Genomic DNA, 72,089 nt, shown 5'->3' on the forward strand with positions numbered 1-72,089 from the left:
TAAGATTGATTGTTCATTCTATTTGCCAATCATGGAATCTTAAACAGTAACTTACGACGATTCGATATACCGTTATCAATAACGCATATAATGGCAATAAAAAAGTGTGATTAATTATGGTAGTTAAATGGTGGGCAGACAACTATTACAATGCTCAAATTTTTCAGTATATTACAAAGTTTCTAATTGATTTGCATCTGTCAAAGAGTACGTTTATCAATATTCCACAAAACAATAAAAATTTTATCCAGAAATATACTCAAATCTCCACTTGAAGAACGATAAAATACTGGAAGTATACTGGTTTTATGATGAATAACACAATTCACAAATTTTTCTAAGAACAGTATTGTTTGGAGTCAATCCATATTTAGGACATCCTTTTATTAAATTGAATGATGCATGCTCTATTTTCTGATTGCTGAAAAAGTACAATCCATAATCTTTTATTATCAGTATTATTACCTTAAAGCAGGTTTCAGCAGCTTGCAGCCAGTGAGTCACATACCTTTTGCAATTGAATTTGGACTAACAAGCATTTAAAAATGGTTGAACAAAATCAACACGAGACTCTATTTTACTTGTTTATGTAACTTTTATGGAAATTCCTTGTCTATAAATTCTAACGTTTTTCATAATCTTGATACATCTCAAATTTATTCAGAAAAAATAACAATTGACAGGCATAGCAAAATTGATTGTGTTAACTCGACTAGAGATTTTTGTAGATTCAACAAAATCAGACATAAGGATTCTATTAGGTCCAAGTTGGATCTACCATACATTCCCCAATTAGGAATCTAAGACAACCTCATCTGAATGAAGAAAAGTCAGTAGAGATTGCATTTTTCTTAACTGCCATTCAAATAGAAAAACCCAAGTTCAAAATGAAAAATTATAGTCACTTTTTTGAAGACCAATTGCAATCATAAAAAATGTCACGTAATTTGTTGTTATTCAGCTTATTGATAAATTACACGATAAATTTAATGTACATAGTCGTATCACCGTGTTCTTATTTATACTTTATATTTGTATTTGATTTCGTTTAGCATATTTCCAATTTACTTATTGGTTTCTACGAATATCTCCAATAAAATATCAAAAAATACACAGAATCAATAGAAGAAGTGAGTATATTATCTGTGAAGTACGATCGGTCATCTCTTATGAAGAGTTAAGAAAAACTTCTGACCTCACTAGTCGAACTGGGACGCTTGCTTAAGCGTTTGAACATTAAAACTGTGACCTCTAGTTATTCACTGATAAAGTGGTCTGAAATTTCTTCTTCCTGCATGCAGCAGCGGGATTCCAGGTCATCTGTGAAGATAGCGTCTTAGATGACCTTTTACGGCTGAACTGCAAGTCACGTCAAATTTTGTATGTGTTCAAGTGGAGCAGTTGTTTGGGAAAGAAGGCAAAATGTCTATCTACATGTGCCAGGTATTTCTATCCACATTTACTAATTCTGCGCTACGAGCAGACTGCTGAGATATGTAATAGCAACACTTTTGGCTACACCAACAATGGGTTCTGGGACCATTGGTAGATTTGCTGATCCCAGTATAGTGTATAGTATTCAAATAAATTAATAATGTAAGGGACAGTGCTTATTAATTAACCTCACGAAGAATGGAAATTGTATAAATAAATATGAAAATATGAAAACACTATAATAATTTCAAACTCAGGTTTAAGTTCAGCTATATGGACATCGACTCCAATAAATTTTATCGTACTGTGGAGTGTTGATAGAAATTAATGATAACTTTTCCATCGTTTTCACAAACAAATGGTAGGTGTATATATTCAAATATTATGACTTGTCTTTGATGCTCATGCTGTTGATTTACTTCGCTTTTATTGCCTATTTGTAATTCAAATTACTGACAATTAGAGTAAATGTAACTTTGTTATATGGTGCATAAATAAAGTTAGTTAGGCATAAATTTATAATTAACTGAGTAGAAAAGACTCCAGATGTGAGTAGGTTATCTATTCCAATTAATAATAATGAAAGGAAATTAATATCCAAATCGAGAGGGCTCTTCAAGTGTTTTCCTAATTTTTATATAAATGGCCATTTCATTATTTATAAGTTCACCTTAGATAACAGTATAAAGATCGTTCGACTCAAATCATATGGAAACATGAAACAATGTAATGTTAATATTCCAATCAGCCTCCAATTACGATGACATTTGCCACTCGAGTAATATACTTATGAGCATTTGCAATATTGTAATCACTTGCTGCATTAATTTTATGAACAAAGTTATTTCATAAGTGAATAAATTTATAAAGACGATGTTATTGAAAAAAATTTTAATCAATGTATTATTTTCCAGATAATACTCTGAAAACCAAACTAAACAAGATTTTGTGAGGGTTCAGGAGCACTTTTTCTGAGAAAATTCAAGTATAAATTTGAAACATCAGCTAGAAAAACATGATCTAGAGTTGGGCTCATGTCTATCTCATCATCAAAAATATCTGCATCATTTCTTCAAAAAATGATAGTTTTATGAGAAGCTATGAAGCTTGCTTATATTTAAATTCTGAGTAATGTCTTCTTAAGGTCAAAATTCGATATAAATCATGGCATTCATTAACGTTAGAATTTTCTTATGGATATTGCCTTTGAATCACAATATTACCTCTTCTAAGCTTCCAATCTTCAGCTTTATGATTATTTTTATCATGATGCCTGCTTAAAATAAACAAAACTGAGGAAGCTCGGTACTTCATAAGGTTACTTCCATCACAAAAAAAGACTCAAAGTAAGGGCGTTATTAAGAACCAGAGCAACTATACAAACTTAGGTTTTAGCTTCAATTAAGTTTCTTAAAGTCAAAAGTCAATATAAATTACGGCATTCACTACAGTTAAAAATTTCTTGTGTATATTGCCATTGTTTGAATCACAATTTTACCTCTTTGAAGCTTGCAATCTTAAACTTTTTAATTATTCTTATTATCATACCTGCTTGAAATAAACAACAGTGAGAGTACTTGGTACTTCATAAATTACCTCATTCTTCACAAAAAAGACTCGAAGTAAGTGCGTCATTAAGAACCAGGGCAACTTCACAAGTTCTTCGCAGCTTCGTCTATTATGAAACGTGGCAACTACCGTTTTAATACGTGATTTTTGCACTATGATTTTTTTCTGGTGAAGTAATGAAATGTATCAGCACTCATTTTTCTCTAAGTCTGACTAGAGTTTTAATATGACTAAAAAAATATAATGCATCTTTAGTGTCCACAGCCTGTAAAATTCTTCTTGAAACTTTTGCAGCTGCTGTTCCGTTTCGGATATCTTATTCATTCCTGCACAATGTCTTACCTTGTAACAGTTTCTACACATAACAACAAACTACCTGTGAAATCTACCAAAGCTTGTAGTGTTGATCCTATAGCTATATATCTTGAGTTATTGATACCTTTTCCTCATTAGTAATTGCATGAATCCTGCTGAGATAGAAGAGATTGAAATTTTCTAGAAAGGTAAAATGTTTTTAATACACTTATAGCTTCACTATCGCATTTAGAATACACTTAACCTTCATAATTCCACCAGACACACAACTAGATTTTCGATAAAAACATTTATCATCTCAAGTGACTATGCGTGTAATATAACGATCTTTTGGCAGGTTAAGGAGCTTTTACTAACCTCTACATGACATTTCCCTTCAATATCGTTTAATTCGTGTGGCACTATTCTACAACTTTTATAGATCTTATCTGCTTCCCTTGTTACCTTAATACCCCACACATGTAGGCGATCTGAGCGCGAACGAGCTTTAAGTGTAAAATATCCACTATCAGAACAATTAAATTAACGAAGTGCCGTTCAATCGTTAACTGTATCTTCACCTTTGATTTCATATATTTTCCTTGTTGCTACGGCTGCTTCAAACTTTTACTTTACAATACACGAATTTCATATTTATCGCACTCCATACTATTTGTTATAAAATCTTACTGAGTCGTCAATAAACAAAGAGATAATGGTAGAATAAAAAGTTGAGCGCATGTACTTTTCATAGAATTAGAAACTAGCTTTAACAAGCTACGATATGTTTAATTCCCGGCTCTCTGTATTTCCCATTATTTTGTTTGCTATCATAATCTTCATGAAATCAGTGTACCTATTACACCAAATTTCATCTATAATGATAATGATGAGTTCGCATATTTGAAATATTCTTTGTGGGTTGCAAGAATAATAATTATGACCTTTTTCAAATATAGTTACATCAATGTAATGTACCACTACCAACTTGTATCATATCTATATCAAGTATGGATATAAAGATATATTCTACTCTTTAATTGATATCAATTTACTTTTTATTTATATTCATGAAATTGCGGCAAATTGCAAGAGCTTACTACCAGCACAGTCAAGCTACAAAACGTTGGTTCACTAAAGATTCTCACACAAATTTGACCCTACTCGTATATATGTAACATTATGTCTAGTTCGAAATAATATAAGAATGTGAACTTGAAAGACACCTTCTATTGTCCCCAATTTTTCAATATATTCCAAAATAACCCAAATATCGTGAGATATATTCACCCTATACAGAGGTCTGCATAGTCAGGCAACAACTTTGCAACAAGTGAAAAAATGCAGCGTCAAAAAGAATTCATCAAAATAAATTAGAAAAGGGAATTGAAAAAGGTTGCTGTAAGTACTCAAATTGATACCAATCTTGATCAATACATTTACGGCAATGTTTCTCAACAGAGAGGCAGGTACCACGAATCATGCCAAACTATCCGCGAGGAGTTTAAAATTCTTCTTGAACTGCAGTTTGGACTTCGAAAAGGGTGCGTGGTTCTCTTACAAAACGGTCCTCAAATAAGCCCCACGGGAAGAAATAACAGGGTGTCAGGTTATTTGACTTGTTGGTTACTCAACGAACTCCGTCGCCCTATCCAATGAACATTATCCTATCCTATCCTCCCGCAAACATAACGGGTAGTGCGGCAACGCTTCGTCCTGCAAGAAACGACAGATATTCGTGAGTGGATCGTTGTCCATTTGCCCACGTGAATCTTTGACCATTTCCACTTGTCAGGTGACCCTCAAAAAAGTAATGATCCCCGAGACCTTCCGCAGGGATTCCTGCCCACACACACAGACTTCAGGCAGAAACTTCTTCAATGAACACGTGATGGTTCTGGTTATTTTAGTATACGTAGTTATGTCGTATTATAAATTGATGACATCATAACCAATTGTATCCATAATTTAGGGAAATTAAAATAAATAATCAACTGGCGGGTTGAATTGAGGTAAAATTCTTTAAAATTCAAACTAGAACGTATATGTTCATAACTTAACTATGACTTGCTTCAAAAAAAAAATGAAATTCCTAGCCAATATTTTTGTTATTCGATATTGATCATGGGATGAATTCAATAGTTGAAATACTATTTTTTCATCTTTAAACCCGTCGAATGTTATTTCCATTAACAATTTTTTGACACACGAATATAATATAAAAGTCATCGTTGATTTTTTTGAATGACAGTATTATAAAATTGTGCATATTGTGCATATTGGACAATTTGTATACATTTTCATTTTGAGGAAAAATTAGACCATATAGGAGTAGATAGTATACTTCTCGTGATTATATAATAGTTTGTCAACGATAGCTAGTAAGTGGATTCAATTACCGAGTGAATAAAAACTTTTCATACGTGAGTAGAATAATATATTCCATCCACGACTACTAATTATTTTTATGGTTTTTTTGTTGGAAAATTTTCTTACATAACTACAATAACTATTATCTCCGTCCAGTCCAACTGAGGGTCCCGGGTTAGTTTTACATGATACAATTTTAGAAACAAGTGAATTCGCCTCAAAGTACAAGTAAATATTTCGTATATAGTAAGTGTCAAATGTGAAAGACCTAATATCAAGTCTGAAGAGTATGTATTCGAAATATTGATTTCCAAGTAGAAATTTTATAGCTTATTTCAATGAATCAGTTTGGCTAAAAGAGCTTTTCTTTCAATATATTTAGAAAGTGGGAACTATGATCGCATGCACTTCAAGTAACTCTTCAAGTTTGAAAAAGATTTGAACTGTTTAAGTACAAACAACGAAGCAAATTGACGAAAAGAATGTTAGTAGTAATTTAAATATTATACTGGAAAACGACTTTGCTTTTGTTTATGATGAATTAACAAATCCTTCTATACCGTCTAATCAATTGAATTTCACAAAATTGAATGTTGTCAAATTATTGGATATGGAAATAAAGCAAGAACGAAAACAGGAATTATGCATTCATATTCAGAGGAAAATATACCGAAATAACCCGTAACTCAAAAAACTGCAAGTAAAAAAGAAATATGAGCATTTAAGTGAAACAAGTACTTATAGGAAAACTGACCAACGAAAACATAAATAGTGCTATTGTCTCCATCAGGCAAGTATCTATTTATATTGAAATTAGCCTTTCTTACTAAGAATCACTGGGGTACATAACTTGCATCATTACAATTCTTCATGTGCAACTGAAAAGCATTTTGACAGAGAACTGTATGTAAATTATGGATCAACTAGATATACGAACGACATTACGATAAATGATATCCGATGAATCTACATTTATGATACATAACGAGGCAAATCAATAAAGCTAAAGATTTGGTATGAATGACTATCCACACTGGTTGAAGTAGGGCCTTTTAGGAAAGGCAAATGTGTGGGCAATGATTAAACGAGGATGGCTACTTGAGATTTGGATAGACAAATAAAAACAAATATTTATAATAAGATATGGCTTTATTGTTTGTCAAAATATTCTCCAGTAATATCAATACACTTTTAACGATTCTTTAAGTGTAGATAAACGTTGATCTGGCAAAATATTTTAAAATTAGAAATCATTAGATGCAGAAAAAAGGACTGTTGTCGTGGTAGAGAATTATTTGCCTTCTGCGATTAGTTTTCCTGATCGTTTCGAGCAGTACTGACAAACAAATGATCTTCTATGTGTTATGAATTTGGCTTGACTAAATAGACCCATACAGTCGCTTGTTGTTGGGTATTCGTCGCCTGTTACGATCTTATAGATAACTTGAAGCAACGCGATTGAATTTTTTAAGCATTTCTTTGCACCAATCGACATAAGCTTAATCATCAAAAGTCAAAGCAATTTGATCGGCACCCTGCCGTTAGTTTGGTCCACTTCAAAAGTTATAGAAATTTCTGACCAAGATGAATTTCGCTCACCATTGAAAATTTCTAACTTCATGGTAGCAATTACAGATTTGACATATTCACATCAGTATTGCCATAACTAAAAATTTAAGTAGCCACCCTCATAAGAATCCTTCGATGAAAGTTTTAATTGAGTATTAATTTTGGATTTTTGTGAGAAAAGTAAAAGTAAAGTTATGATCTCTCGAATACAGACATCTTGTTTCAAAACGATACTGCTTTTCAATTTGATAAGATTTGTTCTTGAATGTCTTAATTTCTATGCAATTGGTTCTTAACCAAATCAAATGATGAAAATCTACAGGCATGAATAAGAACTGGGTGTAGATTCATTTTGCTCCAAAGCATCAGGAAACTAATTCCAATTACGTTAATAATATTGTAAAATAGTCAATGTCAACATTAGGAAGATTTTCTCAACTGCACTAATTTATTGCAATTATCAAACTAATTTCGAAAAATAAAGATTTGATATTTGGCAGTAATAAAAAACAAAAACAGTTTAACCATTTAACAAAATCAAACACATCACATTTCTATATTGAAGCAACCAATATATATTATTACTTTTTGAGCAAAATCGAGATTGGTAATACTAATTAACAAGCTTAACGATTAAAAAGAAACAAATGATGATAAAACTATCAAATTTAAGTCAAATTATACGACCCAGTCTACATACAGAAGTTTTCTGTTATATTTTCTGTTGTAATATGAATTCAACATTGTTTGGTTATTAGTGGGGTTGAAATTTGACAAGAATTTTTTGACACATATGTTTTTAATAACTTCATATAAAAATGGTAATAAAACTATTCAAAACACTATGGCAACTAACAAGTCTTTTAATTCCAGAACAAGACAATTTTGAGCTAAATATCGTAGTATATTGTATATATTCCATGCCTCAAACGTTATTGGAATATTCTGATGAAATACAAGGGTTCAATAAATAAATATATCCATCAGAACATTCTCAATAATATCAAAAACTTGATTACGACAACTACGAGCTTTTTCCTGGCTAACCCAAATTTCTAGCTGAAACTAACTTATTTATATCATTATATGTAGTGATCATGGCTGGACTAGGTTTATTTGAAGCAAGCGATGGACATCCTCTATAACTTTCACATTCTTCTTTGTCTTGACCATTTTTAGCAGCTTTCATGTAACGGAAAAATCTGAGAATTTCTGGATTATCAATCGAAGGTTTACGCAGCTCGTTCAGTTCCCTGAAAAAAATGTAACTATCAAAATAAAGTCGTTTCATCATGATATCACTGTTATTTCATGAGAACTCATTTTGACTGATTAATATGAGTCCCTATTCATCTATGGACTGGTTCAATTGAACTAGTATGTTAAAAAACGTGATAAGGCCTGTACCCAATAGATGTTACTTGTATACCAATAATGTCTTAGCAAAGATCGCCGTATAGGACAATTGAGTGATTATACATACATCAATGTCTAGAAACATCGAAAACGTAGAAAGCTTCAGATAGTGGAGTGTTTGCTAGTTTTCATCTCGGGCTTTTCTTACAGTGGAAGATCCAATTTTTTTACAATATCCCAACAAAAAATATCAAAAATCAATATTTGAGCATGTAACTTCTTTCAAAATATTTTATTTATGTAACTATACGTTGAATTATACCCACATAGATAGGTAAAAAACTCGAGCATGTAGAGGATAATTTTAACCTTGGACAGGTACAAATATTGATGGACTTCAAACAAACCAATTTTTCCCTGTTAAAGATGTTACTACATTCATTGATACAAAAATCATATATGGAAATATGGAATAAATCCTATGTGAAAAATGACAAAATCAATTAAAATATATGACGTGATGTGATTCCTGTCAATGCATTGTTGTTTTTCCAACATATTTGTGTTTAAGAAAACAAATGTTTTCATATGTAGTGTATATAGAACGCCTCAATTATCTCGGAAACGGCTTGAACAATTTCTATAAATTTTTGTGTACTAGGGTTATACGGTGGGTATTATGGTAGTATTTACATTGTTGTCAGATCTTTCTTTCTTTCCGGAAAAAATGAACTTTGTTATTTCAAATGGATGACGCTGTATATTTTTTGCTTTTCGAAATCCTTAAGAAATACTTATTTTCGAAATACTTATTATCTTTCATCTGATGTTCCCTATACCCAAATGCCATCATTTCGGAGTCATAATCGTAGATATTGGTGAATCCCACACCGAATATCCCGAAACACTGAATTTATGGGCTGGAATAATAGGCGACAAAATAATTGGTCTTTTTTTCATTGAGGGTATCTAAAATGATTCGGCTTATTGACATTTAGTGGAGAATAGTATTATGTCTTAGGTGGCTAGGATATTTCCAAATCCAAGTATTTTCAGTTACATTTAAGAGGCAATACCAGCTGATCTGAGCTGGTATCGATAATGAAAGCGACAACGAGTCCAATGGAAATGAATGCGAAGATGGCGAATTCTTATAAATTCTTATATAGTTTTGTTATTTTGTGCGTAATAGCATAATATGTTTGTTTATTTTTATTTTTAGTATATAGTCTTGTAAATAAATACGAAAAAAATTCAAATAATTAATAGTAAAACGTTCAAATAATTAAAATTATTTTTTTTACTTTTCTAATTTTAATGTTATGTATTGTACGGTTTATTATGTATATTTAAATGTGTAAATATTTACTAATAGCCTTTAAATTCATAAACTTGTGAGACAGTGTATAATATAATAATATTATACGCGGTAATATAATAGTTAAGTGAATAAGTTAATAGAAAAAAATATCCAGCTTTCTATTTAGTGGGAGGGAAGTGTCCAGCTGGTGCATTCAAAGATACAACGCGCCCAAGCGTATGCCGATGCGCAGAGTCTTTGACACTTTTCCCCCACTAAATATGAAGCTGGATGTTTTTTTCGTTTAAGTGATTAACTATAAATTTACCAAATTTCAACTTTTGCGGTATTAGTTTTTTTTAATTATTATTTTACATGTGTGGGAGGCTGCCGCAGCCGTTTAATGGTGATACCAAATAAAGCTTAGGACAAGTTTTCAGCTTTTGTGGTTTTGGTCATCAAAAACGGTCACTGGCTCCCGGACTATTATACATGCCCATTGAAAAGCGATAGTAAACAAATAAATTATTGACAATCAATCAGTTTAAACATAAAAATTTCATAGTCTCGTCAGGTATTGATATCCTAGTTATATAACGGTATGAGTAAATAAATATCGTGAAATATTTTTTCCAAAACCATTCCGAAGCAAAGTCTGGAAATAGTTTAATCGACATTTTTAGGAAGCTTGTATTGAAATTTTGAGAACATATTTTATTATATACCTTTACGGGTTGTTATACGACATCCTCAACAAAGATAAAATTAAGGTTGCGAAAAATCTTGATTCACATGATTTAACAAAAGGATCTAAAAATTTCAACAAAGACTCTCGTATTTTGATTTAGAAAGAGCTACAAACATTAGAGATTTGTATTGTAGTATCTTTCAGAAATGTATATAACAATAAAATAAGAAATTCCGTCCAGTTCGGCACAATTTCGGTGTCGTCCATAAGTGTAGGTCTTGAAATATTGTATAAAATGTTTTTTACTCATTAAAAATCACGCAAAATCACTATCCATTTCTTTGTATTTGTACGCGCTGGATACCGCATAATTTGACAATTGGTGCAAATAAATGTTGAAAAAATTCAATCGCGGGGCTACAAAAGATGTCTTTAAGATCGTGATAGACGACTAATCATGGATCTTCGCATATGAACCTGAAACCAAACAATAATCGACTATATGGGGCACTCAAAATCAGCCAAATTCAACAAAAGGTGTTCGAAGCACTTCGAAGCAAATGTCGTCAACTAGATTTTTTGTAATAACTGGACATGTCGCTACCGTTCTATGAGAGCAACGTAAAACGGTCAATTCTAAACGGTACACTAGCATTTGTTTTGTAGAAGTGTTTGTAAAAATCTGGAAAACCAATCGCAGAAGACGGATCATTCTTTACCACGACAATGTGAGCTCTCACACATCAGTTAAATCAAAAACGTTCTTGAACAGTCTAAATAACGAATTGATTGATTGATTTTCTTCTCTTCTTAAGATGCGGTTGATGCATTCAAATAACATGTTTTGGAGGTACCTCAATCGGTAAGTTGTTTTAATTTGCTCATATCAAAACTTTTGTACCAATCTTCGTGGCTACATGGCTGCTCAGATGAAACTCAGATTACCTACAGATAATGCAGTTGTACAGTATAACCTGTTGGAATAAACACTTGGGGATATTCCCTCTATTATTGTAAAATTTATTGCTTGAAACAACCCCGAAAAGTACATTTTTTATTTTTACGTCAAAAGTTTGCCTAACCTAACCCTTTTAGCAGAAAACAAAGCAAGTGTGTCTATGGTGAAACGTCATGGCTGATAGAAGAGTACCACAGATGCTAAAGGATGTTTAGAGGAGAGCATAACCTAAAAAAATGTAGTTTCAAATTTGTTGCATGCGTATCATCAGAATTATTCATTGCACAATATGAACCAGACAATGTATCAAGAGTCCACTTTAGCTGCAGGAAATTTAGCTTTCATCGGAACCTTCCAGGGCGATTTCATTAACTACAATCAAATCATATAGACACGTTGATATATACATTTTTATTCTACTAATAATGAATAAGTTAATCGAAAACTGTCAATCTACCTTACTGGGTTATGAAGTATCCTTTTTCCCGCACAGGAAAGAAGTAATTCATTATATGGATGGCTCCTAAGTTATAATAACTATAAATACTGATTTGACATGTGAACAAAAACCATAAATAAAAAATGTCTGTGTAACCTAATTAAATAAAATAATGATTTATCAAGCCGGACATGAATTTAATTAGAATGAATGCAGAAAGTGACTGACATAATTATATTTGTTCCAATGATCATTATTCAACACTTTCTATATTACCGTTAGAGAGATATGGAAAGTATTTTGATGATTAGGCCGATGGTATCTTGCGCTTGAAAAAAGCTGGTCATTTTTCTAACGGGAAATGATTAATACCATAAAAAGATACCGGAGCTAATACAAATTTGGTAAAAATTTATATGGTTATAGCAACTGTGAATTACGAATATACTATTTTGAAATTCTCCTGGATTAATAATGAAACGAGTTGTAGTTAATAGAGGAATACATCTAATCTAAAGTTTTTAATGAATATACGACTATTTCTTTCAACGGAATGTAAAACAAAGTTAGCAAATATTATTTTAACATTTTTTCACAATGATCTTAAGGCAATGCATCCATATTCTTCCTGGATATTTTAACAAAATTTAGGAACAATGGTTCTAGCATTAGTGCAGCTTGTGTGGATTTTGATCTCAGAAAATAGTTATTGTGAATGATTTTTTGTGGTTGAGGTGACACTTTTATATACTTTAAACTACCAATCAAATTAAAAATTATTAGTGGCTTCGATTTCTTAATTATTCGATCAGAAACTTATTAAAATCTAATATCTCAGTACAGTAGTCTACTTCAAATAGCACTTTTTTATTGTACGTTGAATTTCACCTACAAAGATATAAATATATCGACAGGGGATATGTACAGGGGATAGCAGGGGCAGTTACAACACATAAATACGAAGAAGGTTCTAGAACTACCTGCCCTTACCTAGAGATTGCGGTAGTTACTTTAAAAATACCACTGTATCAGAAAGTGCACAATCTATATAGCATTTGCTTTCAGGTTGTTCAGTATTTGTTTGGCCAATAGTCAACGTTTTCAGTGAATGTGTAAACAATGGAATAATAGGGCATTGTTATGTGATACAATAATTTTATTTGAGAGGCCTTTGCCTAACCAATATAAAAGTTGAACTAAATTCTACTCTGGGTATAATATTGGGTAGTAAAGTTGGAAGGAGGCCGTTTGACCTGCGAAGACCAGTATCACAGTGATCGACCAAATTAGCTAACGACTACAGAAATGCTGAAGAAAATCTGGATGATCGTCGACTGAAAGTGCGCGAGCTAGCAGACATAGTAGGCATTTCAAAAGGTGCGCTACATCGCATATTAACTCAAAATTTGAGCACGAGAGAGCTTTGCGCTAGATGGCTGTTGCATTTGCTCGCAATGAAACAAAAACAGCGTCGTAAAGATGTTTCCATCTAGTGCTTGGCAATGTTTTCAGAACCATGGATGAAACGTGGGTTCAAAATTTTGCACCTGAAGGGACAACCGGCTCTAAAGAAAAAATTCCATCCAGACAATACACCAGCTCACACGTTATTGCAATGGTCAAGTCAATAAATTGCTACCTCTTGCATCCTATTCACCAGATTTACACCCCTTGGATTATTTTCTGTTTCCAGACTTGTAAAAATGGCTCGGTGGTCAGAGATTTTCTAAAAATGAACATATGATGTCAGCACTTAATGGCTATTTTGAAGAGCTTGATGATTATTTTTAAAAAAAGGGTATCGAACAAATTGACTATTGCTGGAAAACTATATGGAGCTTCACGTTGTGAATACATGTTTCTCGAAAATTGTTGTGTTTTCTTTATGAGCGAGGTTCTTCTGGTATCACTCTCGTAAATGGACGTGGTTGGTCAAATGCTAGATTAGAAAGGGATGATGTCGGTATGAAAATATGTTTCAAACATAAAACTGCTTTTCCTGATAGAGATACTATTATGTCGAATACTCTCGTTGTAACTGGAAATGAAAATAAATATTTTTTTATTCTATTCATTCTATTCAAAGTGCATGTTACAGCTATGGCTATATTTGTATGTGATTCATCACAGAATATAAATAATTTACACTTATAAATAGTTAAAACAATTTGACTAAGGTAGTCATTAGTTGATATACATCCATTAGGGTAATCACTAGATATCATTATATTTAGTAAATAAAATTCTATTTAGCTGATAAGCGAAATTGAAATAATCTTTAATTTGAAGCTGACGACGTCTCGTGGCGTATTTAGAGCACTCGGAGGAAATATATATTATTATAAGCTTATTGTGACAATGATGGAAGTTTTGAGATAGCAATGCTAAAATTATATTGCCATGTGTTTATAGAGTGTGGCCAATTCGTTATCTGCAGATAACAGTCAAATTTAGCCTGGATAAGCATTCAGGCTTGAGGTGGATAATGTGTTTCTGGAAAACATGCGATATCAACTTTTTGTTCATCCAATAAATAAAATGTAATATTTATGTCAGAGATTTCTAATTAGCAGTTCCACTGACATAAATTTCTATCATTACATATCATATTTCTGTAAATCAAAAGTCGATAATATAATTTTCAAGACTGTAGATTATTTGATCTTACTGTCATCTCTATCCTGACCGTTATTATTTTTATTTGATTGATACTGTTAATTTGTTGAATTTCCTTTTCTTTACTAGGGAATATCAAATAAAGATATTTTCTACGTTGTTGTATGGTAGGATCCAGAGTGTTGAAACTTATCCATCTATGTCCATGTTGGGATGTTTGTTGAATGATAGAGAATTTCTTCAGTGCTATTATATAATAATTGGGTGTCGATAATTTAGTTGGTTGAATTATAGGTAGAGAGTAAGATTTTTGCGAGGTCATTGGCGGATTGAGTGGAGAAAAACTCAAACTGTTATTATTAATCAATGTTTGGTTACATATCGAAGATGCGAAACTTGAAGACATGCATATCCAATGAGCAATTGGTATTTATCATTATATCTTTTATTTGATGCCTAGCGACCAGTTCACATTCTTTTAAATTGTTCACATAATGATTACCTGCATATATCAAACATTTTACTTCTGCATTTGAGCCATCTTCAGATCTGATTGCGATCACACAGTCGGCCGAGTATCTGAGTAAATTGTTCTTGAGTTCAAGCAACGTAGTTCGAATTTTTGCCAATACATCTCGATTGTGCAATCTATTCATTGTATCGGGGGATTCGTGTCACTGAGCATTTTTCTTGTCGATGCGGTATTTAAAAATTACTAGAAAAATGTTGTCTTGTCCTTCAGCAAATGAGATAAAGTGTGGAATAATCACCTTCTGTAAATATTGTTTTCCAACCAGAATATCCCCAATATCTGCGTTTTCTACTATCCTTCACGGAAGTTTTGCGTTTCTGTCCTTCTTCTTTTGAACACAGTGTAAGCATTGCCTTATCACAATTACTAAATTTTGCGGTGAATTTAATCGAAAATCGAATTTGACCTGGAAGCTTGTATGATATGTGTGCTCAATCATACTAGTCCCCCACTGATTCGCTTTTAGGACGCACAATCGTATCCGAAGTATGTATAATATATATGCTTCAGCTTTTATTTGTCGTTATCGGTAGCAATTATTAAGGCTAGGACACACTAGTCATATACCACTCTGACACCGGTTTTGCTCAAAAGAACGAATCGGTGTAAGAATAGAAGGGATAAGTACACATTTCCTATACGATTCCGAATTCTTTCTGAGTCCTAGCTCCAGCTCGATGCATTCGCTACTCTCGCTCGTCTAGATTCAATCAAAATGGCGAAAGATTCTGTGTGTAAAATATCCAAAAATTTCAGCAACTGAGATTTAGTAGTGGTGGCACTTTGTTTGGAAGAGAAAGACGAAGAAAACCGGAGACATTTTATAAAGAACAGAGAAAAACGAAGATTTTGGGTACATTCTCTCTCACTTATTATCATCCTGATTTATTGTACATATATATACAATGTACTTCCTATTCAATAAAATTGTTTTTAATTAATTGTATTTATACCTTTATTTTTTATATAATAAGTAAGGATAATACTCGTATTTCAATTTGTAGTTGTACCTTTGACATTTAATTCCTTCGCAACTTTTATCCAGATCATGTGTTTGTAGTCGTCGTTTCGTTCCTGTTTGTTTGTCTGGTCATACAGTACTGGATACTTCCTCACCTCTCTTCTGGTTTTATACCTGACAATATTGCAAATTTAGTAAAAAATAACACTGCAAAAACTCGATAATATTATTGCTGATTCCAACCGAAGGCGTCTTGCAGGCGTTAAATGAATAGACTGTACCATCGGATGCATGATCGGAGTTGTGCAGGCGTAGACTTGGACACGTGTCGGAAAAGTGTCAACTGGGCTGTTCAAATTCTTGTATCATTTGCCACTCACGCCCTCCTCCATGTATATGATCGTAGTCGGATCAGAAGGATGCGTGATAGGTGTGTCTCGACTTTAAGACGATTTGTTGTTGATACACTAGAATTTCATATATTATCTATATTATTTAATATTATACATTTTGACAGTATTTCAATAACACAGCTTGTCGGTTTTGATATTGCTTCTGCGTTTGAATTTTCTATTCTGCTGCTCATTCTTTTAATATTCATATATACCTCCAGGTACCTCCAAAATATGTGATTTGAATGCATCATCCGCTCCTTCAGGTGTCGAAAGACGTTGACCTCGCACTTTATTTCTGATCTGTGAGAAAAAGAAGAAATCCTTATTCGCCAAACAATAACTGTATGGTAAATGACCCGTCAATTCGATATTGTAGCTCTTCAAAAACGTTTTCTGCGGTTTCCCTAATTTTTTCGAACACTTCTTTCAAACAAATACTAGTGTACCATTTAAAATTGACTATTATTCGTTACCCTAATGGAACGGTGGCGATATGTCCAGTTATTCCGAAAAAAATAGGTGCCCATTCGCTTCGAATTGTTTAGTGCGCGAACAACTTTTGTTGGTTTTGGCTCATCTTGAAAGACCGTTACAGTGGATTGTTGTTTAGTTCCAGGTTCATATAAAAGATCCTTGATTCGTCGCCTGTCACGATCTTATGATGTCTTTTTTAGCACCTCGATTCAATTCAGCATCTCTTTACCCCAATAGACAAAAGATTTTTTGATCAATTGTCAAACTATGCGGTATTTAACGCGAAAAAAACTTTTCAACAGACAAATGTTCATGCAATATTGAATATTTGTGAGTGGATCTAATGACTAAGTAGGCCTCAATCTCAAAGTATATCGATGTTTTCTGACACAACAACCGATTTTGGACGACTTTCACGAAATTCATCCTGTAGCGCAGTTCCACCAAGATTAAATTTGAAATACCAGCGAAGCACGGAGGCACGAGATGGTGCTCCTTAACCATTGGCGAGTTGATAGGCACACTGCTGCTGTTAAATCCACGTCGAAAGTCATAAAAAATCATCTCACGACAGTTTCCGCGATTTTATCCTATTTCATGACCAAATGACAATACGTTCTGAGTGCGTTCACGATCAAAAATGTCAAAATTTCTGAGGGCGCTGTCAGATTGGACATATTCACATCATTGTTGCCATATCTCAAAACAAAAAGCAAAAGTAGCAGCCTTGGTATTTATTGTTGACTAATAATTTTTTGTTATTCTTTTTTTGTGCTTTCTCAATATCGCTACACGGAGCATTGACATCCATTTTTGAATATAGGCAGTTACTGCTAAGTTATTGAGGTATTATCCGTGAGGCATTGTCGAAATCTGGAGGTTCGCCCCCACTACATATTCCTATTTTCAAGGATAAACTCAGTTTATTATCTAATTATTGATACAACTGTGAACTGTTACTTACTCTTACTCACCCACAGAAAGATATCGATAGGTACTTATCCGTATGGTAGCCGAAGTCTTGATAATAGAAGTTTTGAATTATATAATATTGTCATTTTCGGGAATTGCTATCACTCTTAAGTACGATAATTGTCTGTTATTTCTTAATCATAGTGACTGTACATTTTTATTCAGACGATGGCTCATATTAAGATTTAGGTAGACCTTGTTCCATGAGTAACAGATGAAAATTAAGCTTCTTAAAAACCTGGATAAGGCATCATTCATATACTAATATGCATATTTCAGTAAATAAATGAGAAATTTGAGGGAATTATAAAATATATTAATACATATCCAAGAAAATGTTCTCCATGATTCAAGACTTTTTATTCCGTCGCTCTGGTTGGTTCAGTGAAATGAGAGACAATTATCTGTTTTCAATGTCCTCAGGATATTTATATAAATTAAGACGGTTCTTATTCCGGCTAAGATTATCAACATTCCATTTTAATTCCTCTTCCACAAACGCTGACTATTAAAATGTGAATATTCTCGTTTCTTATTAAGATTTGCAATTATTCAAAAAATCAGATGGACTGACCAAGTACGAGTGGTATTAATTTGAGGGAACGTCTGACAATATTTTCGAAATTTACTTTGATCTTTTTGTAGCCTGAAACTAATGAATTCTGGAATTGGTAGTAGTAGAGTTGATACTATCAAATGCCAGTAGAAACCTCCATGAATTCACTTTTTACTTTTCATTATGGAATCATAACAGTTTCCACTTATATAATATGTAGACGTTCCGAATATGTTTGATACATAATTTTTTTGATACTGTAATACATACAATGATCAGATATTGTGGACAATAGAAAATTGAGCCGTTGCTTTTTAATCATATTTCATTCTTCAATAGTATAACAGATCGATGAGATGATTGATACGTAGTACCTCAATTTAACCCTTCAAACGGTTCATACTTCTGTTAGACGTATATAGGTTATATATTTGGTACCAGATCTCACTGAGGAGTGAGTAAGGGGTAGGGTTAATATGTGCCTCAGTCTTACTCTACTCTTCATCGCTCACTGCCTTTCACTGGACCCTATGCAGGTTTTCTTAGATTTGACTGATAGTAATTGGTCATTTTACCTCTTTGTGATATTTTCTTTCATTTTATTATAATTTTAATGATCGAATGATAGTTGATATATGTTGAATATTGATTTTAAGAAGTCCTTTTATTAGGTACTTCTTTGTGATATATGACGTATTGTATTATATTATATTATACCTCTTGAGTTTGACTGATAATTAGCAATTATGGAACGTTATATTTGAATAATATAGAGAATGCTGTGTTATGATTAATGAGTCACTCTTATATATAAACTTTCTTGCACAAACAAGGAGCTAAACTCCCAGATTTGTCTGTGAGAACGATGCCTCTCATAATACAAAGAAAACATTTTCTGTCTGAAGAGTTGAACTTGAATTTGTTGTGATCGTTCAATCATAACTCTTAATATTATTATGTCGATGAATGAGTGACTAATTGAATGGATAATTGAGAACTTGCCCCATTGTTGTACCCGAGCTATTTTAAATAATAATTAAACCAGTGAAAGCATTACATTAATTTAATAAATTAGTCTTCGTCATTGCTACTAAAGTTATGTCGCAGGAGAATAAATCACTGGGAAAAGTCAAAATTTACAACTAAGCTGAAATTTCTGGAACCATTGGTGGTATTTATACTGAATACACTGTTTACACTATCACTACACCAACACTCATAATCACACTGTCTGTCGCGCGTTTTGATAACCAAGTTATCGTCTTTAGAGACTGAAGGTAAACTAAAACTTGATAAATTGACTTACCTGTGTTTTACTAAATTTTCACACCAATAAACCTTCTCTTGCGAAAATCGATTCCAGCGGGAATATCCATATTCATTCTTTTACTACTAAACTATATAAAAGGAATTGGATCTTTGTCCCTAATTAAGCTACTACTCAACGATTATGATAAAAGAATTGTAAATAGGTTAATCAATCATCATAGGCTTAAGAAATCTCTAAGTGAAACCACTTCTTTCTTTACACAAATTAAAAAACAAGAAAAATTGCTCTGATACCTTTCAATCTTCTCTATACAAAAGGGTTGGAAGGAATATTTTGCAGAGTGGACTTCAAATTGGTTTATAAATACAACAATACATCAAAACAATTTTTGGGTAATCCTAAGGATAAAATACTAAATTTGGAAAAGAGTGGTAGATACTAAATAATCTGTGGTGATTGTGACGGAGAGTATATTGGGCAGACTAAGAGATCCGTTATTGTCCGGTGTAAGGACCACATTTGAGATATGGACGGACCGAAAAATCAGGTATTGCCTTTTGACCCTGCCAGTCACAATCATGACAAAAATATTGATAATGTAAAGTTGTTAAAAAATGTAACCAATACTAAAATGCTGGAAGAATTTGAAAGCATTTACATTGCTAGATGTAAGAGTAGCTTAAATAGGGACAAAGAGTCAATTCCTTACAGCCCACTCTATAGTTTAGTAGTCAAATAATGATTATTCCCGCTAAGGAGTTTTTTTCAGCTTGAATTGATTTTCGCGGAAGAAGGTTTATAGGTGGGAAAATTTAGTATAAAACAGGTGTGTGGAGTTATTAAATTTTAGTTTAGTCTCTGAAGACAATAACGTGGTTATCGTAACATGCGTCAGACAGTGTAATTGTGAGTGTTGGTGTAGTGGTGGTGTAAACAGTGTATTCAGTACAAAATTTGCAATTTACTAAATTTTATAAATAATAATTATTCAATAGATTTTAGCTTAATGATATAATAGCAACTATGTAATAGAAGAAAATAATTCTTTAGATAGAAAAAATATGAAGAGCCTTGAAAAAGATGCATTGTTTTAAATAAAGAACTCTACCGGACAGATAAAATTTAACGTTTTAATATGAAATTTTACAATTTTTGTGATCTAGGAGGTGAAATCTACATAATATCTTCCTAATATCACGAATAATTTCCGATGAATGTGTGGCATAATTTATTTTGAAAATCTTCGGCTTTCTTCCTCAACTTTCGGAAATTACTAATTTATTGCAATTTCCCTGTCAATTGAATCAACAAAACAGAATAATCTCGTTACGTAGACAATATTCACTTTTCGGCATATATTTAAGTAGTCTGAAAATTTATCAAGAAGTATAAAATTTTGTAATTGGTAAAGAAATTGTACGAACGACTAAGAGTACTCCCATATAATTCTTGTACATGAATATGTTAGTTTACGGAGTATACTTTTTCCAAGTATTCGAATGTGACTGGTAGCTACCATATATGGATGGTTGAAACAACGGTACAATTTACACCACAGTAATACCGAAAACCGTGTGGTCTACGAGAATAATCCACGAAACTTGACAAATGCTAGGAATAATACTGAAGAAAAATTAGGAGTATGACTCGACCACTTCTTCAAAAAGTTTTGAAAATGTACGTAAATGGTTTGAGGAGTGTCGTCAACGTGATGGCCGTCATTCAAACCATGTCGTGTTTAGAAAATAAAATTTTGTTTCTTATCTTCTAATTCATACTAATAAATACATATAAAAATTAGTATAATTTATTTTTTTCCTACTAAAGTTGTAGGGTAGTTATGAGACATCCTGTATATCATTTATACGTCAATATATGACAATACTTGAACAGAAATATATGAAACTAGGAATAAACAAAAGTATGTTGTACCCCTTATGAGCAAGAGCATGGGTCAGAGAAATTATTTGTACTTTGACTGTATTATATAACATCCAGATAATATGAAGAAAGAAAATAAACTAAAAATATTCAAGACTGAACTAAAAAGTTATTATATAAGGAATAGACCAAGAAATATACATGATTTAATTGACAACTGTTGATCTAAAACAAACCTAAAACGTACATTGATTGTCATGCCATATTTATACGATAATGATTTTATGTTATATAGAAACACATTTTGGTTTTGTTTTATTTCTTAGATGTAACAGCTAAGTTGGATTAAGGAAAAAGTACTTGATTCCTTTTATATATTTAATGAAATGTGTCACCACGTACATATCATACAGATAGTTTCTGTGGTTATTTATGTGTGTATCGAAGTAACTATTTCAACTCAATGTAATTGATTATACCAGTATTTTTATGTCAATGAACAAATATTATATATATATATATATATATATATATATATATATATATATATATATATATATATATAAAGAAGTCTTTGACTGCTATATTATGAGTAGTTTTTTAATGGGAACGTGGCAAGGAAACACTAAAGTGAACTAACTAACTTTAATATATTTTCCGAGCTTTCGAATATTTATGTATTCTTAATATTTCCCAGACGATGAATTAATTTTCACAAAAATATATTATATGACTATTCAATTAATAATTAACTTTGGAGAAAATTCGTGTTTCCCGTCACCAAAGGATAGATCTTTTGGTAAAATTAGGTTCATTTAAATTTTGCTATGTATTCGAGGCTTTTCGGCATCTCCATACTAAATTCTAATGATTCTAGCCAATATTTACTTTTGTATATAGGACCTTTGCTATCAAAACTGTGCTCTCATCCATTTCAACTATAGTTAAATATATGATATAATATTCAATTGAACGCTATTTGGTTAAAATCAATTTGTGCTCTAATTAACTTCAGTATCAACCATAGTGGTCAAAGCGAACTGAAAATCATTTAATGGAAGTAAATATTTCAGTAGATATAGGACTATTCCTTGAAATCAGTAAATTCACTAATGTTAATCCAAACACTATGTTTTATGAGGTATTGAATGAATTATCCCAACGATTTTCCAAAATCATTTATATAAATTGCTTTCACGTACCCACCAATCTTTAGAGCGATTTGTGAGAAATAAGCGGCTTAAAATTACACGAAAAGATGAGGACGTAGATAATAATTCGATTTAATTAAAAGGACTCATGAATCAGAATAGACTCTTTCCAATTAAAGACAATAGAGTTGTAGTATGCTTTGGAACTGTCAATTGCACATAATTCAATGAAATTCGGAATATTCAGAATACAATTTGTAGGAAGATTAGTTTGATTTCATGCAGAATATGAGGAGAAACGAGGATAATGTCGAATTTAATGTTCGACAAGAATAACAATTGGTACGCCCCACTTTTACAAAAAAAATTTGATTTTAGATGAAGTTCTTTCATACCAAAAGGCCAAAAACTGTTCTGCTAACAATAAACCTAAGTTGGGAGTTATTTTTTTTGCTGTATTTTAGTTATATACCGCAGAAAATGCTGTTAATGGAAAGTTGTTGAAAAATAAGAAGCTACAATCTTTTGTAATGAAATCAAGATTTAATTCAATAATTGATAATATCACCCAATTATAACGAAATTGATCTAGTGCATATTGTTACTATTCCTTATCCAATTAGATTGCTCGTAGATACAATTTTTCCAATTTTACTTATGGTATGGTAAATGCGATGGTAGAATCGGTGTTCACACTAAGGAAAAATTTAATTTCAATACATAGTCCTTAGAAGGAGATGGATGAACTTTTATTATACATTATTTGAGCTTCCTTCCATGTACACATACTTTCAATTGTATGTCAATTTTAAGTATTGTGACCATTTTTTCAAGTTTATATTATATAAATTCACTCTCACCATATCAACTTAAAATGATATATACTTGGAAGGTAACCACTGTTTCATTTCATCTTCTCAACATGCGGAAGTTTCAAAGTACACATTGTGGTTTGGTACATCATCAATAACGAGGACACTACGAGATGTTAAGTAAATTTGGGATGAGTATGGTGTCGATTCCTTTTTTCGTATTTGATATATATAGTCATGCAAATCAACCGGCTTGGATTTTCACTTTGAAATAAAAGGAGTGAATCCATTTTTTCATCCTGCATGAGCTATGTCCAAGCACTGTTTTATTCTCCGTAGGAACATTGTCTCAAGTTCTCTGTCCCTATATCAATATCTTGCCTTTCTTTTTTCTCTTTATGAACCACAATTATCTAGTTTGGCATCGGAACTTGTCAGAAATATTGAACAACTATCGTTTCCCTTTTTCCTTATAATTAAAAGTCATAAATTTGGAATATAAAAACTTTGTGGTCGTGATCTTATTGGCAGAAAAAATGGTTTTCGCATGCTTTGAAAAATTTGAAGATCAGAGATTGTCAACAGATGACTTGCTAAATAAACATTGTTTGCAGAAAATTTCATTACAAATATCGCGAATTTTGTATACAATAATTTTCATTTCCTGTACTTCCAATGCTTTGTCCAGATGAATTTACTTTTTAGAAATAAAGAAAATTGAATATAACATATTTCTGCTTCAATTTTTTGTAATTAAAAATACTCTATATGGTTTAGGTACCTACATATTTTGACAATGAGATACATTTTTGAAATAGTTAAATGTGTATAGTATAGTTAAAGTATAATCAAAATTGAATAATAAATTGGATAACGCACACTTTGCAAGAAACAAATTGACAAAGATTGTTTTGCATGAAATAGTGACGAATGAAGCTAATTTTGAATAAACATTTTTATTAGGTCACAAATGAGTATAAAATATTGTAAACTGAAATGGAAAGTAATGACCTCATCACTATGAGCTCTTATTTCTTTTAAAAATGTGAATCACACCTTTTACATTCTTCTTCAGCAATTTTCACATCGCCTGTAGACATATTAAAAATTATGATTCTGTACCATTTAAGGTAGTATATAGCCTACTTTTCATTGATTATCTTGATAAGAAGTTTGTTCTTTTTTTTCTCTTCATTAATAACATGATCTATTGTTACATTTTCTAGTTGGATTTTGTAAAACAAAATATTCGTTTTCAAATCTGTAGTCGTCCTTCAAACGAGTTTCTTGCTATTATTATTAATTTTTTTTACTTCTTCAAAGTTAATGCTTCTTTCTACTTTTCTTTCAATTGAACTCTCTTGTTTCTTCATTTGTATGTGAATTTGTTTCATATACAGATACAAATCAGGCAGTTTCTTTAGAAAAAGATAATAGCTTAGATAAATTCTTAGTGTCTTTTCGTTTTTTTTTTAAATTTTTCCGATAACCCCCTCTTTTATCAGTTTGCTAGCATCAATTTTCGATAAATATTTTTATTTTGGCTACGTACTTGGTGGATGAATAATATGTAGCAAAAATTTGGTGTTTCCCAATATGTTTTTTATGATTATTTAGTTCAACTCACCTAAGCCTACGATATTTGAGGCGTTCCCTTTTAATGTTGAAATAATATTGTCCTGCTCAGTCTTATCGGACTTATCAATGAAAAATGTCTTATTTGAAATCTATTAAGTATGTAGGCCTAAATTTTATAGATAAAAACCTCTCGTTATTACGTTTCAAAGATCCAAAATATAGTGGACTTTTGGATGCTTTTTTACCTTTCAGTTTCAGTTACAGCTCTCTTACCTCCAGTTACTTGTTTCTTTCTGGTTTTTACGAACACTTCCATCTGATGCGTCATCCATTTTCAATAATCAAATTTCATAATACTGACTTTATAATGATAATAATTAAATAGTTAGCACAACGAACATTTATAAAGAATTAACACTAAAGTGAGGTAGTGCAGTGAATGAGAAAACAAATTCATCTGACGAAAACAAGCAATCCTATTGGTGAGTTAGACTAAGCACGGATGAACTGAAAATGGCCCAAGTAAAAAACTCACTCTGATTGAACATTACTTTTAACGGGGACACAGCACGTTTTTATTAAATCCAGATATAGATTTATTGGCAAATAAATATATACAATAAATCAACTTGTGAAATTTGTGGACAACGCAACGTTTGAATGTTATCAATTGATATAATATGAAACAAAGATTGATGGTCGATAACAATAGAGAAGAAATAATAATAATATCACAAATATTCCTGCAAAATATTTTGTCAAAGCATTCCAAATAATTAGAAAATTTCATATAACTATGAGTAGCTTAACTTCTTCACATTGCCTGAGAAATGTGGGAGGAGGTCTTCATTGAAGGTTGAAAGAAATATGTACCAGAAATAGACACCTTCCATCTCAAACCACTGTTGTTCCATAGCTATGAACAGTACTCATACGATTTACATCGTTAAAGAATCTCTGTTCAATAACTCAAAATATCCTATAGAACAAACTCACTTCTCCAACAAACCTCTTACTAGTTTTTTTCTGTTCCGAGAATTTATCATCAACATACCTATTGGATATGATGAGTAGACATAAGGAAGGTATATCTGCGAGTATTGAAGTTTTGTGTAAAATGCCTTCCGAATGTTTTATAATAAGAATGTGTGTATATTAGAACTTACTTTTCATATTAATTCAACCGATTCTCAGGTACTTACTGAATAAAGTAATGACCATGATATATTGAGAAAATAAGAAGTACAAACAAACTCTCGTTGCACAATGTAATCCCAGAGCTTACTGTTTACTTTTGATTAACGTGAAAATAAACAATAGAATGACTGGGACAAAATAATCATTGAGGTGTACTTAATATTGATATTCAATGAAATATTTTCCGAATTAACGAAGAGCAAACAAATAAATTTGGTAAATTACTTGGAGCAAAGTAAAATATAGAGATTACACAAAAAATACTACGGCTATCTTTCGAATTGATTTTGATTATTTTCCAAACCTACAATCAAAATATTTTTCCCTTAATAAACCGCACCTGCTAAAAGCATGTAAATTCCAGACCCCACGCAGTTATTCCAGAGAATTTTGAATTTAATATCTTCCGTTTTGTTTACAAATTCTATTATCAAAGTAAAGCTGATTATTTGTTGATGTTTTCATGTTTTTCATTGTTCTTTAACTCAATTTCTTCTGCATATTAACAGACAGGAAGCAAAATATTATTACCTTATATCCACAAACCTCTACTGTTACATGACTCTAAATCAGATCTGTAGAAATCTTATAAAGAACAATTGTTATTGCTGTGGGGCTATTCATTGCGAAAATATTGTTCATTTGTCGCTCTTGATGCAGCCAATAACAAAAGGGTTGAGTATTGAGTTCGGGGAGAAAATAGTGAGTAAAGTTTTGAAATAGTGATGAACATCTTATTCCAAATTATATCTCATCTCCATTTGGGTACACTCCAGATAACCAAATTATTTCTTATTATTACATAATACTCAGATTTATCTTAAAAGGAATAGGATCATTGTTAATAAAAATTTGATACATATCAAATAAATTGAGATATCTGTCAAGGGAAGGAAATTCAGGTGACAACTACAGATCAGCATACTCACTAGGAGTGATTTTTGACAGTTCAAACCAAAGAAAAAAAGACTGAAACAATCTACTAATGGTGCCTTATATGATAATTAAATAATTATCCATATGTAATGGGATAAAATTAGGAATCTTGAGATACGCATTGAATAAATCCTTTATCGCTCACACTGGTAATGAATGAAGTAACAGAATAGAGAAAGTACATTTAAATACTTACAAATTAACGACGATTCATTATTAATTTGAATGTCATTCGGAAATAATCTACTCCGCGGGGGGAAGTTCATAAATATTGAATTCATACTTAAAATAACCAACTGTTTAATTCTACCAAACTTTGTATGTATTTTACAATGAATTTCCACTTGCTGATCTGATTAAATTTCTGCTTCCAAATTTATAAGTCATTTAGTTAAAGTTATAATTTGTGTTTTCAATATCCTTTCGGCAAATCCAGTTTATTCAGTGAACTGTGATTGAAAATTCCGATTTTAGTTTTGAATAATGGCTAAACGTGAGCTTAATGTGGATAAAGATAATAGAAGCTGAAAAATTAATTGATTCGAGTAGTCTGTGGAAAGTTTCGGACATGTCCAAAGTAGTAAGTTATATTTCCGTCACTTTTTTCATAGAATTCGAACATTAAAAATACTTTCAAGTATGCAACTCAAAAATATCATGGCTTCACAATAGTAACATATTCGGGTACTGACTATTTTCCGAGTGCCTAGAAATAGGAGAGCAGTACAGGAGCTGATCCGTGTGACGAAGTTGAGGTTGAGGGAGGTATTTTCCACTTCTTACTGGAATCATAGTTGCGTGTAACAAGTTATTGATGATATAATGCTGTATTAGACTGCATTTTAAAAGGCAATTCTAAAAGGAAAGCCCCTGGCCCCGATAGAATACTACCATTCATATTGAAGAAATGCGCAGCTGAATTGACAAATCCACTACGCAAACTTTTTTCCTTATCATATGAAAGAGGCCTTTCTCCTACAGATTGCAATATTGCACTGTCGTAAATCCAAAAAAAAAGAAAAAAAAAACGTTTCCCAACAACTACAGAATGAACTAAAGCTATAGAGAAATATGGACAATACCCATATCACACTGGACATATCAAAGGCTTTCGACAAAGTATTGCATGTCAACCGCCTAAATAAATTAAGATCGAACGGTTTGTTGTCTCCAATTATCGACTGGCTTAATGGCTTTCTCAAAAATCGATACTTTCAGGTCGCTGTCAATAATGGTGTTCCTCAGGTATACATCTCTTCATCAACTCGTCAAAACTGCAAATCCGATCTATAGCTTCGCTGATGATAGCACCCTGGTGTTACCCAAATACTGGAGAGGAGTGGGTGCAACAGAAACCAGTCTGATGTATTTACAAAAAAGGCTGGCACTACGTCTCAGGATTTGGTCCTGTCTGGACATAAGATATAACCAGCCTCGCTAATTTGCCTGTTGGGTGTTGAAGTTCAGTGCAATATGTCCTGATATAGTCACGTGGTCGAATTAGCTGAGGCATCTTATGTAACTCTTTGAGATCAAAAAGCTGTATATACTCTGCAACAACTTTACTCAAAGTATGCATAGGAATTGTTTGGTTGTGTAGGATGTGATAAGAAAGTATACCAGTTATTAACGTTTCATTAACTTTAATTTCAAATTTAAAATATTACACAAGCTCTAAATGTAGTTATTATTGTTCCCAACTGTGGTTTATTCCGCAAAATGGCCCATTAGAAGAAATAAAAAACCTTTAAGTGTATAACATCTGAGTAATTGTTGACAGAAAGTCTTAATTTGATTTCAGAATTTATGCAGAAATTACTAGAGATATAGAGGAAAGCGTAAAGTGATAATGGATATTAAAAACGTGAGCAGTAACCTACTTCTGGATGGGAAAATTGAATTATATATATTAACAACTCTTTTCATCACCATAAATATCCATTGTCTTTTTCACCTCTAATGATTGAAAAGGAAAATAAAGCGGTGATGACACTGAAATTAAATATAGGAATTTACAATTTATCTATCTTATCACAGTTAAATAATCAAATCCACGACGAAAAAATGAATGAAGAAATTGAAAATATTGGTAAAAACCGATAAAATTTTTCGGTAATACTGTAACTAGATAAACATGACAGTATACTAGTTAATTAAACTCTGAAATTTGGCCATGAATACTTGAATTACACAAGGCTAGAAACCAGGAGGAACCTGATAAAATATCGACTGCAAAATTGGAGACCCAAAAGCTGAATCAACCATATGTATTTGGTGATAAAGTCCTAAGTTTTTTTGAATATGACCAAGGATTTCAAAGAATAAAATTGGACTCTAGAAAGTTTTGCAGAAGCTTATGCTCCTATATGTGTAGGAAGCAACTAAGAACAATAAACGGTAGCAATAAAAGCTTTCGTCAATAAGAATGTATATTCGAAAATCGGGATTCTATTGATAGAGCACGAAACATCTGAATCTTGAAAATACACAGAATATTTCAGGTGGTTTGAAAGAACCCACACAAAAAGATAAAGAGTTGTGAAAAGAGGGATGTCTAAATAGTTAGTGAGGAAGTTCCTCGTTACACAATATTTTATATGAGGGTGCGAGAGAGAGTGTCCAATTGACTGTTTTATTGAGAGAAAAAGGGACTTTCTCATGTGGGATAGGAATGACCCTGATGTTAGAAACATTTCCCTTTACGGGGCTGGGTGATTTATAGGATTATTTCCTCTTTTTTCGCACTTTTTGAATATATGTGCGTACGTCTGCTATCAGGCGTGGAATTTGGCCAGTTTGCTAATGAAAGTTACAGGGAAACCCAAGAAAACTTGTTACACCGACCAGAGAAAAGGTGAGAATATGTGGCAATAAGGTAGTTTTCGAGAAAGGTTATGTAATTTTTTGAATTTCTTCGTAGACCATAGCTATTTGAGATATTGCTTGATTGGGTGGTTTGAATGACGTATCAGATTTGCGTTTCATCAAGATTTATAGGAATTGGAATACCTATCTTGTACAAAATTAGGAAAAATTGGTGACCATGAAAACTAGAGAAGAGAAGACTCACTAAATCACTTAAAAAGATGAAAGGAATGATTTCCAGCTACAAAGAAAAAATGAAATTGTTTTGGGAATTATCATTTACTATTATTAACAAGTGTTAACTGACCATTTTTGCCTAATCGTGTAACTCGATAATGCAATTATCGAGTGTTTGAACTCAAACAAATATGTGTACACGTATCAATGATTCTGTTAGACTCGTTGTCGGTCCAAATAACTTTAGTTAAAATTGACTTATTTGGATAGTTAATAACTTATTTTGATCTAATGACATTGGTTCGAATAGAATATGTATCAGTACTACATTCTGCTTTTCTGGTTCCATATAGTGACGCTTTTAAATATATTTACTGTTCAATAAATTCACTAAGCGTTTCTCACGGAGCACTATATAAGATCGTTTTGACCATTACAATATTTAATTGATTGCATTAATTCTAAACGCTTACATATTGGAGTTTCCGGAGGATAGCGGGAAATTTGCAACTTTCCCATCTGATTAAGTATTGACTTTTTAACATTTGGAAAACTTGGTATCACTAATTGTGAGAGGTGAATACAATAACTTTCATGGTTAATGCCGTGATAAATATTGAGGAGGAGCGTGATGTAATTTTCCTCATTTTAGTTCATTTCTTCTAGTAACGATAATAGAAGGATCTCATTACTTCAAAATAAAATGTGATAAAACTGGAAAATATATTTAAATTAGCACACCCGGCTGCGTGTTGCTTTGGCTGAGTGATTTGAAATAATTCTAATGATAATACAATTGCTCTCTCTGCTGCTTGTTCAATGAAATTATACTGGTATCTAGTTGTTACATGTTCTTCACAATTGCCCATAAATAGATCTGAAGAAATTTTGAATCTTTATTCGACATTAGCATCAATGATCCAATTTTATGATATACCTGGCCTTGAATTTTGAATGTTGTCTCAAAATTACTACCATCAGATGACAAATCACAAACTTTGGATGCTCCAAGCGACGTCTTTTGGAAGCACGAATTAAATTTTCGTGTTTTACGCAAAAATAATTTTGATTCATTGGAAATGCCAGAAAGAAGGGATTTCAAAGGTTCAGTTGGTGTAGGGAGTAGGGAGTGGTGACAATACAAATTTTCCTGATGCAGGGTGTTTCATTGCGAAATTTTAACGCCTGATAATAATTGCATATTTTGTCCATCGCACCAATAGTAACTTTGGAATCAGCCGGGTAATTGATGTCTGGTTCATAATTAAATCTAGGACGAACAAATGATCCACATGTTACTGCGCGGAATCTATGTGTTGTTGATGTGCCACCCTGGTTCTCAATGCATTTTCTTGTCGACGATTATCACGCTATTCTCGTGCACGAACTTCGGCTGTGCGAATTCTTTGAGCTGCATTTCTTTCTGCTCTCTGTTCGACTGAATCATGAGCTTTTTCAACACGTGCACATCTTCTTCTTTCTAAGGGCATTAAGGTTGGATTTTTTGGGTGGCATATTACTAATAATAGTAATTGAATTTTTAATGTGAATTAATCTCGCTGTTCTCTGTATAACTGTAAGTTAGAAGTAAAGAAAAAATATTCAAAGTAATGTATGCAACGAAGACAAAATGAAGAATGATTTGAAAGAAGCGACGTTAAGTGGTGTAGACAAAATAAAACATGTAAAGTGTGTAGTCTTAGAAAATATATCACTTTGGAGTGTGGCGCCATCTATGAGGTGCGATGGAAAAATTTTTACAGTTCTCTGTAAAGAAATTTGCTTAAGGCGCCATCTGTTCCAGATTTATGGAAACTACGATTAATAACAATAATCAACGTTGATGATGAGTTTATTATTAATTATTAATTATTGAGACCATTAATTTGTTTAATTAACTAATTAGTTTTTAATCTTTCGTGTATTTCATACAACAATAATTCAAAACGAATCAAGCTATCTAATGTAACCTCAAAACTCGTGTATTTGAGTGCGTGCGTTCAGAATACGGCCGTTGATATGTTATATATACAAGTCAACAATTTCTAATTTGTTCCCCTAATATTCAAATTAAGATGGAATTTCGGGAATCGTTGGTGATATTTATACTGAACACACTGTTTGCAATACCACAACAACAAAATCTGTCTAACGCGCGTTTTGATAACCAAAATGCCGCATTCAGACACTGTATGTAAAAAACAGAATAATTGTGAATAGCGCATCGATGCGTTCAGTATAATACTAAAATTACTTCTGTTTGTAATTTTATGAAAAAATTTGAATGTGTCAGCAGAAATAAAAAAAACGTTCAATAATATGTCATACTTCTATAGTGTATTCTATTCGAATTCTTGCTTTATAATCATGAACGTCTTTCACACAATAGTGTGATATAAACTCTATGAGCTAATCATCTCCAATATTATGGTCAATTAACCTTCAATTGAAAGTTATTAACTATCAAATTATATTTAGGATATATGTGTAATACGGAAATTTTCAAATAAACTTTAATTTTCTATGTATTTCCATATTTCAATTAGTTCGAAACTATTACTAATAATAGAATGATATGAAAAATATTACCTGCTAAGTTGTGCTGAAACTAAATTGCTGTAAGGTGCATACTTGGCAGGATTGGCGTACATCAAACAAATGAGTCTTTCCCGACACAATTCGGTGTTAGAAGATTTACTGTTTCCAAAGCCTAATTGTTGAAAGATTGCATCCAGTCGGGACAACAATGGGCTGTAAGAAAAAATATACGAATCATAGAAACAATTCAATTCAACATGTGATTCTGCCGTGGAATTAGAATTTCTGACATTCTGACGCTTCAGTGTAATTGTGAGTATTGATGTAGTAGTAGCGTGGAGAACTAATGCATAAATGAATAAACATTTTTATTACATACTATCGAAGATCATATTACTGGCATAAGAAAAAAGAGATTGATAATTAAAAAATAGAAAATAACATATTTCCTAATAGGTGGATTGGTAGGGAAGGTCTATTTACATAGTCACCACGTTCCCAGGAAATCAATAAAATGTTTGTGTTAGGGGATATCTTAAAAGCTTGGTATATACAACACCGGTAAACAAAAGGAACGAAATGGTTGAGAGAATAAAGGTTCATGTTGACGCTATAAGACAGAATCTTGTAATGCCCTTCCAAGTACAAAGAAAGATCCTCCGTAGACTCCGGAAGTGTGTTGAAGTGCAAGGTGCCAACTTCAAACATTAATTATAGTTCCTTTTTTGTTTTTATTCAAGAAGTTGTAGGTTTACCAACAAAATTTTTCTACATTCCAATTTTTCCTTATGTAAGTAACACGATGTTCGATAGTAGCCAGTTCAATTAGAAATATCTGATTGTTTTCTCAATGAATGATCACAATTTATGATAATTTTTTTCAAAATGTCCCTTTGTGGCGAACGGTTTCCTTGGCATGTACAACGCTCTAAAAATCTACATATCTCCTAAACTATAAATTTTATCGTGTTGAACAAACAGTCTTTTTTTGTTAATAATCGATTGAAAAATTCATTTTTACTACCTTTAGACACACAAATTGTTCTTGTGAAAAAACCATATTGTTAACTATTGGGAAAAGCCACCTCTGGCTTCTAGATTTTAGTGTAGAATCATTTTTTTCGTCAAACAGACTACATGGGCATATGTAATCATCCATTGAAAATTCATAATGTTCGAATGTATAATTTAGAAATTATTCTCAAATATAAGTCCTGATTTCGCAACTTTAAAGGCTGATAACTCAGAAACTAGGGGTCGCATGAGAAAAATTCTGTTACCAAAACATTATTTTCATGTCATCTACACAATACTGAATTATTTGCATCAAGTTCGGGAACACCCTGTATATTTTATCAATTATGTATCTATAACTTTTTTTGTGACAGATGGCAACAGTCAATAACAGGAATTAATAAGAACTTTAGACAAAATTTTAGATAGAAGTTTGAGAGCAGCTTCTATCACTTCTTAGAAAATGATCAACAATATTCGTGAATTCTTATAAAAGTAATTTTTCAATAATTTTTTAACATACTTGATGTATCTCTACTATTTTACTACATTTCTCAAAAAGTAGAAAACCTCAATGATGCTCTTCTTAAACGAACTTCGAAACCAAATATCTTTTTCATTTGGAATTCGAGAGGTTGGGCTCACCTCCTCCAGAGGGCTCATGTAATTTGATTAACATCCAGCCTGTCACCCTTGAAGATAAGTGTGACATGGCAATACAAATTTTCTTTTGCAAATCGCTGGAAGAGTTTGAGAATGTCAATATGACAATATGTCTCAATATGAGAAGAAAAGTCCTTAAATTGAGTGACTTGCTTGGGAAACAAAACAATCTTCACGAAACATTAACTGTTTTCAGTAAAAGAACCTCTATGGTTCCTTTTCGTGTATTTCTCTTCTGACTTGTTCTAAAACTGACAGAACTGCGACGAGCAATGAAATAACTAAGATAAGAGATATTTTTAACATAAAACGTCATTTTTTGTTGTTGTTTGTTTCGGCTGATCTTAATATATTAGAGAGACATTAGTTTGTTCATATATAAATCCAGCTTAGAATCAATATACAAGAAGCTGTTAGGATTCTTCGCAAAACGTTCTCATTTTCCTTTCATAATATACTATCCAAATCTAAGAATATCCATGGAATAACTATGAATTATTTCAATGTCAAGCTTATTTATAAATAGTTCCAAATAAAATATAGATAGAATATTTCGAACAATATGCCTTTTTTATAAAAAGAGCCCATAACAAAATGATAAGAGAAAAGAGAGAAGTATAGAACGATTGAATGAAAGTATAGAACGATTGAATGAAAAAACAGGTAAATAGAAATTCATAATATAGAGCTTGTAAATATCAAAATAACATATCGTGTTTGTTTAGGATAATTATATCGGAAACTGAATTCAATGTTTATAAATATCCTTGGGGTACTGAACATGTTTGCTGTAACTACTTTTAATTGAAAAATGTAATTTGATCACATTTCAACTGAACATGTTATTTGTATGTAAACTAAATCTGAATGAATATCCAACTCCAAATAACCACTGATTTGGGAGCTCTTAAGCAAATACGTTACCACAGATGCTTTAAACTCTCCAGTATATTAATAACATGCAAATAGTTATAAAAATAATTATTCAATACAAATCAACTTATTATTTTTGTCTGTGAGTCCAATAAGATATGTATGAGCATGTTTGTCCTATAAAATGAATTGTATGTTCCATAAATATTCTTGAGTTTAGTGATAACGACATATTTTTTGATCTCAGTTGAGGACCGCCATAATTTTTGGAAGTGGACCATTATCGGTGTGCCACTGTGACGCTATAATTTCTGTATGTCTTCTGTAAGTATGCTCTTCATTGTCATTTTCTGTAGAATTTCGCAGTCAGTGTAATTTTACACAGTTGAAATAGTTGTTAAAGAGCAAGAAAAAAAAGGAAAAGTCAAACAAATTCCTACGAAAAATTTATGAACGTCAATGGAAACGACTCCTATACGTATAAATTTATTATGTTTATTATTGCTGTTAGTTTCTATGCTTTTTTTCTTAGTATATGTCCAAATTTCCGCAATTTACCCAAAAGGACTTGTCTTTCTATTTGTATACCTCTTACAACAATGTCATCCATACTAGGGAAGCATAAGGTGTGTTTTAATTCATGCGACAAAATTCAGGGGGTGACTGCTCGTATGAAATTAAGATGGGTTTTTTCTGTAACAGAATCTCCTAAGCCGACCCCTAACCAAGATATCACCTGCAAAAGATGGTGACTAAAATTTATTTTTTTTTCAGAAGAAACACTATTAGCCATCCATACTTTTCTTTATATCATACCAGCACTTATTTCAAGACGAAGTTCTATGAATTAAACTCATAACTTTAAATCCTTGTTTTATTTAAAAATATTATTCATTTTCAAATCTTTTTTTTCGAAACCAATAGCTCAAGAGATAAAAAACAGCATGTTTTATTATTTTTTTAACAAATTGAGTGGAAAATAGTGGAGGTGTGAAATATGAAATTCATATTAATTCATATTACATGCTGGAAATAACCACTTCTAGTCAAAATACATGAATGTAGCCTACGTGTCATGGAGTAACGTACACATTTAAAGATTTGTGGTTTATTTCATATGATATCACACGCTATTAGAATACGATTCTTGAAATCGTTGATATTAAATATCAGTGTCGTGTAGACTCATGATTCAAGTTAACCCCATAAACAGAAATCTAAGGAGTTTAATTCTGGAGATTTAGGAGGCCAATGTTGAGGCCCTCCTCGAGCAATCCAACGTTTGGGATATGTTGCATCTATATGTTGCCTAGTAGTCCAACTAAGCACCATCGGCGTGAACTACATGTTTTGTCTGACATTGAGAGCGATGTCTTCAAGCAGTTCAGGGTGATGATTTTCGAGAAAACTGGTGTAATAAATTCAATTTAATAGCTGAGGCAGAAAAAGTGGCCCAATTAAGTTATCTCTTACAATACGAATCCACACATCCACTGAAAAAATATTCCTAAAATGGTGCGCTGAAATCTCATGGGGATTCTTGTCTGCCCATACGTGATTATTGTGAAAATTTATGATAAATACTCTTGAAAAATATGCCTCTTCCGTAAAATACATTATTTAATGTTAATGTTAACCATTAACAAAATTGAACTCGTTGAGGGAGTGATGAGAATATAATTGCTGCTCTTTTGAATCTCGCAACAAAGATTGATAGCTGATATTTAGAGTGTTGGTATTTTTATAGTTGCTGTTTCCGGATAAACATCAATTTAATCTAAAATTCCTTGTTTGATAATTAGATTTCCAGCTTTTCGGAAAAGACCAAGGTTGGTAGAATTTCTTTTTAACATTCTAGTTTCTGTAAAGCGGTTGTGAATACGTGAAAATATGGAATGCTCAGGCGTCATACGTTGCGGGTATTTTTCATCATAAAGACATCTAGCTTGTCGAGAATTACAATTTGTCATATCGAACACAAAATGCAAAACAACAGTATTTGACATCATCGTACTACAATTTGAATAAGCATTAAGTAAACACGATAAATAAATTGTCGAAGTGGCAATAGCCTACTATTCTATAATTTGGTAAATTTAAACAAGATAGAGGTGATTATTTCCAGCTTTTATTATGAATAGTAATACATCTTTACTGTTTCCACACAATTCATTGAAATAATTGTATATTATGGCAATCATTTTTTTCTTTGCAACTCTTTGCATTCTTTGATAATTGTATAGAGATATAACACAACTGTTATTAATGGCATTGAAGCTATCAGTTTCCGTTTTTGAAACTGAATAATCAAGCGTATTCTTCAAAATCTCTTAATATGTTCTTCATTGTGAGACATACACATATCCACTAAAACTAAGAAACTACAAAAACGTGTAAATTATTCTTAGGTTAGAATAACTCAATGTACTTATGACAAAATACTGTACAATAGAAATTCCTGTAGTATAAGATGGTATTATTTCAAATTCCAAAGTTCAAGGTATAAAATACCCTATACATCATGTTTCCGTTGAGAGTATCAAAATTGTTTTGTGGTAGAAAAGCCGGTATCTTTATTATGAGGTTCTAGTATCAACTCGAATTTCCGAAATAAAGTGTCTTAAAAAGAGATCGTCGGACGGACAACAAAGGGATCCAATAAAGGCTCTGTTCAAGGCAAGGAATCCTTAGACCATTCTAAGTGGCCTTCGGAATGTTTATAGTTACTAAGTGAAACTCAATATAAGATTATTATCAGTTAGGCTTCCGTTATGTTGAGTTTACCAAAATGGCTGTCCTTATCAATACTGAAATGGCTAATATGTACTTTTCATATGAATAATGTTCAGCATTATTCAAGTAATTGTTCTGAAACCTCTTAATTTAAAAAAAAACTCAAATGTGCTATGATATTGCACATTTTTATAACAACCACATATGGGCAGATATATTTTCCCCTATTCCAAGTTAATTCCCATCTGAACAGAACTTTTAGGAAATAATGGCTTGTCATTAACGATGATAGTTTAATAGGGTCAGTTTTCGTTTCTGTACGATTAAACGTTGAGACAAATCTACATTTCCTAAAAAATAATTTCCGATTTTTCTCGAAACTGTCCTCCTCACAATAATTTATGAGGTCCATGCATAATGGTTCTCATCTAAACTTTGCTGTGATTGTATGGAACGATTCTAATAACGTGTTTATAGAGCGTTGAATAGCATGCGAATCTCTACATCTATGTCTCACAAAATCACCTAGATACAATCCTGCAAATTTCTTATGTATGGAGTTTTAGAATCAGTATTATTCATAAATACTTTGTTGAACTTGAATCTTTGAAATCATATTATACGAGGCTGTAATATTATCCGTACAGGCCTTGTCAAACAGATTCTTGTATTGTATTATAAGTAAATTTCTCTTCAAAGTTTAACAACTCATCAACAATATTTAACACAGAAGATTATGAGAAATTTTCTTCTTAAACTTAAAAAGTGAATCGCTCAAAGCAAATTAATATATCACTATAGAAAAACCCTGTATGTATTCCAGTGATACAAAAAATATCTATTTATTTTGATTGTATATCCCGACAGAACATCCACGTTAATAAACTTACAAGGAAGTTAGATGAGAGAAATAAAGAATGGGAGACAACAAAAAATTAATCAAGTAATTTATTTCTTACCTATAGAACGGATCGTAGCTGGTGAGTAGTAGTGATGATGACGGAATTTTGTGGAAAACTTTGTAATCGGTTTTTCTGTTAGGCCTTCTCAAGTAATAATTATCATTTAAAGGTGTCGCAAATGAAAATCTCTGGTTGGCTGATGTCCCTATTCTATAAATATAAAAAAATATTTTATAGACATAGTAAAAAACAGGTAATAATAATTGCAGTAACTTATTTTCCATCATAAGTCTTCAATATAAAATAATTATGATCAATTAGTGAATTAGCTGAAATAAAAGAACATACAAAATTTTCAAAATCAATAGAAAAATGTGTGATGTGTATAATTTAATTTTGATTTTTGAAACTTGCTATTTGCTACCAGTTCTAATCCCCGCCGAATGGAAGGTGGTTTGAAAGGTTAACTAGATATTATGGATAGAAGTTTCCGAATTATGAAAATCTTGCAAATGAAAACATGAAAACATGGAAACGATTACTGTAATCTGAAGTATCCTTTGTTTACAGCTTTCCAATTTTGTATCTTTTTGCTAAAAGATAATTAGAATTAATTGTTGATAATATTACAAGCAAGGAAAAATATATTAAAGAAAGAGTATACATGATGAAACAATTAATAATTCGTTATAACAATTTCATATAATTAGTGAGTAAAACATAAATTCCCATCAAGCTGAAAATCAGTAAAATTGTTTAAAATATAATTAAAAATGAAATTTCAGAGTTTTCCATCATTCCCTTGTGTGGAAAAAATTTTATTCAAGGTCCAAGTTAAAAAAATGAGTTTATCCTGATTTTCAGCAAAAAGGTAAGTTTTATAAAAAAACTACTTCAAACATAAATTGTAGATCATAAAATCATCTACAAAAAATGCAGTAACACTTTGTTTTCTACGAGTCATCGTTTCTGAGATATAATGATTTAAAAAGTTGTAAAAGCATGCCACCTATGAGGTAATGTAATTATCGCGTTTTGTTAAGGTAGTTTCCCCAGAAGGCCTATTCCACGGGTCTGTTGCGATCATGTTTAATTTGAACTTATTGCAAAATAATGGAAATTGGCAGAGATTGGAAAGATAAAAGCGATTTATATTTAAAAAAAGTTGTGAAATTCAATCGTACGAGTCGTGAATTGTTCTTCTTTATGTCGCCTTGTTGGAAACATACGGATCCTCCACTGTTGGTAATTCAATATTAGAGTCTTGACAAGGTGTACATACCAGAGAACACAACAGTCAGACTTTTTGCAATCACTTTTAGCACTAAATCCTTTATACAATTACAGAAAATTGTGTACGGTAGAAATAAAGTATGAACGGGCTCTAACGTATTGTTGCCAACTAACCTAACCCCAGTCTGTAGGGTCTAACAGATAATCAAGCCACACTTGAACTTGTTAATATACCCGAACTTGTTTTTTGTTTTTTTACTTTTAGTATTTTTAACTAAACATGCATATCGATACTTATCTAAGAAGGTAGTTTTTTCGCGGCTCAATACATGCTCAAAAAGTGAAAGCTGTTGGTAATAACTTCTTGTCGAGTGGAAACATTGTTTTTAAAAATTTCAGCACATTGAACTAAATCTTGTTTTCCAAACATTTTGAAAATTGTTATTTTACCCTTGAGAATGATAGGTGATTTGAAAATTTTATTTCTGATTATATTTTGAACAATTCTACTGATTTTCAGCTTGATCGGAATTTATGTAGCTTCATTATTATTTGTTGGTCAAATTTGACCGGACTAATAGCATAAGTCTTATTAAATGTATAAGTTGAAAATAGACCAGTTATTTTGAAAATACAGTTCCATTCATTGGAGGACCTTCACCTTCAATAAATAAATAAGAAATACAGTTACCTCAATATGGACAGGCGGTACTCAACCGACGCCATAAGTATACAGTAATCTCAATCTCCTTAAAATGTTGATCTATTAAAAAAGCGAAAGAGACTGAAACGTTGTGCTCTTGGCTTGTTCTGGAGTGCTGACGAGTAATAACTCATCATTTGGGTGTTCAGTCTCTCGAGCAACAAGAACGATGACGTGGCTGATTTTTTTGCCAGACTTGGATAAGCATCAGCAAAACCACAAATAAGGACCCATTCTTGTATTAGTCAAAAGTTTAGCTCTTACATCTCTTGGTAGCTTATTTGAACGACAAACTGAGAAGTAAAACAAGCAAGCACCGAATACGACTGATGACTTTTCTAGACACGATCATGTCAGACGCCCCACTTTTATAGCTATGAATTATATACTTCTTATTTATCAGTTAAATTTCGAGTATATTTTCATAATCTCAGATTTTCTGTTTTTTCACTGTTTTTGTTCAATAATTTATGTAAGTATTCTATTGAAAGCAAATATCTTGGAAATATCTCGTAACATTTTTAAGAGGAAAAATAATTTATTGTTGCTCTGGAAATTTGTTATGGAACGCTTCAATCAAAATATTTCATGTCGTGAATCAAATTCATTCTGTTCTTGGCACACCCACACAAAATGTGTGAAGTCTTACAATATTGTAAATTTCTAGAATTCATGATTGAGGTATGATTTAATTAGAGACGAAAATAACGAGCGGAAGAAAGTTTTGGTTGATTTTATTTATATTAAGCATATAGTCTACTGCCAGTTACGAGAGATGTTTTTGTTTTGAGTACAAACGATAAAAGAATTGAGAAAGGTCATAAATTATCAAGCTATATCAACAAGTTGAACATTGTTTCCAAATAAATTACATCAACCCTCTAATGCAGACACAATTTCTACGATTTCAAATAGAAGGGAGGAGTAACTTCTACGTTATGTCCGTAGTAGACTGAGACGGTGCTATTCCCGAAAATGACGAATTTCTCTATGGGAGTTTTGTCGATATTTAAACCAAACCGCAAATGAAATGCGATATCTTGATCTCACACCAAGTAAGAGGGTTAGCTGGATGACTCACATTAATAGGCAGGTTCGGTAAAAAATTGTCTATATATTTGTGATAACTTGAACAGAAAAATTAATGTCAAAGCCCTTGATAAGGTTGATCGACTGATGTAGTGCCATCAATAGGTGATCTAAGCAGAAAAACTAGCGGTGAAAACTGGAATTAGACCCTAATTACAAGGACTTTGAAGCGCGGTGAAAGATGAGGATGCGGCTGCTTTAAAGAACAAGGAATTTTGAAAAGTTCACTGTAGGATAATATTGATCGTCCCAGCTTTAAAACCAAATTTCCTTGTTTCTTGAAAGGTGAAATTGATACAAAGACTGGAGAATCTAGAGAGAATCCTTATATCCTGAATTAACGGCCCGTTTTGTATACACATGGTTCAAAGATACTATTGAAGATAGCAGCAGCTTTTTGTAGCGTTTGCAGCGACAAGAATGGTGGAGACTCTCAAGACTGGCTCCGTTGTCACAGTATTTCAATCAGTGAATGTACAATTTATGCCTGAATTGGATACTTAATCAACCATAAGCATAGGAACAAACACATTCTGATCTACTGTGATAAACGTCAAACACTTGAGACAATCGTGGAGGTGATTATCATCTGTAAGTTTGTAACAAACTTAAACGCGCAGTTTCAAAAGGTGTTAACCGTGAACTATACGTTTGTGTGGGTACCTGTACATTCTGTTGTCAGGGAAAATGCAAGGGCAGACAAGAAAAGTGTTGTTACTGCGAGTAAGCTGACCTGATTCCCGTAACCGATAGTGTTATTAAAAGTCTAATATATAGAAGAGATAGAATTAGAAACAAAAAGGTTTCCGAATAGATGGCTGGGACCCACTGGTATAAGATACAACAAAACCTTTTAAAGAGGATAATTCAAATTACTGGTAGACAGTAGCACTCAGCTAACTCGAAATAAATCATCTAAGGCTGATAATCGGGTTGACTACTGACCAGCGGTATACAACAAAAGACCTCAAGATGATGGGCATGATGGTAAATGTCTCAGACAGAAAACCACTCCACTTATTGCTAAAATGCTCTTCCTCTGGGATATTCGAGAAGACATCATGGGAAGAAGCGCACCAAATAAGAAGTAGAAGCATCCACAATCATTCACCACCACCAACGTAACTAAACATTTGAACTGCTGTTTTGAAAATAGTATTTAGGACTTGTATTCATTGAGGAAAATTTGGATAATAAGCTGTACTTATATTTGTTTCAAAAAAATAATAGATCCAATGGTGAGAACTAGTTTGAGAAATCGAATTTTTGCGGATAATAATCTGATTTTTTGAGAGAATTTCATAAACTAACAACAAGGTGAACCGTAACTAAATTGATTTTTTCAGGAAAGGAGGAAGGAGTGACTAAATGATAGATTATAAAGATCAAAAACACCATGTGGAGAGCTTCACGTAGAAGTTTTTACATATGCTACAGGATAGTTTGAGAGCAGTCTTTACTACTGTTTGCAAAATAATACTAAACATTCCAAAAATTCATTGAAATATGTTAATTTCAACCAAATTTTCATGGTTAATTTAAGATACTCGATACAGATGTTTTAATTTTATTCCTACAAAAGTAATATCAAACTGGGGACGTGGAACGAGAAACGGTATATGGAGAGAGGGCCGTTTCCAAAGAGTGGGAATATCAGTATAAATTCCCAAATAATTATGTATCTAGAATCTATATAGTTATGAAATATTTTCAAATCACCTCACTGACACTGTTACTATCTTCCAGGTGAAATTTCGAAGTATTATTTTGGAGAATTTTTTTTATTACTGACTTTCCTATGGAGATCGCAGCTTCACATCTGAAGTAACTGCTCACTATCAATTTCTTATATGGCAGCGAGACCTACGATAGGGAAAAATTTTTTTGGGTACTTGGATTGGTATGGTGTTACGTAGTTGACGCCGCTCTGAATTTTGGAAATATTTCGAGACTATTAATTCTTTCTAACAAAATTTCTTGGAATCCAACTACGATGTTCCAGAAAGAGAATCTGTCGTGGCCGAAAATGAACAAAACTTCTCAATAGTTATTTTTTTGACTATGTCAATTCTTACGCCATTAACAACAGGTGTGACTGACGATATTACCACCTCTTTTAGGTTGCACATTCTTCACGTTGACGACAATACCTATGCAAAATATTTCCAAATAAGTCTGATTATGATCAATATCAAGCAATCAAGCGTCTTGTAGCATTTTTTGTGGATAAAATATTAGATCTGGAATGAGTGATTGAATATCTACATTTCTCCTTATAGGTGGAGTATCCAAAGAGTTTTATTATTGTGCAATTTAGATCTTCATTTCACGATAATACATCATGACACAACATCATAGGCCTTCCTCAAAATAAATTTTAAAAAATGCTGTATATACTGTTGTTGACACGGAACAACTATTATTATATCGGATAATATGTTATTTATCAAAATATTTTGTTATTTAGAGAAGTAACGAACTGTGAAAAGTAATTTTTACGTTTAATATACTACCGTAAACGGAAGAACACAGTATCAGTTCAGGCATAAAACTAATTTTGGCATGTTAGTGGGCTATTTGAAGCTTATACGTTCACACACGACTGATTTTATTGTCAGTTCTTCTCTACATATAGCAAGTAGTTTATAAACTTTTATATAAACAATATATAATATATATATATATTTATATAAACAATTATATTGCTTTGTTCATTAATGTGCCTATTCGATATCGACTTAAATAAAGATGTAATCTTAAGGAAACAATACGTCTAGTTGTGGTATTGGCAACCATTTATTTTTTTGCGCTGTTGTATAAAAATCTGGAAAAGCGAGTGTCTAAGTCTATTATTTCAAAAATATGATCCTGTTAAACATCATGTGATAAAATGTAGCTAAAAATTCAATCGTATTTTCTCGATACGATAATTTTTTTGAACGTAACTTACCTCATCAGTGATTGGATCTAAAAGTCTAAGATAGGTATCAAATATCCATTCACTGAACACTTGTTGCTACGGCGACTGTTATAAAACATCATTAGCGAAATGGATCTAATTGTAAGTCAGTTAGATTAAGCTAAATTAGCGTTTAGGATGATCAGAAATTTCTGAATATAGAGAAAATGTTAATGGTCAAAATGAATTCAAAGGAAATCTCTAGATATTGTCAGATACAATTTAATTCTGTTTTTCCATATTATTTGAAATCAAAAACATTTTTGGGCGAAAACCGAATGACTTATATAGTGTAGGAAGTTCATGATTAAGAAGACAGAAAATCATTTGTTCGCCATATGAGAACGAAATAATATTGACTTCAAAACAATTGTGAATCAAACAATATGTGAGTAATCTTCATGGAAAAATAGGCAAAAGTTATTATTGTGGAAAATAGTGTCGAACTGGAATCGTTTCGCTATCACACGCTAATTTCATTTCAATTGAACAACAACGTTTTGAACTATTACAACGGATATTTTGTGTTATAAGTCCGTCACGAGAAACTATCTTTCACTGGTATGGGAAATTTATAGGAGGACAGACTTCCTTTGGTATTGAGGCAGAGTTGTTATGATTTCAATTACTGTGAACAACAGAGAGAGATATGGGGAACATATGATCGAATAATATTAAAGAGGTATCTATCAATAGTGTGTGCTATATGCTAAAATATGAATTCAGTTTCACATGATAATCTTCACGTGAGAAAATTGCTACTTATAGGGAGGCACATATGATTTACAATTTCTAAAAGGCATGGCGAGTAGAATTGCGCGAAACGTTAGAAAATTTAAATAATGGTTGACATCAAATTATTTCTAGAATAGTAATAAAACAAAAATTCCATTATATAATATTCCTTCCTCAAGAGCCTTATATGGATACAAGAAATGTAAAAAACGATCAACGGGCAGTTACCACAAACTGGTTATTCACAAAATGGTCAACTGCAGTTCGTAGGTCATTTAATATTCGTAGGTCATTTAATATTCGCAGGTTAATTCTGCATCGCCAAAATACATTGTCAAACAATACACAGTACATTGTTGAATGAATAATGAAATTCATAATTTTCTGAGAGTATTTCGAAAGATGACTGAGTTGTGAAAGCTTTGGTAACTACAGCCTATTGATATAGGAGATCATTACTTTAAACTTTAATAGAATCATTCTTCTAAAAACCTTATAGTTTCTTTGTATCTCAAAATATAGATCGTCACTATGTATTGCGATTAAAAAGAAATAGATTAAGTTGTGGTACATATAATAAGGTATATTATAAAGGAACGTTATAAATTTCGAGTCTTTTGACCAAACTCAAACTATATCGAATAATAATAACGATAAACAACAGAAAACAATAACGGGCAACATATATAAAAACTGAAAAAAAATAGAGTAATTGCATCAAAATGAAAATTTGAAGTAGATTCGCAAAATGGAACCCAAACAGCCTCTACACATTTTGATTGCCGAATTATTGATAGCCGTATTAATTTACGGCATCGCTTCGAATAGTATGACAAAAGGGTATTCTCTGAATTGATTGTTGTCGGTTTTTATTATTTTCTATGTAAAGTAGTTGCTTCAATCGTCCCCAAATATGTCAAACAACGGAATTGAAATCAGGAAATCTTGAAGGCCATGGAGTAGGACCTCCTGCACTAATTCGTTACCTGTAGTTTTTTTCCAAAAATTACAAAATTAGTTAGGTTAGCTAATGTCATTGAAAACAGCATTTTGAAATCGTACTCTTCTATATAATAGAAATTCAGTCCTTTTCTGCATTATAATTAATTGATTGAGGAAATTCCGGAAGTTATAAGAAATTTAACTGAGCTTTTTACTATTGACTTCGTGAATTTTATAACCAATACAAATGTAGACATTTATGAGGTAAATAGCAATTTAATACAGAAAGGAGATGATATGAAAAAACAAAACAAGAAACCTTCAGGACTAAAATATCTAAAAACAGAAAATGAACTGAGCAACCGTTAATTATGAAGAACATAATATAAAGATAAGGAAATTACGTAAAACAAAAGACAGAGGAGGAAATTCTTCGGGAAAAATGGAATTAGGCAAACATCGAAACTACTCTACTCACAGAAATTTCGAATAGTTACTAGCGATGATTGGCATACAAAATAGAATTGGAGGTGTCCACATGAAAAAGAAATGAAAGAAATAATCCTTAATTGAAGGAATGGAGAAGTTAAGTTGAAAATGAAGGGGAAAACAAAATAAGGAGCAAAGTGAGCAAGCTAATATATGATATATGAAGGTCCGAAATGCGGCCCAGTAAAACCACTCATTACTTTAATCAGGCGTATGTACAGATCATTGCAAGTTCGTTAAAAACCAAATGACCTTTCTATTCTCCAGATTGGTTATCGCTTTTTCTTAAAAATAAAGATCACTTTATTAAAAGTTAAAATGTTGAGAATGTACATAACGGAATCGAATCTCTGAGTTATGAAGAATATATTTGATTCTGTGGAAAAATGTAGGTTCATTTTGTACAACTATTTTGAGAAGATTCTCTATTATCTACAAAGTGGTTTTGGGTCATTTCACAGTAGAAAACCAGTTACAAATATCCTGTTTCACTTTAAATCATTGTCGATTCCAAGATGATGGTATTACTACTTGCATGGGTTACTTAACACTAAAAATTTCAAGAAAGGTTGAATAATTTGTATTAAAAGTTGGTTCCAGTATCGGCCTTTGAGAAAATCTTTTCAAAAAAATTTCCTCTTGTCGCTAGAAAGAACTGTCTCCTATAGATAAATAAAGTGGTTGCTCATAAGTTAGTTTCTAGTTCTGGTTATCGCACCAAAAATGCATCTTCAGCTATATATTTTAGAAGAAGTTAGTGTACGTTACAAATGTTTTACACGAACTTTATTAATAATGAAAAATTGAGAAATTTTTACTACTCTTTGTATTCATTCAATATTCCCATACATGAATGATCGTCAGATATTGACAAAAAAAATCGCATTCAAGTTTATAGACAGCGTGAACAGTATGAGTCTGACAAATCAAGAATCCATAACTCACTATTACCTCCAAACATGTGATTGTCTAAAGCCTATACAAAAACATAATTGACTTCAAAAGTCAAAAAAGTCTAGAGAAACATAGAAATTATAAATTATTCCACAATAAATTTGCACAATAGGCAACAAATTCAAAGTGCATACAGAAAAATATATTCTCTGTATTATCAGAATATGTTACATATGAAATTGTCGAATGATCGAGATATAGTTAAATTCTCTTACCTAATTCCGTTTCCATTTGTGGTCGATTCCATTTCAGCCAGTTGATTGTTGGTTGCAGCAGCTTTAATATTGTAGGATTGTCCAGCATTAATATCGTTTTCGTATGGATCCATATCCTTAAATTCGAAATCTTCTAATTGGTTTTGGGGTTGTTGGTTGAGTCCAGAAGAAGCTCCCGATATACCCGAGAAAGTCGACAGCCCTTTACCGACGATTTTTCCAAGACCACCCAAAATGGATGGTAGAAGCATTGCAATGATCACGCTCTTAATCAACTGGGCACCTATAAAGAATGGCAGCAGTAGTTTCTTCAGGGCAAAAACAAAAAAACCCACACCGAAGCTGGTTAGTAAAGAATTCTTGGCAGAGTTCTCTTTATTTTGCCCACCTAATAGAAAAATGTCATTATATTGATGACTCACTATGGTGAACAATAAAGTGACTGCTAATAGAAATAGCTGAAATACGTGAAAATGATATATTTCTAATTGCCACCACTATAACTATTGTTACTTTGTGGTTATTAAGATATAAAATAATAATGAATATTCTAATAAGAACTATACATGTGACTTTGGTATTGACTAGCATATGTAAAGAGTTATATGAAAATTTCCAAAACCTTGTTACTAAAGTTATGGTTAGGAGTGAAGCATCACCAAATATGTAGTGTTAATACGTAATCTCTAATAAAGCTAAGAACTGTCACATTCCAGAAAGCGGAGATTGCATCCGAATCAAGAAATGATCTTTTATTCTTTGTTAGATAATTTGTAACATGTCATTCGGCTTGTTAAGTTTCTCTTCACATTTCGAATATTCCTTTTTTTCTCGTATTCTGGTGCAGTAGTCGCTTCTGTTTATTTATTTTAAAATTTCAGTATTTGGAGAATTAATTTGTTTTCGACCTCCCAGTCCATTCGAAGAATCCAATAAAACACCAATTTCGTGGCTTAAATACCCTTTATTTATCAACACTCTACAAGTGTTATAGTCAAAGTAAATTTGGTGAAAGTTGTGGTGAAGTTATCCTTCATATTCACTAGTAAGTTCTTCTTTTCAGCTAATTCAATTATTTTTGATAATTTCCTTTCATTTTAGGAAAATTTTGTGAACTTATTTCGGGGTAATTTGTATTTTCTATTTATTTAGGAAACAGAACAATTAGAATAGAATAGGTTCCTTTTTGGTTATATTTTAAAATAATAAAAATTCCGCTTTTTTATATGTTAGAGTAGAGTTTTATTCAAATCCGTTCTAACTACTCGTTCCTTCTTTAGTAATTTCCATCTCTATTCATGCTACTTTTTTCATTTTATTTTTTTCCCGCAGTTCTACAACTGCCAGGCTAGAGTTCAACCACCCTAAAGGACTCAAGCGGTGCAAGACAATCGAAACAGCAAATTCAAATTCAACAACTGAGAATTCAGTAGAGGGCCCAACAAATTCGAATTTCCATAGAAAAGTCGCAGTTCTCATCTTTAATATATAGAAATATTATTGGATTGGATAAATTTATTATCTATTAATAAATGTATTTGTTGCTGAAACTTTTTTTCTTTATTGCTCACTTCATAAAAAAGAGTCTTCAGCCGGGAAAGTAAGGTTATACATTGAAAATTCTGTTGAATATATGATCTTATTGATCTAATTATATTTTCAAATTATCCAAATGGTTTGTTTTAAGCAATCCAAGATATTCGGAAATTTCAGGATTTTTAGGTCCTCAGTTACTATTTTGTTGAAAATAAACTAATCCCGTAAAAAGTCATATATGCGCAATTTACATGCATTTCTAAGGCTTGAATTGCATTATTTATCTACATATATATTCAGTTCTGCTATATATAATAGCAATTCGTCGTAGAAAAACTACAAAACTAAATGATACAATATTCAGTATTTGGCTTGTTTCTCATCATATGAAGCCCCTTGTTGTTATACTTCATTATCAGAGAAAAAATAGTCTTATCAAGAAACGATACTAAAAGACAGTATACTTAAATACGAAATGAATTGGAAATGAATCATTAGTGGAGTACCAAATATAATAAACCGTAAAACATAAAAAAAACGCAAACGTTCATGTAACAGCAGATTTGATCATTGGATTTTAGCTGTGTATGATGTTCTTTTCGTTTTTGTTAAAAATTGCGCACTGAATAAGAATAAAATTTATTGTAGAATATAGTAAGAACGTATAGATAGAATTAGAAACGAAATGATATTTTTCAACTCAAAAAGTTTTCTTACAAATTTCCTGACCGAAGATCAGTCAACAGCTCTCTACATGACATCCAATGGAAAAATGTCAAACTTCCAGAATAGACAATTCTAATAACAGAGTGATCGAAAAATTTGCCAACCCAGAAGACCGTAGGATATATTCGAAATATGATAAATAGTTTATAACATCGCAACGAAACAAACCTCTTTTTAGTGAACAATCTGTCAATGGTTAGATTGCTGTAAGTACATATTGAATCTGATCAAGTTGCTTATATGTTCGAAAATAAAATAAATATAACAATAAAAGTATGGTAGAGCCACTAAAGGGAGGTAAAGTGATTGGTGATCCATAATTATTTATCATATCAACACTGTAGGCGGTGAAATCAATGGAACTTTAGCGAAGACAACAAACTTTCTACAAGGTGAGTTCTTAAAAACATTGCAGAACATCTGATTTTATTATAACGTCAATGTACACAAGAAGATTCAGAGAACTAAGGAATACGAGCCAATTCTAGATGATCAGTGAACTCGTACCTCATACTTCACCTTACCGTTAATACGAGACTTTCCTGAAAAGTTTCCGGAATATTTTTCAATATAGTCTACACAATAGTCCAGTAATGATCTAATCTTTTTAACCGTTTCGACTTATAGTTGTCGCATTTCTCGTCAAACTAAATGTTTACATGTGCAATAACGTCCGCACCTGTCTGAGAAAAATCTATTTTCTTTCAGTGGAACTTTGAGATTAGGAAACCATCACTGGGCGATCAGATCTGGTGAATACGGTGAGCGATCAAACTCCAAGTCCAATTCGTGAATTTCAGCCATGTCGGTAGGAGATATGAGATATGAGGTGTTTTATATTCAAGAGAAGCATTTTTCTTCCTCAAATTTGATTACGTTTTTGCTATTCCTCCTTCATATTATCAAGCAATGATGCGCAATACTCTTCTTTTATAGTTTTACCTTATTGAGTATAGTCGATGAGGACAATCCCATGATCATCCAAAAAACGGTGGCTATCACTTTTCCGGCCGTCGAAATTACCTTCGCCTTTTTCGAAGCAGTTTCGCCCTTCACAATCTACTAGCTTGACTGTTTTTCAGGAATATAATCATTATGGGATGAAGCCACAGAAAAAAATTGACTTCTTTTGCTCAAGCCGCGTCAATAATGCCTGAGAAATGTTCATTCGAGTGCGCTTTTAGTTCAAAGCGAGCAATGGTGGCACCAACGATTCTTCAGTCAGTATAAAGCTCATGCGTTTTGTTGATATGCCGATATCTTCTTCTATCTCACTCCAATTCTACGATCATCCAGTACAATTTGTTTTTGATGATATCATCAGTTTTTAGCCTTCACGAATGCTTATCGTCAGTTAAGCTAAAATAGCCATGTTTTAATTCAGCTACCCAAACTTGCACGATCTTTAATGATGGTACGATGTCTCTTTACACAGTATCTAGCTTCTTTTTCACTTGCGTAGGCTTTTCAGAAACCAATAATTAATCACAGATCGATACTCATTTTCCCCATTCGCAGAAAAATCATCATATCGACAGACTTATATGATTGTCAAACAGGAACTAAGCGTTCATCAGATTGTGGTGAAAATGTCTCAAATTTATTTTGTATCTCATATTGATAAGTGCTAGCATCTTCAAGTTGAGATTGAGAATTTTTCAAACAGCCCTCGTACAAACGGTGTTTTTCATCAAATCTACCGTACATAAGAATTCCATAGTATACAAATTGCTATTAAATAAATTATGACACAAAAAATTGGTAATGAATCTTACAAAAATATAAAATAAAATTTTTGTTGTTTTCTGTAAATAGTGTTTTTCCGAAAGCTTGCAAAGAAGAATAAAAAACCACCGATTTAAATTCGGTGTATATTAAATATAAGTATAGCATACTTATGAAAATAAATGACCATTTCATGACCCTGATTACTAGTATACTGGAAGTACTGATGAGAAACGTTATTATCTTGTAGTTTTTTATGTACACCTTTCACGATCATGGTCAGCTTTGTTTTTATATACAATACAATATAGACTTCCAATTCCGTTATTGTTTATTCATGATAATAACTTAATTATGCTTTATGTAGACCTATATTTTACTGACTTCACCTTTATTCAAGCGGCTAGTGAAGCTATATAAATGTACATAATAACGGCATGAAAACGATAATATTGTTAATAAATGTACGTCTCCTTGTATATCATTGTGAAGCAATATAGGAATGAATGATAAGATATCTCACATTTATTTTATACCAGTTCGTTAAAATATTTCATTAATCTGTGTTCCATTCCATAGAAAATATGAAATTACCCCATTACTCACCTGCACTTAAAATACCTGCTGAAAAGAACCTCGCCGTCTCTGATAAATTCACTGATAAAAGGTGATTTGTAGAAAATTGCTCAATTTTTCTATGAACATAAGTTTCCAAACTTTCCAAACTTCGGCCCGTATCGCAGCTTGTTGTTAATGTTCGATTATTTTCTGGAACATCATTAATTTCTTCGATTTTGACACCGGGCACTATATTCAGTTCTCTAACACTAAACACTTTATCAACATAGTTTTTGAGCTCTTTGTCTAAGGCGATAACACGGTTTTTACTTTTGTCTATCTCACAACTATTGACTAGAAGGGAACAATAGAGAATCATAAACAGTTTAATTAAATCCGAACTGTTGATTCCGGTCCGTGCTTTGTCCATCTCAGCCGTTGCATTCCGTATTTTTATCTGAAACAATAACATATAGTACAAGAGCTGCCAATCTAAAAAGTCCCCTCGTGTAATTTTTTTATGAGAATTGATAGTTCAAAATTCTAGGAATTGAAAACGCGAGTTTTGCGTGGATTCACAAAGCTAGAGGAAAAAATTAATCATTAAAAAAATCATGTTTTTTTCTCATGGCATAAAATGATTTACCTAAAGTGTATTCGATAGTGTGATGAGGGAGGACAATTATTCCTCATTACGTAGCATGATTTTTTTTATTTTGTTTGTTTCAATGTCTACTTAAAAATGATCTTGGTTTGCCTGCTCAGAAACGGCCAAAAATATCCAAGAAATAAGGTTAAAATCATTTTCGATAAATAGAATTTCAGTCAATAAAGATAATCTAAAATAATTGTTTCATTGTGGAAATACTATTGTTCCTTGATGATTATAATTTTTACTTACGGTTTTTGCCTACGACTCATATTAATTTTCGATGATTAACAGGTATAGGTATAAATATTTTGTAGCACGAAAGATGATATCCACTATCACTAAAAGTTTAAGCTCAAATTTGCATTTTTTAAGTTTTTCAATTGTCTGAAGAGTAAAACGGTTTGAAACTTCTAAAAAGTTTCTTGTTTTTGAGAAATCTGAGTAATTTTCTTCTTAGTGGTTGCATCACTCATAAACCACTCCTTTCTGTATTTGTAATAATTTGTAAAAATCGAGAAAAAATATTTATTAACCTTACAACTACAGAAAGTATAGAAACTATCGTAATTACAGAACCTTACCCCTACAACAACTTCATTGTGAGTTTAAGAAAATATGGAAAAATAATTTCAAAATATGAGTAATAATTGAATATATAAAATTATAGACATCATGGAACAATAATATTTCCACAGAGTAACATTTATTATAGATTATATTCATTGATTATCTATAATTGTATTTATCGAAAATGAGTTCAGTGTCAATGGATTTTGAGCTAGTTTGCTGAATATTTTATGAAAGAGAATAAAATTTTCTATCGGATACACTCTAGAAAAACCATTTCTTACGATGAGATAGAAATATTCCTCGATCTTTTTAATAATTCATTTTTTAAACATTCTTTCGGCTTTGCAAATCGACGCAAGCCTCGCGTTTTGAACTATCAACAGCTCCTGGACTATTATGAGGAATAAGAACCACTTATTTTATCAAGAAATATAGTTTGTATCGATTTCAATAGGACGAAACTAATAGTTTCTCATATCGTTATTGTGAGCTTATAAAAACGCGAGAAATGAAAATATGCTTGATTAAAAAGTGATTTCTAACATGATTCAAGCTCTAGAAAATTAGGTATTGGAAATTATTAAAAAATCTATTTTTAGTTTTATGTATTATGTAGTTTTATATATGGAACGCCTCAATTATCTTGGAAACGGCTCGTACGATTTTTATAAATTTTTTTGTACGAGAGTCTTATGATACGGCTGGTATTATGGTGGTATCTACATTGTTTTCAGATCTTTCCCTTTTTCGGAAAAATAATGAGTTTTTTTATTTCAAATGGATCACCCTATTATTTTTATGTTTTTATAAATTTTGATTATTTTTCATATGATTTTTTCTATACCTAAATGCCATAATTTCGGAATTATAGCTACATTTACCAAAGTTACGATAAATATTGTATATTTAGATGGCTACGATTGAACAAACTCGTTTAATTTGAATATTCTTTAATAATTTATGTGCTAATACAAATCTCGTAACAAGGTCTAGTATAACCATACACACATAGTGATGTGGGGCACCATCTTGTGGTAGCCAAATATTTTCGTTTGGGATATTGTTTTTGTCTGAAAATTTCTAATAATGAAGTTTGTTTTAAATGTTATTGAAAATACTTACTTGGATTAGAATATATCCGAGCCAACTCACTATTTTTCAATAAACCTAAATACGCTAGACCATTTAAGTAACCATCTCTTTTTATTTGGTGTTTTATATGAGACTTTTTTCACCATCACTAATTCTGTGGCCATTTCTCTTCAAAATTGAGCTTAGTTTTTATAATGATTTTTGCTCAGAATAAGACCACTTCCTACAGTATATCAGTTCCAAACGATATTCTTCTCGTTGATTCTATCGCCTGATTTGTTTTTCATCTGTTTTCCGGATATGATAACCCATGTATTTTATCACAAATGTATTTGGTTACATTTATAGCCTAATCACACGCAATTTTTATTTTCTCGTTTTTCTGGTGCAAGTGAAACTACTTCAATTTAACGTAATTTCAAGTCTACATTAAAGAAACTTGTAAATAATAATTGTTTATCGATTTACTAAAAATATATGTATCGTGTTTCGACTGCGATGAATCGAGTAGTTAATCTAACTTCCAATTGGATGATGTCTTCGATAATTAATCTATATTATTAATTAAATTGAAAATTTATGTCAAGGTAGACCTAAATCGACATAAAGTCAACTGAAACTACCATTATCGTCTTCATAGTAATTTCCTCTTATAGAGTAAGATTATCACATTTCGAGTGAGCTCAAAAGGATTTAAGCTTATTATCAGAATATCTAGGGATAATATCTTCTACAATATGATGAGCCTGCAATGTTAACTTGCGTAAAGTAAAGCGGCTTGAAAAAACTGAAATGATCTTTGTCCTACAATTTGAATACAAACAGCGAATAAAATAGAGTAAACAATATTATTTTTAACTTACGGTCACACCTGTATCGTTTGACAAGTTTAAGACTAGTGATATTCCAAACTAATTTCTATCATAATACGAACTCCTGAATATATTTTCGTCTTCAAACATTTCTTTGGTGCATCCTAAACTTTTTAAGCATTCCTTTGTGATTCTTCCTTGTTTTTTATCTATTTTCCATTTTTTCAATACTTTTCTATCCTATACGTTTTTCTCCATGTTATAGTCATGAACCGTTATGCACATAGGCTTCCTGATAATCTAACCCAACCAATATCCTATGAGATACCTTGACTCTAAAATTTTAATGTCACTATGTAAACTGCGGGGAGTGTCCTAGTATTTGAACCTCGCACTAACCAATGACGTGGTCTTCAGTTCCTTCCTTATTGTTTTCTTATATAACGGAGGACCGGAAAATTAAGAAAGAGTGAAAGAAGTGCGACGGTTAAAATCTATGAAAAGAGTCATACTATGAAGTCTTTTAATGAGGATGATGACGATGATTGTGTATGCCTCTATTGTAATGAGTTGTATAGCCGATCCAAATCTCAAGAATGCTGGTTACGATACCAAATGTGTCATAAGTGGGCTCATGCAGAGTGTGCACAAGTATCAATGAGGGCTAAGAACTTCATTTGTGAATTATGTTCTGATAATTGATCATTTTATGCTTAGTTACGTATGTAAGTAAATCCACGTATATGCCATCTTGCCCTGTATGGTAGGGCAAGATGACGTTTTTTATTATACATTTATTATTTTAAAATAAGTTCTGGTTGTGTTTTCTACTCAATAAATATTAGAATACAATGTTCTATTTTTATTATGGAATTTTTAAAAACACAATACCTTTCATATTTTTCAAAATAAATCGATTTTACCTGCGAGTATGTTGACTTGCCCACCTTTATCACATTGGAATGCTGGAGTTTAGGTGTTCTATGTTTGATATTTGTCAATAAGTTGCCAACTCTGTTTATTGGGTAGATTGCCAGCTCACTATTATTACGTTATAATTGCTCTCATTTATAATTTTATTAACCAGCTCTCTTGGGTATCCATTAACTTTTCGAATTTGTCTGATCTCATTATTAATATCAGTCTAGAATTCTTCTCCCAATTTATGTTTTCAAGGATTGTTGGAATAAAGTTGAGTAGTTCGCTCGATGCAGAAGGATTGTAAAAGCAATTTGTTAATAATTTACCATTGGATCGCCTAATTATCACTGAGTCAAAAAAATGGATAAGGATGATTCTTTAAATAACTTGTTTCTTGTTTTTCTGTTTTATGCAACAATGTTCTTGTTTGTTTAGTTTGTCTTAGATGCAGTGTGTCCTATTCATTTATATAATATACATATAGATATTCATTTTGTAACACTATCTGATTATTATTTTGTTTCTAATTTCACAATTTTTAAATACTTGTTTATCTTAATCAACGTTTGAATTATAATGTACCATAAATTTTTAGCCTTGATAAATATCAAATATGATAGAAACGTTTGTATTTTAAAAAAATTTGGACTGTTTTATTTTGAGTCCTCAATCCGCAACACCATCCGAAATAACATAATAGAAAGGATAAAAATATCAACAATGATATCTCCAGTATGAAAATTGCATTGGACTACGCAGCTGAATATGTAGACCACACTGCTAATACTAAACTTCGGAACAATATTCTCATAGCAGCAATGTTTTTAATGAATAACTGGGATATTTTCACAAGTTATCCAATAAAACTCACGCAGTTATCTTGTTTCACAATAAATATTTTGCCAATATATTTTTTTACTCCAGAAAATCTTCTCTCCTTTCAAAGATGATTTAAACGGTTTACGATACACAACAAGGCCTTCACAAAAACAATGCAATATACCATCGATTTCGTTGGATACAAACATTAGGAAATTCTCGAGAACTGTTTTTAATAGACTCCCTTTGAAACTTGAGTTCGAGGGTTTTGATAATAGCGTCTCAATTTATGAACAAAAACTTTCCATTAAAAGTTGGAAGCTGCTTGAAAGCCGTTAAGTTTTTTCTTATAATAACAATGTAGTTGGATGTTGTCTCTTCTATTATTGACGCAATAGTTTTTTAGACTAACATAAATAATCTAGCTTGTCTTATTTTTTATGACAACATGATATGCCATTAAGTTCAGAAGTATTTAGAGAATTTTAAGCATAAAAATTCCCATTTTTTTTCAATAATGTCCTGATTGATAAGACAGAAGAATGAAGAGAACAAAAAATAGCTTTTATATTCATAATAATTGTGAATGTGTTTTTTGTAGACCTTAATTACAACTGACGGATATTTTCTCTCACTTCGATTTCATAGGATCAAATGAGCTTCATAGGACCCCGAACCACAAAAGGTTTATCAATTTTAAAGGTTTTTCAGTTAGGCTGTGAAAACTTCAATAGTCATTTGGATGAGAAGCTGATTTTTACAACATTATAATGTTCATTTTTCATCAATTGTTTGTCCAGTGATTCCATTAGAAATACCTTGTTGAAATGCTGCGCAATCTCTAGAAGTTGTAAACAAATTCCTTTTAGGTACCAAATTTTTTGGTATGCTCGCCAAAAACTAGAACTAATAATTCTTTCTATAATCCATGCATTTTAATTTGGCAGTAATTGGATGAAATACGTATCAACTAACAATGGTTACACTACCTGAAATCTTCTAATATTAGTTGATTTCAAAAACGCATATTACCACGATGGGATTTTACAAAATGCGGACATTTATTGGTAGTCAAAAATAGCAAATTCTGAAATCGACTTGTTGTAAAATGAGGCACGTGCCAACAAGAAGCTCTTCTAACAAGAAATCGGATAACTGGAATATCTCGAGAAAGGTGACGCTTGAATGATTCATTGCAAAAGCTAGTGGACAATTTTGTTGATAGGATCAATTATGTACGAAACCGTACGCTAAAGTAACTTATAAAAATATACAAAGATTTTCTCAAATCTGTAAAGATGAGATAGTAACGTTTATTTGGCTTCACCTTTTTATGGGAACTTCTCAGTTTCCTTAGGCTTGTATATGCACCATGTGTAATACCAATGATAAAGAGTCATGTTCAGACATTCATTGTACTTAGTTGACGTTACCAGCGGATAATCTACTAACAATATGAATTGTGGTCCGAAACGTAGCCCCCACGACAAGAAATTTGGATAAGAAACAGTGTATAAGAAATGAACACAGAAATAAGCAGTGAAGACCTCGTACTCTCTGGACAATCAAGGATTCTCTAAAAAAATGAACCATACTGCTTTATTGCAGTTTGATGGAAATATTTCAGAGCCTAGCTTGCCATATTAAGACAACTATTTTATTTCATACCACCTTTCCAAGCCAAGTCGATATATATGATGGTGGCACAATTTGTGTTAATTATTTTCATGACTTTAAACTCCAGTTTGATAATGTAATGGAGAATAATGGAATCAACAGGTTGGCAGAATTGTTATAAATAGTATAATAAACTTATGGCTATCGTATAAAATTTAGTTAATCCTGATACCTAACGAAACAATTGAAGACATGCAATGTTGTGAGATGTCAGAACTTTATCTCAAATTGGAAAATTTTTCAAAACCTTACGGTTAAATTTCCATGAATTATGATCAAATTTATCTCATCCCGTTTTAATGGAATCCAAAGTGAAATTATAAAATGCTTTATTGTAACTCTTTTTTTTATTTTATATTTCGGATGTCTTTTCTCTCTTTACAAAATAAATGTATTGCAAATAAAAATCTATCTGGCTTTCCCAATTACTACATCATTAAACAATTTCATTAGTATATAGGGTCATTCCTTAATAATGTCTTATCTTCAAATGTATGTTGTGTGAATGAACATTTTATAACTGACAATATTATTCAACCGATTCGAATCTTGTTAATTTCAAATACACAGGGTGTTTGAAGATTAATTTTAATATTTTACTATTTCCATTTGAAATTTATGATTTTTTCGTCTTTGTCAATTTAGTATCACTAATAGAGTGCAATAGTTACAAATGCTTGTGTTTACTAGACCAAAGAGATATTTTTAAAAACATAAACTTTTTCATAGGAAGCCACCCAATGGGTTATTAAGTTATTTAGTTAGAGAAAGTTCCATGAAATTTATTTTACAAGAAAATTATTTCACAAATAAGAAACAATGGCGGATGACAAAAGTAAAAACCCAGTAGTTTTTTCAATGACATTTTTGATTCTTCTATAGTTAACCCCTTATCTCACATATTTGATCAGATTTGAATCTTCTCCTATTTTCTGTTACCAGAGACTTATATTTTCCAATAGTTCTATATTCGGTCAAATTGCGAAATGCAAAAGATTCAGACCAGTACCTCTTGGTGGCCAAGGTAATTTTTTTTTTGAAGAAGAGTAATTGAAAAGTTTCATTCGAATTGGTAGACAACAAGAATATATTAAATTATCCCATATGACACCACACAAAAGTTTAACCTCAAATCCTACAGATAATGATTGTGTGTCGATGTGTGAATGATGCGCTACTCGACAAGATTTGGTAGAAGTAAACAATATTCTGCATCTAGTAGAAGAAGATGCAACTACTAGCTCACGGAGAATTGCCACTCAATTGGGAATTATATTCTTATCACGTACAGAGAGTACAACACCTACAACCAGAGGATTGCGTTAACCGTATGGTGTTTTGTCGGTGGATAAATCATAATCATCGTGTTGTATCGAGTATACTCTTTACGGATGAAGCTAAATTTACCCGTGATGGCATTAATAATACTTGTAACTATCATGTATGGTCGGACGAAAATCCCCACGCAACAGTCGAAAGTAATTTTCAACAACGATTTTCTGTAAACGTGTAGTTTGGTATGGTTGACAGTTATTTAATTGGCCTTTTCGTTTTGGAGAATCGTCTCATAGGAGACAACTACCTGAATTTTTTAAAGAATGAATTACAAGGCCTACTAGAGAATGTTCCTATAAATATTAGAATGCAGATGTACTATCAGCACGATGGAGCTCCTGCACATGTCGCTCGTCAGGTCAAGCAAAATTTTGACGAAAGTTTTCTAGGGCGTTGGATTAGTCGTGGAGGTCCCATTAATTGGCCTGCAAGATCTCCAGACCTCAGACAACTAGATTTTTGTTTATGAGGCTGGATGAGGAAAGAAGTCTACAAAATAAAAGTGGACACACGGGATGCACTAATTAGACGAATTGAGAATACTGCAGGCCATATTAAAGAAGAAAGAAATGAATCAATTGGAAAAGCAGCAAACGCTCTTCGTAGAAGAAGCAGAAAATGTCAATGGCAGTATTTATTGAGAAAACGCTATGATTAAGAAAATTTTTATGTGATGAAAATCGGATAAGAACATATGAGCTTCTTCACATTATTTTCACATGTATAATACACTCCTAGAGTTTGGTGCGCTCCTCTCGACTCACCCGTTCAGTAATTGAGTTTATTATACTTTAGATTTCTAAAATTAATATGTAATAATGTGAGAACTTAACTTATGAAAGGTTTATTCACCCTATTCTTATATACAAAAAAATGTTTTATTTATTCGTAACTGATAAATAGAAACTGCATTATAACAGCACATGCTACGTTGCTGGCAACGATAACCTCGTGATTACCAAGCAGACAAATGTTAGTTGAACTTTTAAAAATTTTGTGATTTTCAATCAAATATTTAGATGTTATTTATCCACTTTTATTTTAATATTTTACTTTCCGACATTATTTCATATCAAGAACTTATAAAATAAACAAACAAATAAATACTTCTAAGAAAATGCAAGTACCAATTTCTAATTTAAAAGAACAGTCGTTAATAGTAATGGAAAATGTGTCTTATTATAGTATATTTGCAGATAAGCAACCTTCTAGTTCAAAAAAATATGAAATAATGACTTGTTTAAAATCCAACAATGTTAAGTTTATTGAACTATTAAAAATCGTTCAAATGGACCAAAAAAAATGTATGTCATTAATGAATTGTTCCGAAAACAGGGTCATGAAGTCTGAAGGCTATCATAGCGAGTTTAATGCCGTTGAACTTATTTGGGCCCACTGCAAGATATATTATAGTAAGTATATTGGTATAAACGGATACAGTGATGAAAGGAATAATGTGGGATTAATTGGTATAATTGTGTAAAACATACCGAAAATTGGTTTAGTTGAAAACAAAATTTGGTAGAAATATATATTGAGCCAGTGATAATAAAAACTTGTGAAGACAACTCAGGTTTCGAATCGGATGAGCAGTAATACAAGATTTTCTGCTACAATTCCACATTCTCAGTCAAATATTCTGCTATCAACGTTGACCGAGTGTGAATCCACTATCACTACTAATATAGTTCAGTTTATTTCAATTAGTTGAGAGGACATCAGTTGATAGACTAAATATACGGTCACTTTTGTGAACTACGTAAATATGTACCTACTCATATAAAATTCAAATGAGCCTGCGAAAAATCAGCTCTCCAGAAATAATCCAGTATGGCTAATATTAGTTTTGGATTTCTTCTTCTTCTTCTTCACCCAGTATATCGTTATATTTATTAGATTAGCTCCGCTAAATATGTTGATGTTAAAACTATATAAATAGATTATAATCAATAAAAAAAGTAAATTTGGACCTTCAAAATAATGAGCATAGCGATTGTTTCTAGTGTGTTGACAGAAATTATGATTTAATCACGTGATGGAAGACCTCCACCGTTCTTACTGGAACTATAATTTTCTTAATTCAATATTGAAATTAGAGTATTTTGATATAACAAAATTCGTTCATTACAACGTAAAGAGTGAAACACGTTTTCAAGTCTATTTCAACGCACATGTAGCAAATAAACACTCGATTATTTTTTAATTATAATCAAATGACGCTCACACTGTGTAAGATAGTAGAATCCACTCATTAGGTTAGTAGGTCTCTAGATTTCTACACGAAATTTCCTTTCGTCGTTTATGTTTATATGGAGACAAATCAAAAGTAGAACCAAACGATTATTGAAACTGAATTGAATATTTTTAGTTCTACATATTCGTTTCAGTATAAATTGAATGTAACGGAATATTAAAATTGTAATCCAACGATTCATATTTTAATTGATGATTTTATGGTTTTGGCAACCGACGAGAGACGAAACGGAATACACAATTATAAGAAAATTGAGAGTATAGAGTCCCAAATGATGAGTAAATTTATTTTTCAAATGTTTTATTCGAGTTTTATCGAACAGTTGATGCTGTTGTTAACAAATAACTACTATAGACAGATTACATAAAGAAAAAGGTTGAATACAAGAAAAAATGTGACATTGACGAAGGAAATAAAATTTCAATATCAAGAACAGTTCGTAGTATGTTTTTAGACGCAAGGAAAAAGGTTAAAATTGGCTGCCCCAGAAGTTTGTGAAGTCTATTAAGCGATATAAAAAGCATATATGTATAAGATTGTGCATCAAAAAAAGCAGGGAATTCCGTTTTATTCTAATTCGAAGACACCCAATTGTGTATCAACAATAATATCATGAGTCACATATGAATTGCCCGAATGTAACTTTAGTCAAGATTATCTCTGAATACTTTCATTTGGCGTCCCTTTATAAAAATTAATGAATGAATGGATGAAGGAATATAATTTTTTACATAGAACATGATGATACCAAGTTTTATAGAGATTTGAGGTACAGATATATAATGTCGAATATATTGAAAAAAAAATCAAAAAGTTAACAATATATAGCTTTGAAATTATACATTATTCTTCAAACTTCTTCAGCCATTTTTTTCACTTTTCGTATTATTTTTGTCTTCTCTCGAAATAACAAATCTGATATTTGAATATAATATTTTTTTCATGAATATCCCGATTATACCACATTTTGATACATAAAAGAACAAACAAATCAATATTTGGAAAATATATTTTTCTGTAAACTTATATGTGTAATGTATCAGTTCAAATACTTTCATTGGTTCAGGAGTTCTGGTGATGAAGAAAGTAGATTACTTATTCTACTTATATAAGACAACTTTTTACTTCATTCTCACATGAATTCACAATTCATATGTAACTCATGATATTATTGTTGATACACAATTGAGTGTCTTCCAATTAAAAAAAAAAACGGAATTTCCTGCTTTTTTTAAGCACAATCATATAAATGCGCTACTTCGTAGACTTCACAAACTTATGGGGCAGCTAATTTTCACATTTTTCCTTGTGTTCAACCTTTTTCTTCACCTAGTTTGTCTGAAATACAAATTAACTCATCATTTCAGACTTAATGCTCTCATTTTTCTTATAACTCTGCATACTGTTTCGTCTCTCTTTGGTGGCCAAAAGCATAAAATCTTTAATGAATTCATTCACATCGTCAAATTCATTTAGATAGAGAAAGCGGAGCAATCTTACATGGAGTGTTGAATATAAATAGATAATAAACGTGTACATATAAAACAATTAGAAATTAAACAATCTTTAGTAAATAATAGATTTGATTGTACCCTGATTTGAAATATTTATATATTCATCTAAATTCACTCCTATCTTCCTTACAACTTCTTTTGAGGTTAGTAGCACAGCTTGGACAATATTTTTCATGCAACAAAAAACTACTGATAAAGAGTGATATTGAGTAAATGGAGAAGCATTTCATGTGATCTATATTTTCACATTCAACTATCATCATAATGATTGTTTGAAAAGTTGTTCACAGTTGGAATATTACGGAGACTCTGTCGTAATGCCACCGAAACTGATTCTAATGGATTTTTATGAAAAAAATACACCTTAAGCACACTGTAATTATCTATGGCAATGAAAACATTGAAAATCAATAACCTATAAGTTGTCTTCTTGAAAATAAGTATCCCCCCACTATAGTGAGTTATGTATTCAGTATTCCACAGATTTTGTTTCATCCCTTTGAATCATTTTTTGTCAAAGACTTTCTTTTATCTTGATAAATAAATTATGACTATGTTCATAATTGTTGGCCCTTTATTGCCCACAATTTTCCGATTACTCGATTGAGGTACTCACAAATATTTTTCTACATCAACTAAAGACTTTTCTGGGTATACTTCTTCTGCGGAAATGCTGTTACTTCATTCGATCTAAAATCTACAACAGTTTCACTTTTTTCTCTTTTCCAAACTGTTCCTGTGTTCTTTCTTTTTTATTGATTGGCATCATAGTTTGATTAGTGTGCTATTCAGATGAAGGAGGAGACCTTTTACAGAAACTTTTAATATCTATGTATATTAATATGTATATTAATATGATATAATCACATTAGGACTGGAAAGCTTTATAAAAGAATCAAAATATTTTCTGATTTGATTCAACAAATTTGTTTTCTTCTACTAAACGCTCAGCAGATACAATTTTATCATGAATATAGAAAATTATGCGAAGAAACAATTTGGAGTTATCTGAAACAATTGTTAAAAATGTCTGATTTTCCAGTTCTTCTGTGTTCTTTCTTGAGTGCATCTAAGACAGAGATAATAGGTAATTCAAATAATCTTGTGTTAAAATCCTCATTTCAATGCAAATGTGCAACTTCCTTTTGATTACTCTTTGTTCTTCTGATACTCCAATTAGTTAACCCATTTCTTGATAATTTTCACCACCAGTTTGTCGTAGTCTTTTCAGTATTGTTGGATGTTTATACTTCATTTTCGAATATTTTATTATCAACGGGTTTTTTTTCAATTTATTTTTCGTCACTTGTAAGTTTTAATAGCTATATAAATGCAGAAAGTTATAATGAAAAATCAAATGAAACTCATTGTTAAGATCCACAGAGAGAAATAACACTTGACACATTGATGTCATAGTGTATTCACGGAAGATGGTTGGAGTGATCATAAGCTCTTTGATTTGATGATAATCTATGAGGATGGCAACTAAGTACTCTCGCTTTTTACTGATAGAGAGCCTTGCATAATTTTTTGAATAACTATGTTAGTGCTAAACTTTTTCATTTGCCATGTGATACTTAGAAGCAAGTAGTACGTGATTTTTATGGAAGCTTTTAGTTTAGGGTTAATTTTAAATGGAGTGCAAAACCGAACATTTTCGGCATATTTCACTTTTTTATTTCCCTAAAGGAAATAAAGCTGCTGTGGCTCACAAAGAAACATGTGAAGTTTATAGTGCTAATATCTCAACAAAGCGCATGTGTCAGAATTGATATGAAATATTCCTTTCTGGAGATTTCTCCCTCAAAGATGAGCAACGTTCTGGTCGGCCTACTGAAGTTGATGAGAACCAAATCAAAGTAATAATTGAGAATAATTTAGAATGTCTTGGACTTATTAAGAAGCTTGATAATTGGGTAGCTCATGAATAAAAGAAATTCATTTAACACAAAGTATCAACATTTGCGATATGATAATAGTAACATTCGGAAACGATCATGGAGCAAACACGATGAACCAGCACAAACAAACACAAATTAGAAAGCTGTTCTTTGAGCTGCTTCCAAGGAACCAAACGATCAAATCTGATGTTTACTGTTAACAAATTAATGAGACTGGATGAAGCAATCTATAAAAAACAACCAGAATTATCAAATCGAAAAGATTTAATATTCCTCCATGATAATGCAAGTTCCCACACATTTTTGGCAGCTTGTGGAGCAGAACTATTTTAGCTTGGCTGGATTCAGCAAAATGGAAAATAAATAATTGATTAAAAACTATTCTTTGTTAGAGAAAAGTGTTCTATTTTAAACTATAATACCGAAATTATTTTGACTTTCCTCAACCAATAATCTACTTTATGATAACAAAAAGTATTCCGAATAAGCAAAATCAGTATTGTGTGATCGTTTCCTCTATTCTATACTATTTTGAATAAGTTATTTGAATGTTTAAGTAACTACTAGTTCAAGCTTCCGAATACCTGTAGGTCCTACTTCCATGAGAAATAGAATAACTGATATGTAATTTCTTTGTATCTCTGGAAAATGAAATAACTGGATAACAATGAAAGACAAAGTATTCCATTTGAAAAAGAAACAAAGTAGGATTCACTTTCAATACTACCAGAAAATCTGCACAACTTTGAACTATTTTATCTAAAGCAAACTCCCACAAAGCTTCAATGTAATAATTTTCATAACTGAAAAGCTGCAAATTTGAGACAAAAGGTTTCAATCCATTCAAACAGATTATATTCATTTAGTCGGTATGATATTGGAATATAGAATAAATTTGGAATTGAGACGAAACAAATTTATATGGAAACTCGGAAAATATTATTAAGAATAATATGAAACTATCAGTGACACTAAACACACAATTCACTATCACTCACTGTGCAACCACAACATTTGAATTTTCTAACCAAGTTATCGTCTCAAGAGACCCTTTATATCAACCCATTATTTATCAGGATGTTCCGAATATCGAATAACTTTTCGACAACTCTACTCTAATCGGGTTAAGGTCTGAATCTCTCGTTTGGAAACAACGAAATTATCGGGACATAGCAATAAGAAAGGATTCTCTTCTCTCTCTAGCATACCATAGGTTACTACAATGATTTGTTTATGTTTTTTTTTATATTTAAACGTTATTCATGCAATGCAATATAGGGTATATTGCGATTTCTTATAGTGTTAAATAGTTTATTGGTATAAAAATTACTTTGGTATCAAAAATGTGTCTGTTTGTAAATAGCTACATATCGCTTAAGACAAAACTAGAAAGTAATGAATATACGTAAAGAACTTGAGTAAAATAATAAGATTTTTGTGGATTGAGTTTCACATTTTAAATTTCCAACGAAAACGTAATGCGACGATAGGGACCAATGATAAAAATCTCGTTTTGAGTTCGAATCGCAATCATCTCCTAGACGATCCAGGATATAGTTTTGATAAATCCAACAATTCTGTTACACATATTGCCTGTTGATAATCTACAGCAGGTTCCAAAATAGTTTGTCATAAATAAACTGAAACGTACATACGAACTCATTTATTGATTAATAGAGAAGCTCTCATTCTTATTATTAATTACTCACGTAATGGTCTATTAGAAGCTTGTGTAATTACCGAACAATACGAGAAATTATGTTAACGATATTCATCTTTTTGAAGTTACAGTTTTCCAGTCTAATGAATACAAATGATGTGTTAAACAAATGAAAACATGTATTGCTAGTTCTTATTTTTCCTAATGTTTTAGTCATGAATCAGTGGAGATTATACATTGGAAATGTTTTTATAATTCATACATGAAATTAACTGAAAATTCTCCAGATTTGTAATCTCACGTCTAATCAAACTAATTGAATATGAGGATTCCTAATTATGACCGCGTATCGATTGCACTGCTCTCGAAAAGAGAATAATTATATAGGGCTGGTTTTTGACATTAAAAAAAAAAAACCTTAGGTGACTAAAATACGTTTCGCTCGAGATAGTTACATATACTCAGTAACGAAATTTTTGGCTCTACAATCCATGTAGACTCTATATCATATAGCTTCTCATCGCTAGATTCCTGACATTGTTTTCCCAATTTTAAGCTCATCTATTTACTTAATTCAATTCAATTCAATTTTCTGATACTTTCTCTAGAGATCTTTGCTACCGTTTCTTCATCAATTCACTCCAGATGTCCAAACCACTGTATTCGTTCAGTTATTATAACGTATAATATGTTTTTTTTTTCTCTTTTTTTCTCTTTCTCACTTAACTCTAAATTACTCCCAAATCTTCAAATATATCCTTCTTTCATTGGCTTATATTCTTTTCTCGGAATTTTTCTCTGAGAACTCCTGATTTAAAGTGGTAGTCACAGACACTATCTACATTCATAACAAACGGAACAAATTTTTTTTCAAAAATTTGTTGATACTCGTCAAAACGAATAAATCAAGACCAAACTCAAGACCAAAATGAGGTTGCGTCGTTCAATTAATTACAGAGTTCTTATGGTCATCTTTCTCGTGATCAGACCCTGGTACCATAGTAACAAAATGCTCGTCAAGACAAATCAAATAAACCCAAACTCGATGAGGTTGCATCTTCCCTGTCATAAAACCCTGGGTACCATTTAGTAACAAAGTACGCGTCAACACGAATTAAACGAGAAAAAATCTATGGGGTTGCATTTATTTAATGACGGGATTCGTATGGTCATCTTTCCTAGCATTAGACTCTGGTTACCATCTAGTAACAGAGTACTCGTTAAGACGAATTGATTTCGAACTTGATGGGGTTGCATCGTTTATTTAATTGCGGAGTTCCTATGGCCATCCTCCTCATAATCAGACCCTGGTTATCATCTAATTACAAAGTACTCGTCAAGACGAATTCAAGAGCATCATCAGATCCTAGTTACAAAGTACTGATCAAGGCAAATGAAATGAGCCCAAACTCGATTGGTTTGCGTCGTTTTTTTGAAGTTTCTATGCCCATCTAAATCGGAGATCCGGTGTGAATAATATTTAACATGCAAGATTTGAGAAAAGCTTGTAAAAAAGGGAGAATATATTTCTTCCACTCTTCGTAATAAATTGGAAACTCGATGATTGGTTACGTACTATGAAAAGAGACCATTTTTTTTTCTATGATCTAATTAGAAATGTATAGAAAGTTCTTGGTTTTTTCATATATTCGTAGTATTAGACGGTATCAAATTCCATAACTTTACGTCAATGGAAAATACCCTATACTTGGAAATATACATTTTTTGTTATATCATGAACAGCCGTATCGTTTCTCACGTTAACAAAGAATTTTGTTTTTTTTGCAGCTACAAGAAATTGTAGACAAAAGTATATAGTTCTAATTTCATCTCAATTTCTCCAACCGTTCCCAAGATAATAGATCTTGACAAATTGATGGACGGACAATTGCATTCTCTCTTCCAAATAAAAAGCCGAAATGTGGGATGTATAGAAAAAAGATGGTAATAATATGTAGAAACTAAAGTAAAAAAATAAAATATTTCTGATAGACTCTAACAAGGAGAATTTTATAATATATAATAACAAACTGAATCTATTCACGGAGAGGTAAACTCAAAAATGTAACGAGCAATTTCCTGAAAAAATAAAAAAACACTAGACGCTTGCCATGAGACAGAAATTATTGAAATGTTATCATGTTTTGATGAGAATTCATCAAGCATCTATCGAATTGACTTAGTATTCAATTGAAGCAGCCTGTGGATGAATAGAATACTCTTAAATATCTTGTCTTGCTTAAAAGGAAACTTACAAATAAATTTGTGAAGTTATAGGTTATCCATCATCCTAATCTCTGAAAGTATATTTGAAATTTATTGGGAAGCGTCATAGAAGATTGTTTAAAAAAGACGAAACGCACATTATCCATCCACCTCTATCGTCACACTATCATCGCCGTTACATACCATATACATCAAATATTTATCTCAATAATACTTAATTTGTAGTATGTCATCATAACAAACACGAAATCGAGCATAGACCAACCTCTTAATTCTATGTATTTTCGTATTGTCTTGCAAAGTACCCTCGAAACTAGGAAGTATAGTTAAATATTTTTTCTAATATTTTCTTCAAATTATAACATGATACTCGTATTATATTTTCCTTATCAACTTTTAATTCGTTCCTTGGATGTCCAAATTTGAAATATGCACGATTGAAAATCTCGCTAGTTGTATTGGCAAAAAACCTGAAAATTGTGCTTCAATGCTTCTTGGTCGATTAGGCCGTCGTCGATGTGTTTTCGCTAACTCGTGTGGTTAGTACCTTCAGATGTTGCTTATTGCTCCGGCTATTTCCGACATCAGGAAACAGTCTATATTTTATGAGTACTCTTCATAACTCAAATTTATTATTAGCATATTACTCTCATATTACTTTTTATAAATCATTGCTACTCTGACATTGTTGATGAAATAGAACATTGGAGGTATTTCTTAAGCTCGCAGTTAAAACTTAACGAATATAGGGTACTCTTAAGTGAATAAAATACACGTTTTACCTAGTATAAATTATTACCAACTAAGTGTGGTGAGTTGATTTTTAATGCGTCGTCAAGGGCAGTCGATACCTTTTTGGTAAATGTTACTTACATCTACCAAAACAGTGTCATAATAAAAAGAATGACATATTTTGTTGGAATGAATACTAGTGATCTTTTCATCTCAATCTCTCAATCTTTTCAGTATTTTGTACTGATATGGAAAAAATAAGCGTGAATACTATTACTTTTTGACTACATTTGGCCCGCCTTTCCATATCTCATTATATAACGATTATAGAAAAATATGATACTTCCCTAAGTCATAAACCTAATGGGAAGAAGGTATTTCTTTAGACAGATAAAATAAGCTTTGACACATCAATCAATGATTCAAATATCACCTTCAGAATTTGTTCTAATATTGTGTAGAACCAAATTAATTAAATCAAACTAATCAAAAAAAGTGTTAAAAATATAAACAGTGAGACACAAAACAACTAGTTTAATCAGTACAAAGTCCCGTAATATTAGAAAAGGAAGATTTACAAATGCCGAGAGTTGAGCAGTGAATTGTAACCAACTGTCGTGTTAATCCCTTTGAATTAAGTGTTCAATAGAGTTGTAAGACGAATTTCGTGTCATAAATTGGAGAACTACAGTGTATTGTTAAAATAATAAACACCAGGAATATTGGAAAACTGGAAATACAAAAAAAACGAGTTGTTACAAATTAATAATTAATTAAAGGAACGAAATAATAAAACTTATTGCCTACAGTATACGTACAGGTCTTGATTATCACAATATGTGTTCGAAATGATATCAAAAAGCTATATATGCTTGAAAGCTATAATTCAAAGAGTTACATCACGAAGCATTTCTGTGGAGACATTCCCTATTCTTTCCATCATGTCATTCTTTGTTGTTGGAGGAATATTGAACACTTCATTCTCAA

The 72,089-nt window shown here is 31.7% G+C and overlaps 1 protein-coding gene across 1 annotated transcript; it reads right to left on the reverse strand.

The window, feature by feature from the left end:
* Positions 1-8,218: 8,218 nt before the first annotated feature.
* Positions 8,219-53,359, reverse strand: LOC130444160 (uncharacterized). The gene is made up of 5 exons (XM_056779201.1): positions 52,986-53,359; positions 48,393-48,675; positions 39,131-39,283; positions 32,940-33,101; positions 8,219-8,489 (listed from the first exon to the last, which is right to left on the reverse strand). Exons 1-5 carry the CDS (start codon positions 53,314-53,316, stop codon positions 8,279-8,281), a joined length of 1,140 nt encoding a protein of 379 aa, XP_056635179.1. The 5' UTR covers positions 53,317-53,359; the 3' UTR covers positions 8,219-8,278.
* Between the last annotated feature and the right edge of the window lie 18,730 nt (positions 53,360-72,089).

This window comes from Diorhabda sublineata, chromosome 5, assembly GCF_026230105.1.
Source record: "Diorhabda sublineata isolate icDioSubl1.1 chromosome 5, icDioSubl1.1, whole genome shotgun sequence".
Classification (NCBI taxonomy): domain Eukaryota; kingdom Metazoa; phylum Arthropoda; class Insecta; order Coleoptera; family Chrysomelidae; genus Diorhabda; species Diorhabda sublineata.

Coding starts and splice junctions, on each gene's coding strand:
- LOC130444160 (XM_056779201.1), bottom strand. CDS start 53,316: ATGATTCTCTATTGTTCCCTTCTAGTCAATAGTTGTGAGATAGACAAA. Junction 39,284..48,392: donor ACAAATGGAAACGGAATTAG/GTAAGAGAATTT, acceptor TTATATTTATAG/AATAGGGACATCAGCCAACC. Junction 33,102..39,130: donor AGCTACGATCCGTTCTATAG/GTAAGAAATAAA, acceptor TTTTTCTTACAG/CCCATTGTTGTCCCGACTGG.